The sequence below is a fragment of the Pteropus medius genome, unplaced genomic scaffold, assembly GCF_902729225.1.
Source record: "Pteropus medius unplaced genomic scaffold, Ma_sr-lr_union100, whole genome shotgun sequence".
In the NCBI taxonomy this organism is placed as follows: Eukaryota; Metazoa; Chordata; class Mammalia; order Chiroptera; family Pteropodidae; genus Pteropus; species Pteropus medius.
Genome location: NW_024349799.1, coordinates 1,259,769 through 1,331,857, shown reverse-complemented (window position 1 = coordinate 1,331,857; position 72,089 = coordinate 1,259,769). Strand labels below are relative to the sequence as shown.

General features: G+C 35.3%; 1 protein-coding gene across 2 annotated transcripts; it reads left to right on the top strand.

Annotated features, from left to right (window-relative positions):
* The first annotated feature begins 46,907 nt into the window (after positions 1 to 46,907).
* Positions 46,908 to 67,178, top strand: MBIP (MAP3K12 binding inhibitory protein 1). 2 transcript variants are annotated; one of them, XM_039885679.1, is made up of 9 exons: positions 46,908 to 47,092; positions 50,836 to 50,955; positions 52,699 to 52,923; positions 53,010 to 53,106; positions 55,579 to 55,644; positions 55,896 to 56,048; positions 59,573 to 59,670; positions 65,636 to 65,674; positions 66,624 to 67,178. In XM_039885679.1, the coding sequence occupies exons 1-9, from the start codon at positions 46,964 to 46,966 to the stop codon at positions 66,729 to 66,731; spliced, it is 1,035 nt and encodes a 344-aa protein (XP_039741613.1). In that variant the 5' UTR covers positions 46,908 to 46,963; the 3' UTR covers positions 66,732 to 67,178. The 2 variants fall into 2 exon arrangements, with proteins under 2 accessions (XP_039741613.1, XP_039741614.1); XM_039885680.1 differs by having other exon boundaries at positions 46,911 to 47,092; positions 66,627 to 67,178.
* The last annotated feature ends 4,911 nt before the right edge of the window (positions 67,179 to 72,089 follow it).

Sequence of the window (72,089 nt, the reverse complement as noted above, 5' to 3'; positions counted from 1 at the left end):
TCACCAATATGAAATGACTAGTTCTTTCTTCGACTGCAGAGGTAGAAGATGATTTTTTAAATGATGTGCCTGGCAGAGGCATAATTTTTGCTTATGTTAGATTGTTAAAAGTTGTCTGGAAAATCAGATTTAAGTACTAATAGCTGCAAATGCTGATGTAATGGGAAAAGTTCTTTTTAACATATGCACTCACTACCCATGTTTAAAAGGCATGTGTCTACTGTGGATCTTCAGAGGTATGGTCATGCACGTTTGGAAAAAGAAGCTGAGAAGGGCTGAATTGCTTTGCATAACAGAGAGAGGAAGCTTGTGAGGTTGAAGCACAATGGAAAAGACCTCAGGGAACACATAAGCCTGATCAGGATTGTTAAGTAGTCCACCCTTCCCTAATAGCCCTACAAAATCTTTAGTAAAATCAATATCACTCACCAATGCTTTTGATGTGAACGAATCCTTTCTGGGGGAGTGTAAAGAGGTCCTGAGTTGTGTGTAATGTTGGTGAACATTGAAAACAGAGACTACATCTGGAGAAAGCTGTCATCAAATTTCCTGACATTCTTTATGTCGTGACTGGACAGCCATCCCTCAAATCAGGCCATCTCAGAAATTTGCTTTTTTGACTGAAGGTGCATCAGGCAGAAGGTTTAGGGGAAGGAATGTTCCTGAGGCTATTCATTCAAGCAACAAATATTTATTGAGCACTTATGAGCTGGGTGCTGTGCTATGAACCAAGGGCACCAAGATAACAGAGATATGGTCTTTGTTATTAAGAAACTCTCAGTCCAATGAGGAAGGAGGATGAGAAACAGTGTGACAAGTTATATGATGGGGGTTTGCAGAGGGTATTTTGGGAGCACATAAGAATAGTGCCAGGAAAGACCTTGGAACAAAAGAAAAACACAGTGTTAATGAGCAAATCCTACACAAGCAAAGTATTACATTGGAAAACATTAGTATTTCCTTGTGAATTAATGATCCAAAATGAAGTAATTGAAACATAACATTCAGAGAAGAGGCAGAAGTATCTAAATATTGTTCTTCTGGCCTCCTGGTTTTTCCCATCCAACTCATGTTATGGTTTCTGTATTTTATTTCCAGAGGAGCCTGCCCCAGAAAAAAATTCTGAAAAATACTTTAGAACTGGCAGATTTTCAAAAGCAGGTTGAAAGTAAAGAGGTGGCTAATGAATAAGCAAAGAATAGACTCTTTAGATGACAGGTTAGTTCTACCCAAGTACAGTAAAGCATGTAGTCAAAGTGACTTCATAATGAGCTTGCTTCTTTACTATTATTTTAAATAGTTATAAATCCAGAGTGGAAGGATTTCAGAACAAAGAAATGTATGTATTTCAGATGCATTATTTTTATATGCAGCACTGTTATTAGAGAAAAGGGAGATGAGGTAACTAAATTAAGGAGACATTTGATAGTAAAATTTATATATTTCAAATGACTAGTGTCTTTGATATATACAGGTTCTAGAAGATATATAATTATTTCAGCGTTTCTAAAACTGATTAAAATGTTTTTGAGCATTTCTTTTGAGTTAACAGGTGTTTAAATCAAGAAACCAGCAAAGTGATTTTGCACTACATAGTGGTGGTGGCATAGTAGAAAGAATCAGAAAGACCTAAGGTCCAATCCTGGCTCTGCCATTTGCTAACTGTGTAAACTTGGAAAAGTTTAGCCCCTCTGTGTTGAAATTTCTTCATGACTAAAATGGGAATAATAATGTCAAAATATTCAGAATTTCTAGGAGTAATGAGATAATGCAAGTTTCTAGCACTATGGTTGACACACAGTTAGTAGTGGCTCAATAAATCTTCCCTCTCCTCCCCATGTATTGTCGTTTTATTTCGACCAAAAATTTTTTCAGACAACTTATTTATTACTCTTAAATGTTAAAGCTTTGCCGTCACTGAGGATCTGTAAAGAATATGCTATCAATTCAACCTCTAGGAATTTATTTTCTGAAATACTCAAACCAATATGCAAATATATGTATAAGGATATTAAGTACAGCATTGTTCGTAAGACCAAAAAACTGTAAAAACAGTCCAGTGTTCAGTAAAATATTGCTTAAATAAACTATGGTGCAACTATCTAGTGAATGCTAAGTCAATACCAACACAGGAAGATGTCTAAGAGAATTATTCTTCAAACAAGTTGTTGAATATTATGTATAATATGGTCTCATTCCTATCCAGAAAGTGTGTAAACTCATACATTTAGAAAACCCTGGTAGGATATGCCCCAAACTGTTAACAGTATTTGGGGTGGGGGGGGGAATTGTGGGAGACTTTCATTTTTAAAATTATGTATTTGTGTAATATTGATTTGTTTACCATGAGTATGTACATATATTACTTTAGTAATTAGAAAACAAGAGAAAGAGAGACAGGGAAAATATTATCTCCAGATTCTGAAGAAAATGCCAATGAAAGGGAATTATAAAATGTTTTACACAATAGCTATATTCAGAAGTATTTATTCTGCATTGGACGTCTAATGCTCATTTGAAGAGCATGTGGATCTTGGTATGTGTATCGTGAAAGAATCAAGCCTGTCAGTTTGGAGCCATACCTAATGATATGACTACTACATATACTCTAGTTTCATACTATCGCTATGTATAAAATATATATAAAACATATTATAGTTATGCCTTTCAGGTAAGACATAGCCAGTGCCATGTGATTTCCTTGAGAAGACCTCCCTGCCAATAGCTCTCTCACTAGCTTGTTGGGATACGAGAAACACCATCATTAAGAAGTTTAATTTCTTTGGATTCAGGGTTTATCTGTTATTAAAGTTCTGCATTGAAGGTCCCTCTTCTATGTTGCTAAGGCATGCCGTATACCTCTATCAAAGGGTTTATGTGGAATTTAATTTTCTATTTTCCCCACAAGACTCCGCTCTTCCCAGAAGGAACTATGCCTTGATTCCACAAGGCCAGGCCTTGATTCCACAGTGCATTCCACAAGGCCAGGCACACAGTAGGCTATAGTACATTTGTCAATGAAACAAATGCTGCTATGAAAGGCATCACGTAAAGACTGAACCTGTTGCTTCTACTGCCACTATTGTGAAGTTGAATTGAAGAAATACATGTGAAGGCATTTTATAAATTACGAACCAGTACTTAAATGCATGTTGTTGTTGTTGTTGATGTTGTTGTTGTTATTATTATTATTATTTATTAATGGAATGCAAATTTTTTTCTCAGATAATTTCCAAGGGACAGATTTTGATGGGTGGAGGTATGACATTGAGTCTTCTCTATCTGACGATGGCAAGAATTTCTGACCTGTCCTCTATTTGTTTGCATTCTAAAGAATTCAATTTCTCGCAGGAAGGAGGACTCTGTGAAAAAAATTAACAAGGAAATATTTCACTTCTGTAAAAACAGGCAGTTGTGAATGGCGGGCAAGGTTTATATGGGAGCAAGGTGTAGGAAAATACATAAAGCACGTCCTGAAATCCTCAAATAGCACTTCTCATCTATTTCAGAATCTTTGGTCAATGATGTTTCTTTATAAGACATGGTGTTCTTTGGCTCAGGGCTTTCGTCCCTGAAAGGGATGGCTTTGCTCTCTAGGTTGCAAAGAAAATGTTTTAAAACTAGGATTTTTGTCATTAGTTTCCCAGGAAACCATTTGGGTTCTGATGCTAATTTGTGTACCTGACTGTTTTAATTGAAAATGGGGCCTAGAGGAGGGGAAACAGAGAAAAAGACTGCTTTGGGTTACTGCTCATTAAGAGGGTGCCAGGTTGGGAGTGCCAAGTAGACTCTCAGCTCCACCCTACACTTGGTGCCAATTGGCACCAGGCTTCTCAGTTGAGGTCACCAGAGTATGAGGCTGGGAGTTGAAGACTCATTTTCTTTTCTTAGTTCTGACCCCAAGAGAGCAGAGGTTGGGCCCAGCAAACACTGCAGTCTGAGTTAGAAGGAGCCTGCAGACAGGCCTGAGCAAGACAAACAGCTCGTGTCTTAAAAGTGTTCTAAGTTTCCTGCTTAAGACTTTATTTTTAATCTCCTCCCTCAGATGGAATGATGTCCCTAGAGGGTGTGGATACCTAGAGCTTACCTCTACCAAGGCATCTACGAATGAACTATATTTACATTTCTGTGGCTTTTTCTTTTGGTGACTGGAGCCTCGGTGATGATGGCATTGGAGGGTGTGGCTTTGCATGCCAAAGAATGCAACATTCTCACTTAATGCCTTTAATGTTCTCTAGAGAGGTAGCAGCATATCTGTGCTTTTCAGTTCCAAATGGCTGGTAGAGAAGTTTTATTAGCTGCTGACAGTCCTGAAGCCTCCTTGCTGGCTGTGTGTGGCTCACATGGAGGACCTGCACAGTCAGAGCTGGCCTCACAGCTTTGTGCAGTGTACAAGGAGACCAAGATTAACAAGGTCTTGGTAAAAAAACCATTCCGGTGCCACGTAACCACCAAGGATGAACCCTGAACTTGATTGCAGCTTTCATGTGCAAAGGTTCTCACACAGACCTGGACAGCATCCTCTCCAGTCTAAAATGTGCTGTTCTATAAGGTAACCAGTAGACACGTGTGCCTATTAAGTACTTAAAATGTGGCTAGTCTGGTATGAGATGTGCTGTTAAGTATAAATTACACACTGGGATTTTGAAGACTTAGTATGAAAAAAGAATGTAAAATATCTAAATTTTTTTATATGGATTACATGCTGACATGATACTATTTTGGATGGATCGAGTTAAATAAAAATATATCATTAGAATTAACTTCACTTGTTTCTTTTTACTCCTCTATGTCTACTAGAAAATGAAAGTTATATATATGCTCACATTATATTCATTCATTCCCTCAGTCATTGTTTACTGAGCACCTAATGTGCCGAAATAAACAAGACCCAGACTCTGCTGTCAGACACTCAGTCTAGGGGGAGGCAGGTAATTACAGAGCAATAGCCCGGGGCGAGTGCGGGAACAGAATAATGTGCCTGGTGCTGTGGGAGCCCCAGGGAAAGAAAGACACTCTTGCGAAGAGCATAATCAGGGAAGGCTTCAAGGAGGAAGTGAGTTTTGGTATACTTACATTAGCAATCGGAAGAAAAAAAGGCAATGATGTGTGAAGAGGCACAGATGTGGGACATGGCTGGCATGTTTCAGCAAAACACAGTAGTTCAGCTGGGTCCAGATTTAAGTACAAATAAGGAGTGAGTGGCAGAGACACGGCTGAAAAGACAAGCCAAATTTAAATTAGCAATGAAATGATGGTCTATTAAAAATATTAAACAATTAATTGTAATTTTTGAAAAAATTAGAGCCCTACCACATATCACACTCAAAATAAATTCTAAATGGATTAAAGATTTAAGTATTAAAGTACTGAAATCACACATTATTTGAAATATATATTTTTTCCTCCTACATTTATTTATTAACTGATTTAGCATAGCATACGTAGTGGATGCTATGGTACACTGCCCAGATTCCTCCTTCAGGACTGTTTCCCCAACTTTCAGGGGTGCTGACTCTAATGGCACACAGTAGCATTCCTTGGGTGACATACCCTCAGCTCAGTGGCCCTCAAGGAGATATCTGGCAATATCAGGAGGCATTTAGATTGGGGATGGGATGCGGAGGAGAGTGCTACTGAAATTTAGTAGGTGGAGGCCAGAAATGCTGCTCTATACCCTGTAATATGCAGGAAAGCTCTCTCCCCCAACAAGGAGTTATTCAGTTCAAAATGTCCATAGTGGAGAAATCCTGACTAGGCCAAAGGAAGCTGTCTTGCCCACCGCTACACCTGCTCCCTAGGGCCAGTCCACATCCAGTGAACTAGTACAAAAACCTGGTTTCTTTGCCTAAATCTAGGATAACTCAGAAGGGACAACCCAGCACCAGCACATCTGATGGGACCAGCTAAGGTATCTATTGCAACTACCTTGCAGTTCAATTTCTCCCTCTGCCCAATCGGCTTCCATCACTTTCTTGCAGGTGTTGCTTCAATAAATTCTCCAATAAACATCCTGCAAACAAATGTCTCAGATTTCGCTTCTCAGGAACCTGACCTAAGACAGCTGGCACCGGGAATGTTTGTAGAAAACTGAATATAAGATCGGATTTTGAGGCTGGCTAATGCACTCACTGTTCAACTGATAATCAGGACTCCATAATGGCTGGTAAGTGAAATACTGATAGGCCCTGGCATGTTATGTCAATGCAATTGTTAGAACTTTTACAGGTGGTGAACTGGATAAGATGCCGGTAGAAGGGAATGTACTGACTGGTACAAAAGTACATAGTTTCTCATTTCCTATAGCTAGAGGACAGAAAATGCTGAGTATCAGAACCAGGACTTAATTTTAAGGACAGAAGAAGAAATTGACTTCTTAACCCCAGCAAGCTTCCTATACCAAATTGGGGTACCGATTGAGAGGGAGTGGGATCCTGGGACTTGAGATGGGGATGCCTGAGTCACTGCAGTCAAGAACTTTAAAAACACACATGAGTCTGAACCCTCTAGACCTGCAGAAGTTAACCGCTCCTTCCTGCTAAAGGCTACTGCCCCTTGTGCCTCACTAGAAGATAATGCAGAGAACTCTGCTTGCTAGATCATACAAGTCCTGCTCAAGGTCTACACCCACCTTCCCTCCTGGCCACCAGACCAATAACTAAGATCAAGTCACAACATAGCCCAGCCTCGGAAATGTGGCCTTGTAAGGGAGGGAAGTGGTTATATGCTAAAGGATTTTTGGGACCTAGCCAAAATGTATCAAAGAAGCCAGGAGAGTATTATGGGATTTGATCCTAAAGATTCTGAATAAAAGGGGGTGGAATGTAAAATTGGATAAAGGAGAGTTTATCAGTATAAGAATACTTCCTGGGACACAGGATTTGATTCCTGGCAAGGACTCCAGGAGACAGTACTAAGATGCTATAGGAAGCATGGAAAAAGCAGTTCTTAACAGATGGAATCAAAAGGCACAGAGAAATGGGCATGTCAGGACAAATATACTAAGTAAGACTAGAAATAAGCACAGGTAGAGAAGACCTGAAGTACACTTTGTTTACCAAAGTGATAAGGAATGCACTGGTGAGGTGGCCACCAGCATTGTTAAGAAGTTCAGTAATCTCTGTCCTCTGTATGCTACGACTCATGGTGGAAAATTAAATGCAAAACTCGTAAGAGCAGAATGGGTCTAATAATATCCTGAAAACATAGAGGCTATATGGTAGTACTTAACTGTCAAAGCAAGATGAACACAGTTCTTGTAACAAGCAGTCATGTCGGAGTGGCAGCCAGCATGGTCTATGGAGCTGTGGAGATGGTTACTAGAACGCGGTGTTCCCAGGGGCAGGATAGGTGGTCAACTGACAAGGGTATTGCTTAATTTATATACTTAAAAGAAATCAAGGATAAATGATCAAGAAGCTATGAGCAGCCAACTCCATAAAAAATTAAATTAAAAAAAAAATCCATGATCCTCTGCATAGTGTTTGGACCTGAGCCAGTTCTGAGACCCTGAATCCATTCACTGAATAAGAAGCTATGACCCGGCAGCATCATGGTTGGTATATGTAGTAATGATTCCACTAGTTTTTCCCCAGTGGGACCTATAGCCATTTACTAAGGTTATTGCAGTGGAGAATACCCAGATATTTTGATGACAGTCGAACACAGAATTTGAGGTGACACCTGAAGATCTGAAGTGTTTGAATAACCTCTTATTACTGGGGAATGTGTTAAGACCAGACAAGGAATGGAGTCCTATCCAGCTCATTTTATGACCACTGGAACTGAGATCCAGCCTGTGGTCATTTTGCTGGTCTTTGAATGTTTATTTGTAATGACCATATTAGGGACTGGGAAGAACCTTCTCTTTGGTTAATTCTTCTGTGTAGTAAGATCCTTCATTGTTGGAAAGGCCAAATGGAAGCCTCTGAACCTACTTCCCCACCTGCCAAACTATTAACCAACAGCATTATCACATTCTGGGGAGAATGGCAGAGATTAATGTCACCCTTAAGGATACAAAGGATGCAGGAGGAGTGGTCTCCATCATATCCCCATTTAATTCCCAAGTCTGGCTCAATACAAAAAGTAGGTGACATACTGTAAATATATATATATATATATATATATATATATATATATATATATACTATTAAAATGTATAGCTGAAACTTACCAGATTTCGTTAACCAATGTTAACATAAAAAATTAATTAATTAAAAAAAAAACTAGGTGACAGTGGACTACAGCAAACTCAGACAAATTGGAGCTGCTGTGTCAGATGTAATATCCTCGCTAGGGAGGTGAACACAGACTTGAGTACAAGGTGTGAAGCCAGTGATCTGGGTACTGGGAATCAAAGTGGTATGCATTCATGTGGGACAGATAATGGTGCACATTTACATTCTTGGCCCAGAGCTATGTTAATTCTCTCACCCTCTATCATAATATAATCTGAAAGCACCTAGAAAATAAGGATGTCCCCTAGAACACCATACTGGTTCACTACATTGATAGCATCAAATAAACCAGACCATTTGAGTAAAAGTATCAAATTTTTGGAGGATGAGTCAAGACAAATGCAAATTTGACAGGCATATCCCTCCAAAATTTATTTCAATCCATAATCAAGGTTGATTTCAGTTTCCTCACAGGCATGGTATTGTGCGGAGGGCTATACCAAGCAAGTCAAGGGAGCGTAAGTATAGTTACGATGAAAACCCAAGGGCGAAAACGCGGTTAATAAAAATCACGGGTCTTTCTTATTTGCTCACACCAGACTTGCCTCCTAGGCTAGAATCTAGACTGTCATCTCATCTTAGCCCTGCCACACACCAGTGGCTGGCCCTACTGCCGCCCTCAAATGAGTGACAGGTGCTCTCCACAGGCTTCTAACAGGCTATCAGGTCACACAGTACTTTGCTTGGAAAAACTCACTTATGTATCTCATCACTGATCAAATTCAAGTACTTCATATTTACAGTTTAAAAGCCTAAAATGGGTTAGTTTTTCATAGCCCAGCTTCATGACACTGATGCATGTGCTTGTACCGAGTGGCTATGAGCTCGGTGCTCTTTGATTTAAGTGCAGGAAGCTTTTATTTTTGAATTTCTACCTACTCATGGCAATACATCAAACAATCAGTTTTAATATCTTTAGGGTTAAGTGCACTCGTGTAATTTAGAATTAAATGATTTTTATTAAGCACTTTTACAGACTATCTACATGCTATACAACTCCACTGATTAAGGATCATGGTGACTGGTAAAACAGCAGCCCCCATGAATTAGGGAAGCATTAGTGAAATGCATTTTCTGAATACATCACAGAATGCATTCAGAACTAAGTAACTCAAATGTCACAAGAGAGTCCGAATGAAAATTTCCCTCCATAGAGCAAATACACAGATAACCCTGTGGGCTATACTGGATTCTAATAGTGACATATCTCTCCTTTGTGGTCTTTCTGCTTCTCCTGGACTATATTCTCATCCACTCCGCTCTCATCTCAGCCCCACGCTCTTCGACTTTTAAGTTTAGCCAGTTATTTCTCTTTCAAGCTGCTAGGAAATGGGGCCGGGAGTGGGATAGCAGTCAACCTACCCATGCCCTGTTCCCCTTGTAAAAACTTTGCAGTAGAGCTACTCACCAGTAGAGGGCAGCATAAATCTGTAGCCTTGCACATGCTCAGAGAGAGTTTGGGCTTCACCCTTCTCTAAAGGCAGACTTGGAGCCTAGGGGTGTGTCTGGCAGGTGCCACTGGACACCATGAGAGTCTGTGTGCTGTTGAATTCGATCACATCCCCAGTTCATGGCTACTTGACCAAAATTCACGAAAACCTCTTTAGCCTACTGTTTCAGCGGGGCATGGTTGCAGAGGCCGTGTTAAGACACCAGGGCTTACTCTAAGATTTTTTTGGAGAATTACGGTTTTATTTTTCACTCAGAGGCGGGTATTTTTTTTTTTTGCCTTATTTTATTTTTGTTTTGGCGTGTGTGCATGGGAGAGGGGCTTTCCCCCCAAAAAAGGGCAAACCAAACTTGAGTTATTGAAATAGAAATTATTCAACTCGTGGCCTTGTGCATGGCAAACCTTTCTCTTTACCTCCATCAAGAGGATATATAGAGTCAAAAGGATCTTACTGGAACTAGCATCCATTCTTCCAGCTAGTTCAAGTAGTTGCTTTTGTAAAGCTGTCAAGCCTCAGTTGTAAGAAGAAAATGTTTCTCAACATAATGATAATAGAGGTTGATAGTAGTGGTGGTCCCTGAAGGTAAAAGCCAAAGCCAGGGTAATAGGAGAAATATTCTTTCCTTTATGGAGAATTAGTCGAATAAAGTAAATGATGGTTAGTACAAGTTGCACTTAGTTCACTACTGACACATCTCTCATCAGTGGGAAGACTAAGCTCTCATTACATTTTCTACAGGGATCAAAAATATTTTTCTGGGTACTATGGACTTAATGGAGAACTTCAAGTCACATCTGGGTCACACCTGAGGCCTTGCTTGCATTTCCAAGGGCTACAGGGAGCTAGAGGGAGAAGCTTCCTTTTGAGAGGTAAGGAAAAATTCATCCCAGAAAGAGCTGTGGGGATCCCTTAACCCAGAGACTTGAAGAGAGGTTCAAGATGGGAGCTGGGGTGGGGTGACCAGAGGGAGGAGAGAGAACTCCAGTGGGGAGAGCATCTCTTGCAGAAGTGGGTAGTTGGAGGGTTGCAGAGGCACTATCCTTTGGTATTCCTAATTCTGGAAGGCCCTGTCCCATGGTTGGTACAAGGAACATCCAAATTATTCTTTTATTTCTCTTGCGACACCATTTAGAGAATTGCCTGATTCTTCAGAAGAGAGTTTTGTCTTTCTGTGTTGTTGTCTGGAGGGCTTGGTTTCACGAAGGCTGGAGTCTTGGGGCAGCAGGAGGATTACTTCCTTGAGAGCTTTCAGGGCTAATGGCAGGAGGGACACTGTCTCTTATCTGTGGATTGCCTCAATCAGAAGCACGGAGGCCCATGACCCAAGATGGCAACAAGCACAAGAGGCAACAAAACGAATCTTTCCAAATGCTCTGCTGCTCCCTGCTTATAATTTCTTTGGAGTCATTCAAAGTTAAAGTCCAATTTTGTTTCCAACTTTCCTTCCAACTCAACTGTTTCTCCCCTGAGGGTTTGCCTTTTTTGAGTAGGTTCCCTTCCCCTGTATTTCCACACCCTGTGCTTCCACTTGCCATAGTGTCTATCAATAGTATGGAAATTCCTTTTTGAGACTGTGAGCTTCATGAGGGCAGAGATATTGTCAGTTTTTTTTTTCTTCACAGTTCTAGTCCTAGTTCCTGTATAAAACAGGTGATCAAGAAATATACGCTGGATAAACGCATGAGCAGATTTACTTGCTTTATCACATTTAATCTTTACAATTTTTATTACCTCCCATTTAATAGATGTGAAAACTGAGGCTTAAGCAATTACATAAATTTGTCAAGATTACACAGCTAGTATATAATTCAGGAGGAGGCAGTATTTGAATTGGGCTTTGAAGGATAAGTAGAATTTCAACAGGTAAAGACAGAAAAGGGAACTTCTAAGAAGAAGCAAGCACATGAATATAAGTACCACGTGAATATAGCAAAGCATAGGGCACATTTTGGGACAGGTTATTGTTCACTTTGGTATTTTAAAAAGGTATATTTAGTGGTATATTGAAAGGTAAGGCCTGAAATGGAGGTTACAGTAACAGGAAAGTAAAACAATAAGAGTAGATAACATTTATTGAGAATGTAATACATGCCAACTCAATTCTAAACATTTAAATGTAAAAGAAATGCATTTATAAACAGCTAATACAGGCACATGGCAAAAAGGTTTAAAGAAAAACAGAAGATCATACAGTGAAGAGTAAGACTCCCTCTCATGGCGCTATCTCCCTATACTTCATTTCTGCTCTCCTGAGTGACCACTACCAGTTTTTTTGTATAGCCTTTGAGAGATTCCTATTCTATGTATTTGGAAGCATATATGTACATATTTTTTGATACAAATAGTCATGTACTAATATACTGTTCTATTCCTTGTTTGTTTGTTTTTCCATTTTCAATGTATTTGAGCTCATCTCATATTTTGGAGCTGCCTCATTCTTTTTAATTGCCTCTTACTTGGTATCCCATTATATGGATGTGTTATCTATTTAACCAGTTCCTTCCTAACAGACATTTAGTGTTACAAATCTTTTGCTATTACAATCAACTGTATTGAATATCCTTATATGTTTTGCTTTTGAATCGTGTGAGTATATCTGTAAGCTAATTCCTAGATGTGAATTGATGAGTTAAAAGGTATGTGCATTTTAACTTTTCGCAGATATCGTAAAATTGTTCTCCAAAGAAGTTATAGAGCAATTTTAAGCTATAGAGCAGTATGTTCATACGCTTTCCCACTATGTATTATCAAACTTTCTGACCTTGGCCTGTTCGATAGGTCAAAAAATGAATTTTTACTGTTGTTTCAAATTGTATTTCTCCTATTATGAATAAAAATAAGCAGTACTTGATGTGTTTTAAATATAATAAAACTTATTTCATAAAATTATAAATAAAATTTATAAGAAATATTAATTTAAATTAAAATTTAAAGTTTAAATATAATTTAAAATAAATAATATAGAAAATATTTTATAAAATAAAATAAACATTATTTGATATATTTTTCCTTTTTTCTACAATTGACAATATTCATTTTCTATTTTTAAAATGTTGCTTTTTTATAAAAATAACTGAATAGGACTATAGCAAACTAAAAAGCTTACGCACAGCAAAAGAAACCATCAACCAAACAAAAGACAACCAATTGCATGGGAGAAGATATTAGCAATCAACACCTCCGATAAGGGGCTAATATTCAAAATATATGAAGAACTCATACAACTCAAAAACAAACAAAGAAACGAACGAACAATCCAATTTAAAAAAGGGCAAAGGACCTGAACAGATACTTCTCCCAGGATATACAAACAACCAACAGATATATGAAAAGCTGATCAACTTCCCTCACTATTGGAGAAATGCAAATCAAAACCACAAAGAAATAGCACCTCACACCTGTTACAATGGCTATTATCAACAAGACAAGTAATAACAAATATTGGAGAGTTTGTGGGGGAAAAGGAATCCTCATACACAGCTGGTGGGAATTGGTACAGCCACTATGGAAACTAGTATGGAGGTTCCTCAAAAAAATTAAGAATAGAGTTACCGTATGACCCAGTGATCCTTCTTTTGGGTATCTACCTGAAAAATTTAAAAACATTTATTTGTAAAGATAATGTACCCCTATGTTCATCGCAGCATTATTCATGGTGGCCAAGACATGGAAACAACCAAAGTGTCCTTCGATAGATTATTGGATAAAGAAGCTGTGGTACATATATACAATGAGATATTACTCAGCTATAAGAAAAAACGAAATACTGCCATTTGTGACAACATGGATGGATCATGAGAAAATCATGTTAAGCCAAATAAACCAGACAGAAAACATTGAAAACCATATGATATCACTTATAGGTGGGAATATAACTCTAAAAGCAACAAACAAACATGACTCATGGACATGGACAGTGGACTAATGGTTACCAGAAGGAAGGGTGGAGGTGGGGGTGGGGGAAAGAGAGAGGTATATAGGGTAAAAGGGGTCAAATATGTGGTGACAGAAAGAAATCTAATCATGGGCGGTGAATACACAATGCAATGTATATATGACTTACTGTTAAATTATACACTTGAAACTTATTGGATTTTGTTAATGCCACCATAATAATAATAATTTTAAAAACTGAAACAACAAACAAACAAGACAAACAAAAATTCATAGATACAAACAACAGTTTAGTGGTTACCAGAGGGAAAAGGGGGTGGGATGGAGGTAGAAAAGGGTAAAGGGGGTCAAATATATGGTGACAGAAGGAGATTTGACTTTGGGTGGTGAACACACTATGCAATAGACAGATGATGTATTATAGAATCGTACACTTGAAACCTACATAATTTTATTAACTAATGTCACTCCAATAAATTTAATAAAAAGATGAAATGTTGCTTTTTTGGTCTTTTTATTGATTTGTATGGCCTCCTTATGCATTAAGGGAATTAGCCCCTTAGTATTACATGTCTTACAAATATTTTTTTCCTTAAATTGTCATTATTCTTCTGATACTGTCTATGGTATTTTTATATTTTAATTTTTTAAAAATGTTTTATCTCAGAAATTTTCAAACATATTCAAAGAATAGATTATTAACTTATATGGACTAAATACCCAGCATTATCAATATGTAATTCATTTATTACTTAATTTATTTATTATAGTCCCTCCCTGCATTATTTCTGTCCCTCTGCCCTGCTGCATTGTTTTTAAATAAATATATCATTTTATGTTATTTTTGTCTATGATAATTATAGTCCTGTAGTTATTTTAATTTTTGTGTAGTCAAAAATTAGTCTTTATTAGTCTTTCATTTTATGGTATCTGGTGTTTAGATCACCAGAAATTCCCTGAGAAAATATAAAGTCACAAGAAACTTTCACAGTGAGTAATATTTTAAAGATGAGCAAAATCAAGCCACAGAAAAGTTAGGGTACCTTGCCTTTACACAGCTTGTAAAGGGTAGGAGTTGGGACCAAACCCTGACAACCTGATCCAGGGCTCCCTCTCCTGACCATCACACTGTACCCCTGCCTAGTGAGGCTGTAATGGCCGTGCTGAGCAGTCCTGAGACTTGATGTTGGCATTCATGGCTGCTGAACAGCGCAATCACACATGAGTGGTCTGCTCCACAGTGGCTGCTTGCACATGAGGCTTTCAAGGTGGTGTACTTTGCATGAGAATCTCATGAAAGGTCCTGGACCCTGGTCGTAGGAAGCATGCATATTTACACATATGTGCACACGCATGCACGCGCGCACACACACACACACACACAGACAGACAACCAAACACCAGCTATAAGGACAGCCTCCAAGGATTGCTTATCTTCATTCTGTCATCTCTGTATTAGACAAGGAAACAGGCTTTCAGTTATCATGAATCTGGATTGGATACTTATCAGAGTTTTTTGCCATTCAGTTCCCTAGAGAACAGTGCAGTTTGATTATATTTGTATTTGTAGGCAGGTGATGGTGACCTATTTAATCAATACATTTAAAAGCTAAGAGGTAAGCTATATTATTCAGGCTCAGTAACAAAGCTTATGCTAATTTAACCTGACATGTCACATGTTAGGTTAATATGATTTGGATTACATGTATCATTTTTAGAAATTGATGTTTTTGTTGATGGTTTCTCCTGACATTTTTGAACTATAATATGGAATGCAATACTTCTCCAACAAAGAAGGTAATTCTCACTAGTGAAGGTAATTAATGGTTATTTGATCATATTACAGCATAGAAATGATGTTTTTGCTACACAATAGGTTTCCTAATTGGTGATCCAAAGATGACCACATTCATTTTCTGCCGAAAGAGATTTCCCACTGTGCGTGGCATTCTCTCTTAATACTGTGATAGCAGTAAAGGATGGTCATAGCCAATAAGAAAATTAATTTATAATGCTTCAACAACCATTATAAAAGACCTGATAATGTGAATTTAGGTGTAGGATGAGTCATCTAATAAGTTAATTAAATAAGACCTGCTGCCAGTCTCTGACAAAGGAGCATACTGCGCTGTATGCTTGATTGAGCTGAATAATGCCGAGAAGGTAAATGAAGAAACACTGACCCCCACTAATGCATGTGATGTTTATATTCATAAAAGCACAAGCAAAAGCAACCGCTTTACTCAAAACCAGAACCAAACAACCAAATTTTAAATAGTTACTTCACTCCTATTTTATGAGGAAAATAATTTGTTGTTATTTGCCAGCTTTACACTTACCTCCCCAATATGTCTTTAAATCTGGATTTGTTTTCTCAACTTCAAAATGCTCTCACAAGTTTATTACCCTTTAGTTTTTCTTAAAGAAAACTAAGATGTTGGTAGTTTTCAACCACTGCCATCGGGTTGAAAGCTGCCAACATCTCCATTTACTTAACTACTTTTAGTTGCAGCATTTTGTATCTAATTTATAAAACTTGTGTGCACCATAAACAAAAATGGGGTTGCTAATTTTAATTAGCTTGTCTAGCTGGTGGTCCCATGGAGCTGGGGATTCAGAGGTCCCAGTTACTTCTCCCCTTTCAGCTTTTGTTATTTCACACTAATAGGTATTTGTATTTTCAGTCTGTCTTCATGTGAGAAGTACCCTGTCCCTTCAGTGAGTTTAGTTGCTTTTCCCTAGGCCATGCCAGATGTCCTGATTCTTTTTGTCTTTCTTCCTTCCTTCCTTTCTTCCTTCTTCCTTCCTTCTCTCTTTCTTTCTTGTTCTTTCTTTTCTTTTCTTTCTTTCTTTTCTCTTTCTTTCTTCCTTCCTTCCTTCCTTCCTTTCTTTCTTTTCTTTCAACAACAACAACAACAACTTTCTTTCTTTCTTTCTTTCTTTCTTTCTTTCTTTCTTTCTTTCTTTTTGGATGGGGGAGCAGGCTTTGGGACAAAGAATATCACATATTTCTCATTTGAATGTAACATAATTGTTCAGAAAGAACATCTATCTTTACCAATAAGGTGAAATATTCCTTTTCTAATTGCCAGCCTGGAATAACTAATTTTAAAATGTTTTTGTATTATAAACCAGGAAATAGTTTCTTTTCTATAAAAAAGGTATCGAACGTGATTACAATAAAAGTTATCTAATGATTGAATGGAAGTTCAACATTTTCTTAAAGAGTTCACAAAACCACGATAGGTTTTCTTTCTGTCAATTTAGATATTTATAGGTTATCTAGTCTGGCCTTCTGCCACACTGCACCTGTAACTCCTTATTTTAAAATATTAATTATCTTTTAAACATAAGGCTTTTAGCTCTGGATACAGTACTGCCTATATGAAGGAAATAACATGACTGAGGTGAAGAACGGTGTTTCTTGGAATAGGTATTGTTTGCCAAGCTGTATCCAAGAGCCCTACAGAAAGCAGAAAAAGACATTATAGAAGAGTGAGCAGACATTTTTACAAGGTCACTTCATTCAGACTGGAAAGTGGCCAGCACAATGTCATTATTTACAACAGGATCTGGGAACACTTGAGGAAATTACAGACCATTTAGTTTTGATTCCATTGTGGGGGGCAAAGTCTTAGGAAGTATTTTAAGAGATTAAATGGGGAACACTGAGAAAAGCACAGCTTGATTAAGGATAGCCAATGCAGTCTCTGGAATGAAAAAGTCATGCTTCGATAATTTTTTGACTTCTTTGAGGAAGTAAATGCCAAGAAAAGCAAATGAATGCCTCAAAATTCTGTATTCTAAATTTCCAGAAGATGTTTGTTAAAGTTTTGCTTGACAAATTAGCACACACAAAGAAGTGGTTCTTATAATTGGAGAAATACAGAGACAAAGATTGATTGTGCATTAAACTGTTTTTAAATTGAAAAGGAATCAGGCAAATTTACTGTAGGACCAAAAGAATTTTCCTGAAACAAAGACAATATAATAGTCTAAGTCAATTGATACACTCCATTGTATTTAACACCGTCAGCATCATATTTTCATGCATTTATTATGTAGTCGTGTAGAATTTTTTTTATAAGACAATGGAAAAAAATTAAAATCCCCAACTTTTGGGAATATACAGTCTAATAGAGAAACACTGATTTAGATAAGCAGACAGAAAACTAGACAAACATATAACCAAAATTTAATAAGGTTGACTCTTAAATTGTTAGTAGTGAGGAAAACATGTTGGGTTTTAAAATTTAGGACAAGCATTCATAGAGTTTCTCTTTGGGCAGGGGGAAGCAGAGCTGCCACAAAAAGATGTTTGGTAGAGGGGCAAACTCCATAACTATCGAAAGAACAAGGAGAACAGGGCATTCTCTGGGAGTGAGAGGGGTCCTGGAACCATATGGGAGGTCATCTAGATTGCCCAGTCTAAATGGAAGGTAGGAAAGAGATGGCTCTAGAAGGATAATCTACAACTACACAGGAATAGGGAGTTAACTGAAAAGGAATAATAGATCAAAAATAAGCAAATAACTTTAAGGTATTGCATTATACAACTTTAAGCCCTTTCCAAATTTAAAATACTATGATCTCCTAGGAATGACACTACAAGTTTAATAAGGGTGGGAGCTCAGAGAATCTCTTCTAATTAGACAGGAAAGATTTCCAGGACAAAGTGACCTAGGGAGGTACAACACCCTCTATAAGGCAAGATTGCTGATATAATAAAAGAGGAGAAGAGTTCATTATATTGCTGAGATTTAACATACATTATCTTTTACTTTAATTCTCTCTAAAATCCTAATAATCGGTGGATACTACAATTATCCCTACTTTACAGTAGAAACTAAATTAGAGAGAGAAAGTAACTTGCATAAAATTCACATAGCCAGTAAGTGAAAGCTAATTATTTTAAGCCACTATTTGAAAGTGTCCCAATTCACCCAATAATAAGATTTAATCTGAGGTGCTTGGTTAAAAATACAACAACGACAATGACAACAAAAACAGATATTCCAGGCCTCTTCCCTGATGCTTCTAAGAAGTAGCTTCTAGAATGGGGCATGTGAATAAAATTTTTACAAGCACCCTAAGTCAGAGAAACAGTGCCCTAACACCACAATGCCTCTCAGGAAACCAAACTACTGTATTCCAAAGCCTAGAAAATTCTGGCAGCTGGAAGGCTATGTGCTGGTAGGTATGACCTTAAAGAGGGCCAGAGACTGCGGTCATGAGACTGCAGCCGTGCATTTGTCTGCAAGACGCACTCGCCCTCCTGGCTCCATCTTGTGCAACTTAAAACAATCTCTGTTGACAAACTGCAGTTCAGAGAACCAGGCTCCAGTATCCTTTTTAAAATGCTTACATGAAGTAAAAACAATAAGAAAAATAAAACTATGTGGAATTATCTAGGCAGGGATCCTTTCTGACTAAAATGGCGGGGGGAGGGGATATGAATTAGATATGAATTAGAACAAAGAAGATCTTAAAATATCTGATTTTAGGGAGACTGCAATTAGTTAACACTTTGAACCCCCGTTACTTGTCATCTTTGGTGTGTTTGTTAACTGAATACTTAAATTGATGCTTAGGCCTTTTTTTGGAATGAACAATGACTACATTAAAATATGCAATCTATCTTCTTGCTATAAGAACTCTAAAAAAGATTACACATTTAATTAAATGCACCAGAACTTCAAAGAGCTGCTAAGGTATCAACACACCTCTTCAAGGGATCCATGGGGAAACCACCAATTACACATTCAAATAAACATACCCATAGCAGACTAGGGCTTATTAGTGTTCACACTTCAATCAATTAGACAAACATTTCTTGAGCTCCCTACTATGTGTCACGCTAGTATTAGGACAATGCTGAATACAATACTTTCTACCCTAAAGGAACTTATGATTGAGTAAATGAGATAAAACATGTATATAAATGACTCTAACACAAGCTCTTAGTATCATGAAAAACTATAAGTAAGTGTTCAGGGAGTTCAGATTGCTTCTAGGCTCTGAAAAGTCCTCAGGGAGGAGGTAACATTTGTGCTAAGACTGGAAGGATGGATGGGATCTGTAAAGAGTACTTACGAATTTTCATTTTGTACCTTTATGTTCTCATCTGTAAAATAGGGATAATAATAGTTTTCACAGGCTACTCTGCAATGATGATTACAGGGTCAACCCAAACTCATGGACAGTTCAGAAGTAATAGTTACTTTTCAAAGAATGTATCCACTTGCCACTACCTATTGTTAATTCATTTTTTTTATGTTTCCAGGGTCACCATTCAACACCCTTTAGAGCAATGATAAAGCATAATCCTTATAATAGAAAGGTTACCTTTTGCAAACCCCACAAAAGTGTACCATAAGGATGAATGTGCTGTCTGGCTGTGTACAAATCTGGTTTTTTTTGTATATTGGTTGCTATACATTAAAGTGATCCAGGTAGGTAAGTTCTTTTCTACAAGTGAAAGGTAAAGGACACATCACCCTCTTGACTTGTTCAACAAAATGTGAGAACACATCTGTCCTGACTGTTCTGGTCCCACTGTCCTGCTTTGGTTCAGTCTCTTATCATTTCATCAGCAGAATACTGCACATTTCTTCCAAATGGTATCTCAGGCTTCCATCTGTTGTTCTTCTTTCACATAAACCACCATCAGGTTAATTTTCCTAATGTGGTGCTAGGTTCATATCACTTTGCTCAAAAGTCCTTCAGTGGCTCGCTCCTGCTCTCTAGAGAGAATCCAGACTCCAGGGTCAGCCATTATGGACACTCTACAACCTGGACCCAACATACTTGTCTAACCTTAAATCTCTAGACCCTTCCATGTCTCTGCCTTCACTTAAGCACTCTCACTAAAACACTCAACTTCCACTTTCATATATTAAAACAGTAACCATCCCTCAACACCTGCTCAGCTCAACTCCAACCCTTCACCAACATTCTGTACATACCACTTGATACTATACGTATTTGAGGACATGGCCATATTCATCAGAATTAGTAACATTAGCTTCTTATGGTATAATACAATATTGTTTCTTACTTAGAGCTTGCTTATTTTAGGCACTCAATAACTCATTTCATAATCTTTAGCATTTATATAATTACTATGTTTCAGGTGCTATTTAAATTCTTTGCATACATTACCTTACTTTATCTTCTCATGGACCCTCTAAAGTAGATGTTGTTATTATCCCCATTAATAAGGGATGAGGAAACTGTAAAAAGAAATTGGCCTAAAGTTACACAACTAGTAAATTGGACTCAGGTAGTTTTACTCGTGATGTTCTTAATGAATACACTATGCTAGCTCCAATGTTTTTAAAGTCTTTTACTATCTATAAAGCACTTTTACAAAAGTTTCATTTTTGTCTTCACAACAGATTAATGAAGTTAGAATTATCCTCTCTTTCCAGATTTGGAAACTGAGACTTAGCAGCAGGCCCAGAGTTATCTAGTGAGTCAGAGTGAGGATTTGGGCACTAGAGGTCATTCCTCTTTAGTTCTGTAAGGAGTCACAGCAGTATGTCCCCACAATATAAACAAAGGCAAGCAGGTTCCAACAACAGGATGTGAAGTTGGGAAGCTTTTCTAGATCAGTGTGTGAAACTGGTGCATTCCTGGTGCCAACTGGCCATCTGGCAATGTAACTCAAGTAACTAAACAGGGGAGTTGCACCCATTGAATTTCAATATTGACTTTCTTATCTCCTCTACCATATTCAAACTCATGTGGGTTTGGAGGAGTATGTCCCCACATACTGAGTATTTGCTTCTCAGATTCTCAGAAATGCCTCTTAGTTTGGGTTCCTCCCAAATAAGAAGAATTTGGGTTCGAGTAGTTTCCTTGGGAGATGCTTTTGGAAGCAGAAAAAAAGAAGTGGTTAGAGTGGGACAGAGAAGGAGGAGATAGCAATAAAAGCTTGTGTTATCAAGATGGTTGCTGGGCAAAGGCAGTTCCTTTACACCTGGATCTTTGAGCAGTATCCAGAATTCCTTCCAGAACTGCCCATGCCAAAGGCAGAAAACGAGAGCATTTCTCCATTGCCCTTGCCCGCACTGGTTGAGAGTGCTCTGGTGGCATTAACTCCCTCTCCTTCTGGACTGCCTGTAGTTTTGGAGTAGACACTGGGCAAAAAGATGAAACATACAGAGTGCATGTTTGAAGTGGGACAATATCAGCCTGGGTCTGAACTTACATCTATTATATGTTCACCATAGCTGTGGCTGTAATCAGAAGTAGGCACCAGAGCCTTCTTATACCACCTGAAAAAAATTTTAAATCCCCACAGACCACCCGGGGATTTAATTCTTCAGAGCATAACTCTTTGGCAATATCCTGGAAGATCTTAAATAATCAAAATATATATCCTAGTCATAATAATATAGCTTTGATAATATAAATTCTAATCATTTAAAAACTTTCCATTTAAAAACTGTGACCAAATAGCCTATATCAAGATAACTCAGTCCTAAAGTTACCAGTTTGAATAGACAAAGACGATTAGATTTCATGATAAATGCCTGAGGATGCTATTCAAAGATGACAGTTAAAAATATAAATTTGTAATGTAGGAAGCAAAAATAAGTTTCTCAGGACACTTCAAAAAGATTTCAGTTAACACTAGTAGGATTTTTTTTCTGTGAATATAGTCTTATTTGAGTTGTAGTAGTATGGTACATAATAAAGAGAATAGGTTTCAGAATTAGACAAACTCATTAATGGAGAGTATAAATTTGAGCCAGTGTATCAGTCAGCTATTGCTGCATCAAAGTTATGTAACAAATAACTCCAAAATTTCAATGGCTTACAACAATAAGCATATATTTCTTGTATACCAAGTCTTTGGGCAGATTTGATTCTGATAGGCTCAGCAGGATTGGCTTGGCTTGGCTCCAGGTTTTGAATTAGGCTCAAGTTTACTTTATGTTTCTCCTTATTCTCCTCAAATAGTAACTGTGCAGGCAAGTTCTTTTCACAGTGAACAGCAGAAGCACAAGAAAGAAACCAGCTGACACAAGCACATTTAATCCTTGGTTCACATCACTTCTGTCCACATACCCTTGGTCAAAGTTACATGACTAATCTCAGCATCAATAGGATGAGGAAATATACTTTGCCTACTCTTGTGGAAGGTGTTGAAAAGTCACATGGCAGAAGGAGGCAGTGAAGAATTGGGAATGATAATCCAATCTACCTGATCTATAAAGCAGAGATTTAGTATGTGATGTAAGAATTAAATTTCATAATTCATGTGAAGTGGATATTAGAGTTAAGGCATACAGTAATTGATCACTAAATAGTAAGTCCTCTATTTTGTCCCCTTTCTTAACCATTAGGAGAAAGGTAGATGGACACAATGCTTCCTTCCGTTAAGTAGAAAAATGATCAATCTTGTTAGGCAAAGTAAAGAATGAACACCTTAATTAACTAATTTTTTTTCATCCTTGACTACTTTAATGTTTATTTACTACCACATTTCCTCTGACTTAACTACAAAATAACCATCAAAATCAGGAAAATAACATTGATACACTGTACAATCTAATTCTCAGACTCCATTAAAGTTTTCCCAATTGTCTGAATAATCCAGTTCAGAATTATGCAATGCATGTATTTAGTCACTGTTAATCTAGAATAGTTTCTCAGTTTTTAATTGACTCTCATAACTATATTAGTTTTCTACACTGAATAACAATTGCCACAACTCAGCAATAAAACAATACATATAATTTCAAGTTTCTGTGAGTCTGGAGTCTAAGCCTGGCTTAACTGGGTTCTATGCTTCAGGGTCTCATCAGACTGAATTCTATGTGTCAGCCAGTGCTGTGGTCTCCTCATAGGCTACACTAGGGAAATAGCTGCTTCCAAGCTCCCTCAGGTTGTTAGACTTCATTTCCTTGATGCTTTAGGACTGAGGCTTTCGTTTCTTAGCTCCTGGAGGCTGCCCACAGTTCCTTGCCATGTGAGCCCCTTCGACATGCCACTTACTTCATGGCAGCTTACGTCAGGGACAGTAAAAGGGAGGGTCTCCTACTCTCTCGACATGTAAATTGAGGTAAAGAGAACTCGGATACAATCAAGCCATAGGAGAGGCAGAATTTGAAACAAGCCACTTGACTATTAAACTTCCATTTACTCTCAGTCTCCTCACTCCCAGATACTTGTTTCCTTTCCAGAGCACTAACTCAACTAATTCTAGTTAACATACTAAAAAGACATTGGTTGATACTAGTTCGAATTATTAAGGTTCCATGATATTCACCTTTCAGTAATGAAATCTTAAAAATCAAACACCCTTAATTTTTAAAAAATATTTCTAACAGAAGGTAGGGAAAATCATTTCTTGAAGGAAAGGAGTTTGATTGGTGTTTCTCAAGTAGGGAGTGCTCTACCTGCCTTGCCTATGGGCATCCAACAAGAGGCGCTAATTCAATGAGGTATAATAGCTGTGAAATGTATAATTAGTGCACACTCTTAGATTTTTAGTAATTAATGTTAATTCAGCTAGATATGGTATCAACCAATCTCAGCGTAAACGATCAAAAACCCCAATACTTAAAAGCATACCTTTAAAGCTAAGTTGGAATACAAACTTTGTAAGATGTATTAGAATCAACATTTTCATACATGGCAAAATAGAGAAATAGGATTTACTGGCATTATTGTTCTACCTAACAAAAATTAAAATTACAAGATTATACTATGAACTAAATAATAAATATTATCAATGGGCACATGTCAATGGTAAAATTACGAGTGATTTTTAGATTTTCTGTATATGAAAAATAAATGTATTCCAGTTAGAATCAGAAAAAAAGTGGTTAAATGTTAGAAAACACTAAAGAAGCTTGTGTTCATAAGGTGAAGCTTTAATTGCTAAACATGTAAATAAAGCTGTTTATCTCCATGTTATGTTTCTGCATATATAAATACTTGAACAACTTATAGATTCATTTTATACAGGTACGATTAAGATCTGCTGCTTCTGAAACTTACTGTATAAAGAACATAATTTGAATGGATGACTGCTTTATAATGTGAAGGCTTCTTGTGATAGTTTTAGCCTTTACTACCAGAAGAGGCGGCAGAATAGAGGTTAAGAGTGGGGTTCAGGTTTAAACTCCAGCTCTATCACCTAGCTGTGGGACAGTGGACATGCTACTCATAACCTTTGTGATTCAGTCTCTTCATCCATAAAATGGAGGCAATAATAACTCTTGTTTCACAGGGCTGTGCTGAGCATTAAATGTGTTAAGCACTTAGAACAATGCTCAGGTATGTAAGTATTTGCTATGATGATTATTATCGAGTTGGAAGCCTCTTCAAGGTAGGATAGCTCTTTACTACTCTATAGCAGGGTATGCTAACCCCTGGGTGGAAGTATGGTACTGGTCCATGGCCTGCTAGAAACCTGGCCACACAGCTGGAGGTGAGTGGGGGTCGAGCCAACGAAGCTTCTTTTGTATTTGCAGCTCTCCTCAGCACTAGCATCACCACCTCAGCTCCACCTCAGATCACCAGGCATTAGATTCTCATAGGGGCACTGATCCCTGGTGTCCAAAAGGTTGGGGACCACTGCTCTACAGGACTTAGTACCGTCCCTTGCATATAGGAAAACATCAGTAAATGCTAATAGAATGCATGACAGAATTAATTAACCTGAAAGCTGAAATTAAAATGAGAACTATGTAGTCACTAAAACAAAAACTAGAAGGTTTTATGGACTGTCATGTGTAAACGCTCAAGCGAAGTCTGTCAATATTTTTCTTTGGTTCCCTAGGATCACATCCTCAGATCTCAAACAGATAGGAGAGAAATCTTACCCAATACTACCCAGTAAATCATGCCAGGAGAAGGCTCTCTTGGACCCTGCCCTGGGTATTTTGCTCATCCTTGAATCAATCATCATGTCTAGGGAGGAGGATTATGCAAAACAGGTACTGATACCCCGCTCTGGAGTTTTTATTGCTATTTGCTTGTTTATTTGGACCGGTTGGATTATTTTAGGGTTTTTAAAATTATATTTAGTTATTTTATTATATTTAGTTTATTTATTATATTCCCCCACAGTGTTAAGCCTCTGATGTTGCTCCTCAGGGAGTATATCTCAGGATATATTACTCTTTCCATGATCACACTCAGCTATTAAAATCCACTAATGTCTAGAGGTGGAGAAGTGGTTCTCCCAAAATGAGGTAGAATAGTAGCCCAGACAGACTACTGTAGGAATGCAAATATCAGGTAACAATCTTAATATGTGTCTACTACATGAAATAACTTAAGGAATTTAGGAGACTATATTAAATTGTGGAATGCATTACTTAGGGAGGACATAAGACACTTAACTGAAAGTATTCCAAAGTAGGATTGTCTCAGCTCTCTGTGAGGGTTAGTTGCAGGATTAATACGATCAACTAACCTCTCCCACTTCTTTAAGTTCAATGATTATTGTTACAGTTCTCTAGGGGCACCTGGAAAGAAGTTAAAGCCCAACAATATGTTCAAGATCACTTACTCTCCCTAATTTTCTATTAAGTCAAAATACACATTATTTTGCTATCAATGCAAAACATAGAAATTAGTGGCTTTAATCTTTCTTTGGTTCTATGAGTCTTCTTGAATTAGCCTGGGGAAAAATAAAGTGGCTTGGAATAATTATTACATGAAGCATGATAAAAACTGATGTACCAAAAGATTCTAAACTACAGTGAAGGCCAGTTGGAACTGGATGGATTAAATTGGAGGTAGACCAAGACTAATGGCCTTTTCACTTTATTTAAATTCATGATATTAAAAGCATGGCATTAATTAATGCACGCATACATGTTTCAATATACACCAGAACTCTTTCCATAGAAAGGTCTAAATAATGGTACCAGTACCATGGATATTCACACTATGCTGCTAGCCACTGCATATTTATAGTTCATGAGATCTCATGACTATTATCTGATTCATAAACAGAAACCACCTGTTTATGAATCAGATAATAGCTGTAAATTTCCTAGTTAGAAAGATCTTATTTTATTCGCAATTTCGTATTTTAAACTCTTTAAAGTCTTTCAACAATTGAAATATCAGACCTAGAGGGAAAGCAGTAAAGAATTTCCTAGTAGAGATATTTATCTTCTTTATAAAAAGTGCCTTAAAATCTGAAGATGCTTTTCAATTAATTAAAATCTTTAATTAAAGATTGCACATGTCCTCAGATCCAGCTTTTCCAGTATCAGGAATAAGCAAATTATCATGGACTTAGAAAAAAAATCTAGCTATAATATTGTTCATTATAGCATGGTTTATAGCAGTAAAAAGTTGGAAATAAGCTAAATGTACAATAACGGTAAATTTAAAAATAAAATGTAGCATACCCATGCACTAGACTATTACATAATCAGTAAAAATTATGTTGTGGAAGAACATATAATAACATAAAAAGATAGTCTAAGTTTATTATAAAGTTTGTTTTAAAAATATAGTTACAAAATAGTATAATCTCATTATTTAAAATGTATACGTATATACATATACATTATATATATGAAGAAAGAACAGAGAATAAGCATTATACACACTAAAATATTAATAATGTTGTCTGAGCCTATGTAGTAGAATTATAGATTCATTTTTTGTATATTATATGTTTCTTAAATTTCCTACAATAAAGAAATATTTCATTTCTGTAAGAAAAATAAGAAATAAAAATTATCTACAACTGAGGCTTTAGGTATTAAAAACAATTGGACATTATTGAGTACTCTAAGGAAACAATTGCCATTAGCAGACTACCTGTGCTCCTGAACTTTAGGTCCTGAACTTTATCAAAATCTATAGACATATCGATTTAAATGAAAATTAACAGAAATATTTAAAAGAGCTATGAGGGACATTGCTTTTGTAATTAGATGGTCAGCACACTGGAGACAGACACTGTGTCCTCTTTCTCATCTTAGAGTTCACTGGGCTTAACAGTGCTTTGCTCATACCACTGCTCAATTATTGATTAAATCAATGTTGAATGAATGTTAAACTCCTTGAAGTCCTGCCTAATTGCCGACAGCATCCTACAGGTTTTGCTATGAGATGTACATAAACTGTAACCTGCCAAAATGAGAAAGCAAAGTTGATTTGGGAGATTATAATTAAGGACAACTGCCTTTGCTTTGTTAGCTCTGAATTACATTTAAAATAAAGTGTTGATCCTGGAGTGGAATGTGTGTAAAGAGTTCACATTTGTCATATCTCAGTTGGTATTTTCTAATAAGATTTTAATAGGTACTCTGTTTTGCTATGATCCAATGTGACTACAATAGGCTAAATAAACTGTAAATCTCCTAGAAGAATGGAGCAGTGCAGAACAATTTTAAAGTGACATGACTTTTGCCTAGCCCATTGTCCAAATGTATTTCAGCTGCAGACATATTTGCTAACTTTTTATCTGTTGGAAATGCACAAGAGTCCCTATCTTCAGGCATGCTTTCGCACTATCACTTTAGTCATTTGAATCACCCACACAAGTTCAAGGAAAGTACGGTGAGCATATAGGTCCTTATCCAAGTCCAGTGAATTTTGTTCACCTAGTTTACTGCCTTACCATCTGCCCTTCACTTCTGGAGGATTTGCAATAAAGCAGGAGCCAAAGTAAATGCAGATACCCCACTGCTATCTATTTAACTTCCATTAAGTGAGTTGGTGCAGTGCTCAGGCGCCTTCTCAAAACCAGCCCATCATCTAAGAGTATTTACATAAGACTCTTTGCATTATATTCCGACCTCTGCAACATTAGTATTAACTACTGACATCTGCCAAGTCTGACTGGTAAGTGCTTTACAGTATCAATTCAACCCAAGCAAAAAGCATTTCTGAGTGCCGCAGTGCTCTTGTTAATGCCAATAAGAAGTATCAAGGCTCATATGACACCTAGCAGAAATTAGTACCCACATTCAGAGAAAACTCTTTGTTATTTCCCAGAGTATTATGTGGACTTTATTGAGATGACTGCATCTGACACCTGCTGTAATATAAAATGCAGCTATAATTAGCCAACTGATGCTCACTGCAGTTTAGGTCGAATCCCTTCTGTGGGAATTATGCTTTAAAATATTCAGAACTCCAAGTGGCTCTCATTACATTTAATTTTAACTTAGAATTAGGTGGTCTAGAAAAAAAAATTTAGGATTGTAATAGCCCCCTGCTGAATGCCACACAGCAACGTGAAAACCCATAGGGGTTTTTTTTTCCCTTCTAAATTAAAAAAAAAAAAAAATGAGAACAGCAGACTACACTAGAGCCTTCAATTGAAGTCTGGCTTTGCTTAATTGTACTTTTTGCACTCATCAGTCTCTCCTCTTCAGAGCAAGCTACAAAAATTGCCTGAATAGCCAAAGAAAAGTTTCCCACAGTCACTGGCCACAGAAAAACACTATTGTCCTTCCTCACAGTTTGATGGACAACATTTCTATAAATGGGTAGCCAGGCTGTCAATGGTACCCTTGCTGAAAAGGCAAAAGAAGAGAACAGATTCTGCCAATATCTGACAAAGCATGTTAACACATAATCAGGCATTCACTAGTCAGGCAGCTGCCCCTGGGACCTTCATCACACAGGTGCCTTTAAGCCATTTCCTATTCACAGATAAAGGAAACAAGCAGGAGATACCTGGGAAAGGAGCAGTCTATTATGGCTTGCCAAATGTCTGTCTTCTGGGCTGTGTGTATAAAAGTAGAAAGAAGAAAAAGGAAACTATAGTTGCAACTGAAAAATTATAAAACAGCAGAACATTTACAAAATCTATCATTTAAGCTGTGCTTTTTTTCCTTTCTCTTTCTCTCTCTCTTTTTTTCCTTTCCCGCAGGGGGTGGATTTTTTTGTTTGTTTGTATGACATAGCAGCACTCATGTCTAATAATAAAGGTTGTTTATTCTCAGTGGCTCGTCAAATGCATCTACCCCAAAAGCCCTTCACACAGTAATGCTGAAATACGTACATGGTCCAACTGAGTCACAAAGAATTTACTTTGTCAACTAATGTGATTTTTTTCTACACACACACACACACGCATATTCCATTTCAAGATATGTGATCAATAATACCAAAGTGGTCGTAGGGTGAACAATTTGCCAGTAAAGCAGAAACTCTGAACCGTCTCTTAAGAAACCACCAAAATAGATACTTCAGCATTCATATTTGCTTAGACTAAGAACATTAGTTCCATGCTGTGCTGATGTACCCAGTTGGAGGAAATATCAGGTATTAATACTTAATATTCCATGAAGCCAATGGCCCCATTAGCATATACCTAGGACATTTTTCAAATGAAAAATTAAACTAAAATTTAAAAAGACATTTTCAAACTAAAATTTCATGATTACTGCCTTAAGTTTGTTAAATATGAATTTCTATTTTATCTCTTCATTTTCATTTTATTTACTACAATATTCTCACATCTCCCATACTCAAATATGGAGCAGCTATGAGGAAAAACAAGGAACCCAATTTTGGGATATGATTAAATCTTCAAGGATCTTAGATTGTCTAAATATGGTCCTAGGGATACAATTTAAAGATTGATGCATTCATAAGCATAACTTTTCCTCTATAAGGCAAGGCACTATAAAACTACTGGGGGACAACAAAATCAACACAGTATATAAAACAAATGCCATGAGGTTAAGTACTGCTTTTTCAACTAACTTATTGAGTGCTCCATATTTTGTATAATTTTCTCATCTATAAAACATGACTGCATTGCTCTCCACAGTTTTGAGAAGTGGTCACTGCTGAATGTTTCTGCACTTGGAGTGGGAAGAGAAAACTTCTGCTAAGTGGGACAAAACCAATCAAGGTTCATGAACACTTTAGAAAGATAACTCTGCATACTCTGACTTAAATTTTATTTTCTTTTTTATTACTTCTTTTTATTTCTAGAATAAAAATAAAATTTAGGGTTTACTTGAGTTAATAAATGTTTAGTAAATTAGGATTATTAATTTATAATTCTTACAAATATAAAAAGAGATAACATTCCTTAAATTTGGTTCGATTCAATACTATTTAGTAATTGTTTACATATGCCATTGCCATTATTGCTACCATGCCCCTTATACACTAGGTACTTTATATATGTTTTATCGTTTAATCTTCAGAACAACACTCTGAAGTGTTATTATTATCACCGTTTTACAGGTGAGGAAACTGAGGTGCCAGAAGATGGAGTAGTTTAACCTTCTCTATTCTATTAAGTTGCAGAATTGGATATGAACCTAGATCTCTCTCCTTTTAAAGACCCTGCTTTTCCTACAAAACCATGGTTCATGTTTTAATAGAACAAAATTAATTTTTATTAATTCATATTTGAAAACACAATATGCTCTTTTGTTAGGTAGTATATGTACATATTTATATTTTATAATAGATGTGTGTGTTTTATCATTGTAATGTTAAGTTAAATCAATCTTTTATCTCCAAGTAGAATAACCAAAACTTTTTTGGATAGTTGAATTAGAGTTTTATTTTTCATTACTATTTCTAGCAGTGACCAAATTTATACTTGAAAATTTTAACCAAAGACTATTTTTACCTCGAAGCCATGGTCTATATCTCCAACCAGATTGAAACTCCTTAATGCCTAGGAAGAATCCTGCCTTCAGCTTTCTCAAGATTTTTTTTTTTTTTTTTTGAGAAAACAAAACCTCTTAGGAATTTCTTCTTTAAGTGTATCCTAAAATCTCCTGCAACTTAAAACACTCTTTTATTCTGGCTTTGGTCGAATCCACAGTTTCCCACTGTTGCCTATCAGGTCAAATATAAACGTTTTAGCCCAGTGTTCAAATTTACAGAAAACTGATCCTAATGTGCCACTTCAAACTCGAATTTCACCCTTTACTTCAGCTAAGCAAATCTCATCTCTGCTTCTTTCTTGCTCATTCCCATTTCTGGCCTCTTAGTTTCTGCATTTTTTACTAGAAATACCCACTTTCCTTCTTTCTATTAACCTATACCTAGTATTTTATATTCACCTAATGGTACGCTTTCTTCAAGGAAATTTTCTTAACTCACTCCACTCAACACTGATCCTTCACCTAATTTCATCTGCCCTTGTTACTTTATTATGTAGCCTATCATCATTCATTTGAATGATATGATAGTCTGCCTCATCCTCCAATTGTTTCATGGAGCCCAGACTTAGGTTTGCCTCCATGGGGGCAAAAGAAGACCATGAACCCATAAAGGAATGAGTGAAAAATAAAAGTTTATCCTAATTCTCCGTATAATATTCTGTCACATTTGGTCTTTGAAGAAAGTTATCACCCATTGATATCCTTCTAGGTCTACATTTAGAAGGGAATCCATACTCAAATCTAGCTTGAACATAGAATGAATTGGAAGAGTTGCTATCACTAATCTTTTTCAGGTGGCTGTGGAACTCATTAGTGTGTGAAATATTTCTAGCTTTACTCCTGAGCAAATGAGAGGATTACCGGTAGTTCTTGACTCCATTTGAAGTTGGTATGGCCACATGATTTGCTTTACTCAATTAATGTGATCAGAAGTTGCAAATATCACTTCTAGGAAGAAGCTTTAACAGTGTTGATATTTACCATTTCCTTTCTGCAGTTATTGTGGAAGAATGGAGATGGAGTCCCTTCCTCAGCTAGCATCCCTAAATGGGAGTAATGTTCTGCAGAGTCCCCAGCCAACTCATGATGAACATGTAACAGGAGCAAGAAACAAACTTGTCTTGTTTTAAGCCACTAAGATTTATTGCTGCAGCATAGCTTATCCTATGCTGCCTGATACAATATCTTACTAAGAACAGCATGGGACTCAGAATGTCAAGATATGAGAAGACTGAAAAACAGAATGACTGGCTAAATTAAAGCATCTTTAAATATGATCCAGAAGTGGGTAAGATTAGGCATTTTGTTTCTTAAACTGGTGGTTGAAAAATCAACCTTAATAGATCCTTCAAACATCTTCTTGTTGAGTTGTTTACAATTCCTCTTCTTTCTCCTCTTTGGTATGCATTGTACCTTCAAACTCTGCATATAATTTTGGAATTTTGAAATTTTATACTGATCACAAACTCCACTAATATCTTAATCACCACAGAGTTTAGTGGTAGATTTTCATAACTTTTATACATGTAATATTTCTAATTAAATACTAAAATATAATTTGTATCCTTGCAAATGCAGCTGCAGAATGATATGCATATTTCTGGCATCGTTTTGCTGTTGGTATTGTCCAGGGAGTCAAAATAAGAAATCACAAGTCTCACTTTACTAATCTTCTAAAGAATTGTCTTTACCTATTCATGGCATCGATACACATTATTTTACATTTTATTTATAGCTTTATCTAATTATGGCATAAATATGCATTTTTAAAATTTGTCTTATATTTGTTCAAAAAAGCAATATATATCCAAGGTTTTGAATATGAAACATGAGAACCTACTGAGTATGCTTACTTTGTTTTTACTTTTATTCTTTTTTATATACCACTATGCTGACAGATACATTCCCCTATGACTACATTCTTCACCACACATAAGTACTATATAGTTATGAATAATGAAATGATTTAAAAGCATAATGAAAGAGAGGCACAACTGTTTTTTATTTCTCACTCTTGAGGACTCATTGCAATATTTCCTGCTCCATATTAAGTTTGAGAGCTTCTGAGGAGTATTCTTAGAATTCCAATCTTTTGGAAAGAATGATTCAATTAGAGTTTTTTTAATCACGATGATTACTTTATGATAATGATCTTATATGACTAAGATTTGCACTTATATTGCACTTAGATGCAGCATTTCATTTTAGTAAATTCCAAGAACCATTCATGACTTTATTATTGTACCTGATTTTTACAAGTTCTTTATCCAAGAAGCTCTTCATTCTCAGTTGAAAGGGAATGCTATTTGATAAAGTACAGCGATAACCAATACCACCAGAAAGAAAATAGCAAAATTAAGAATATCCGAACCTTTAGGAAGCAAACCAGAAATTCCCATTAGTAGTCTTTGGAACTGGTTCAGAAACCAATCTTTAAGAAGTGACCTGCAATTCCTTTGAAGTTTCCTTGGAGAAATCGAAACTTTAATAACACGTATGATATTAAGGCATTAGTATCCTCCCACAATAGAGGGACAGAACTAAGGTTATATCACTACCACCATTTCTAATACTATCATCCTAGCTAAAACAAAAACTAGACAAATTGCTGATAACTTCATTCACACTAATGGCAAGACATGAATAGGAACAGCATTTAAAATGAATTTATTAGAGTGATTATAGAAAAAAAGTTTATTTTGTAAAAAAATAACTTTGACTTTTTTTGCCATCTCCATCTAAGGCATTCAACTTATCAATGCTCATTCAATGAATATTTATTTATTGAACCCTGATCCTGTTATGAAAATGAAACCCATGGTATTGCATAGAAGTAGAGGGCAGGTTAGGCTATATGTTATAGGAGCAGCACAGACTATGCTGGCGCTCTCAAGGAACTTTTCAGTTACAGAGGCCAGAGAAGGCTTGGTGGGAGAGGTGAGTATTAAAAATAGGGGAGATTTCAACTGGTATAGTTGAGAGTAATAAAACAGACAAAATGAATGTAAGGGGGCAATATGGGTGGCAAGGAAATGAGTATACTATAGCAATTTGCAGACCACTTATCCAAAAGGGAGATATGAAATAAAATGTTTATAGTCAGCAGAGTCTGAATTTGAGTTGTTGATGATGGTGATGGGTTTTTTGGGGGTGGGGTGGGGTGGGGTGTAGTTAGAGTGAAGTTGTCCTTTGAATCAAATAAAGTTCACAGAGGAAGTAGAAAGGAATGTTATGAGGAGTTTAGCCTTGGAAATAAAAATACAACTCTTCCTTGGTGATAGGAACCATCCTTCTTTACTAGGAAAGAACATCTAAGGTAACAATAACTATTGTATGCTTCTTTACTTTCTTCCTCCTCTACCTAAAATATCTCAGCCGTTAGACCTATATTTTCATGAATACGTACATTCATTTCAACATTTATTGAGCACTTCCTGTGTACCAGGAACTGTGCTAGGTATGGTGTATACAAAGATCAATCCGCTAAATAACTTTTGATATACCACTGCCCAAGCATGGTGCCTGGTACATGGTAGATAATAAAGTTTGCTGCTTTAAGGTAGAAATAAGGAAAAATGAGAATGCACAACTAGCTAGCTGTGAATTTCTCAGTGAAATAGGATAGTTATTATTTGGTGAGAATGGAAAGGGTAAGTAATGAATTAGATGTGTGAGCAGAGAGACCTGAAGTAACCACTAAGGGAAGTGCGCTAGGTAATAAATGGGAGCTCAATATCGAGATTGTCAAGCAGCAATGAGAACCCACATGGAGTAGAATAGACTGCTTTTGCAGTAGGCCTCGGTACACATAGTGGTATGACTTTCTCTAGGAATACTACTTTAACAAAATTCTCCATAGTATAGGAAATGGATGAGGGAAACACATAGGGGCAGGATGGGGATTGAAGGTGAGAATTGGTATGGCAGAAACAGGGGTTTAATAAATGAAAAGTGGAGTTTCTCATTTTGCCAAAGGCAAGCCATTTCTTCCCCAGATAACTTAGTGTTACATATTTCCCCCATATTCTTAACCCATAAAAAAGTGAATTACTAAATACAAGTCCTATTCTAAAATTCCATTCTAACATGACTTCTGAAATAGTCATATCATTAGTAAACCTGTTTTAGAATTGTTTTATTCATATTAGAATGTCCACAGAAGAGTCCTTCTGTGAAAAACTCCTATCCACAAACTTTTCATAAACCTTTATAAAGGTTAAGTGCAATGTTATAAAGTTACTATTAAATAAATAATACTTAACAATAAATGAATAATAGCTATTGTGAGATTTGAAAATTCTATACTATAAAACTCTATTAGTTATTTTTTGAATAAATGAGAGACTCTTTCAGAGGACATTAAATCTACACAAATTAAAAAATAGCCTCTACTGATTTAGCTACTATCATGTTTATTTATGCTGTGTATCTAGTGAGAATTTACATAACCCATGTGTCTGCATTTTTGAAATGACCGTTAAAGAATATGGCAAAACAGCATTAGTTTATTCAAAAATATGATTGAATACATCACAATTCTAAAACTTTATGGCAAAAATTAGTATCTTTTCTTTTAAATCAATTTTCTGACACCTGGATTTTCCTCTATTTAAGATGGGCTCCTAGACTTAAATGGAAAGGAGCTGACTGACTCTGGTTGTTCTCAATTCCTTTCAGGAAAATACCATTCAAGAGGATAAGAACTGAAAAGCTCTTCAAGCATATGGAGTATCTTTTCCTTTGGGAACCCTAAATTTCTCAGGATAGGGCTGGCTTCACACTAGACGCTCAAATACTTGTGTGACTAGACTCCACACAACCCAAGGATGGATCTGTATCTGCCTTGTTCACTACTGGATCTCTATTGCCTACTAAAGTGTCAGACACATATTGGTGTAGAGGAGGAAGCCAGGAGTTCCAGAAATAGTTATCTTCAATTGTAAGTAATAGCATTCTCTTAGGCAGTATCTTGAAAGGGTCAGGCACTGAACAAAACATCTGCACTTTAACAACTGTCTTAATAATAGCACATGTTATTAAACACCAAAGAACTTTTGGAACGACTCACATTAAAAAAATTTAGAAAATTGCATTCAAATTATGGGTAATTTACATATGAAATCACTTGCAGTTAATGTGTTGCTTAATAGGCATACATTTGTTCATGTGAATTTTGGTATTTTCTTTGCCCATGAAAATACCAAACTAACTCACCTTTTATAAAAGTTGTTGCAAAACTATATTTTAAATCTCAATAATTTTCTCTCTCTCTCTTGCTCTCTCTCTCTTTTTTTTTTTTTTTTTTTTTTTGAGGTAGTTACTGCTACTGCCTGGGTGTAGGGACAGGAGGTAAATCTAGCTTAAAGGGTTGTGTTTATTATCATCACTGTAATAGTTCAAAGCAATAACAAAACAGATAATACAGTTTATTTTCTTCAGGGAGATTTTCCAAGTGTTTTGGAACCCTCTTTGTATTGACAAAAATAAATTAGGTAAAACTAGCCAAAAAGAGAGCTCTCCTGAGAATTCAAAAGAAGAAAATTCTATTACCCATCAGTTATTGATAATAATAATTTATCTTACTTCAGTTTATAGTTTACATGTTTTCACATATTCTATCTCAAGTGATTTGAATAACTTGTAAGTCAAGTTGTGCAGCTAATACTAACCCATAATTTTTTTCTATTTCTTTGATTATTTAAGCATAGTCATTGAAGAAAATTAAAATATGAGAAAATATACAGAAAAATATCACTCTAAACCAATCACAGTTAATATTTTGTTGAATTTCCTCTGTCTTTTTTCTATGAAACTATTCTAGTATCTGAAATGACACTCTATACAGTTTATCCCACCTTTTTCTTCTGACATCAGAATAAGCATTTTCCCACTTTGAGTCTTCAAATATTATTTGAATAACTGCATAAAATACTCATGGTTTTTAAACAAATATAAATAGAAAGACATTTTAGATATCTTTATGCTCAAAAATTTTTTCTGTGTATTTCAGAATACTTCCTTAGGATAGATTGTAAGAGTATATTTACCAAATACTAGAAGAAGGCACAGGATCAGAAGAGATTTGATTTTATGTAGTCATTCTTATTGCCTTTGAGGACAATCTTATTTTTACAGTCCTTAAAAATCTATAGAAAGTCTTCCTTGCATCACTCTTAAATGTTAAAGATAGAAGCCCTCAAGTCACAGTTAGCATTCTCTCTTCTCATTATGTTCTCTGGTGAAAAAAGAAAACATATAGTTGCTATCTTAGCATAATAAGATATTTAAAGAATGTCATTGACTTTAATTACTCTTCTCTTTTCAAAAAGGTGAAGATGTTAACAACAGTAGTAGCAGCCAACTTTACTGAGAACTCACTATATACATGGCACACTGTGCTAGCATTTTACCTGTGTTAACTCAATACAAATAATTATATAATTGAGAAAAGTAATCACCTCAACAACTAGGTTTAGTGAGGCAATTTATCAACACAGGAGGTAAGTTTAGGCTTTCCTTAAATAAATATAGACTATAAGAGAAACTTCTTCTGGTCAACCAGAAGATATACCAAGAGACCCTTTCTTATCTTGAGTGATGTTATAGAATCTCTAGTTAGAAACCATTAAAAATAGGAGAGGAAAACAATTGGGAGAAGGAATGAATGATAAGTACAGTTTTCATTTCTTTCTTTTTAAAATAAAAGATGGCTCAAAGTAGAAGGGGCAAGGATAAGAATATGAATGATAATCAAAAAAGGAATATAGTCACATGACTTGAAAAAAGTGGTAAAAAATAGACTTATTGTATGGCTAGCTACTCTTCTGAGTAAAAAAAAAATTATGTAAACTCATATTCACAACTCTATGAAGTAGGTTGAATTATCCTCACACAATCTAAGGGAGAAACTGATCATCAAATGCTTGACAGAATATAGAAATCTAGTTTAGAAATAGTAAGTGAAAAAATTTAATATTTTCAAAGAGATAAGGGAGGAAATCAACAAGCAAACAAAAATAGGTAATGAAACATAAACATTAACCTAGTAGTTAAGAAAAATAATCAATTAAACATCTTAGAAATAAAAACTAAATTTAAAATTAAACAGAAGATGGGCAAAATAGCAGAAGACAAAATACAGATTATAAAGCAAATTCATGAGCAGGAAGATGGAACTGAAGAAAGCTCCCAGTACCAAGATATAAAAAAGACATGTTAAGAGACACTTGGGACATACATTTTCAGGAGGAAAGAGTAAAGAGAATGGTAGGTGGGCAATATCTTAAGAGAAAATAACTAACGATTTGGCAGAAAAATTTTTAAAAGACCCGTGTCATCAGTTTTTAAACGATCAAATGCTGATCAAAATTAATTTTTTAAAATTCATATCCAAAAAAATTCATATCCTGGTTCATGATTAAACTTGTGTAAAGCAAAGTAAATCATCAAGCTTCTATAGAGAAAACACAGAATACTATAAGGAGTGAGAAAATGTTATCATTAGATTTCTCATCACTAACATTAGGGAAAAAAAATTTCAATTTACTGAGGTAAAATAATAACGACAAAACTTTGAACCTAGAAATCTTTGACAGTCAAACTATCACTTAAGAGTGATGATAAAATAAAGATATTTTCAGATATATAAGAATACAGAAAGTTTAACAACCACAGATCTTTGCTTTAAGATGTTTGGAGAAGTGGACTTCTAATTGTAGTTCTTAAAGCAAAGGTGGTATCAGAACCACTCTTTTAAATGATATTAAATCAAAATCAGGGAGTGAACTTTCAGAAAAGTAGAAAATTAGAGGTAGAGCGATTGTCAGTCACACCTGGGAACTGTTTGTGCTTTGCCAACACCCTCTCCCTATCCTTATGAAAATGGAGCCCAGCTGGTATGAAAATGGAGCCTGATTGGTATGAAAATGTAGCTCTGCTGGCTTAGCATGAATTTGGCTTTCTCAATTCTGGAGGATGTTACCTGTGGAGGGTGTCACGACCACTGCATAAGGCATCAAAAGGCCTAATAAAAGCTGTGATAGACCTTTACCTCTGACCAAGATGAAGTAACAGGGTCCAGATTTATCCTCCCACTTAAATTACTAGAAAGAAAAAGCAAAAACAGAAAAATAAGGCAACCATTTTTAGACATTGTACAATAGGAAGCATAGGACTGTGATCCCTAAGAGAAAAGAAACAAGTCGAGTCCTATAATTACATGAGTTTACTGTCTGTAGACATCTTCCAATCTGAAACTCAATAGAATGCAAATAAAGCCTGGCTATCTCACTGGGTTGAGGAGACAATGATCAGAGTTTGGGGAGGCAAAGCAGCTAGAGTTTGTGGGACAGAGTACTAGAGAAAAGGGAGCTCTACAGAGAAAGAAAGTTCTGGAGATCTGCAGAGAGGTCCTCTCAAGTCTAGCTGAGGATCGATCTAGGTACATGTGAGAGGAAACTACCGAAGGCTGGAAAGTAATTAGGGGAACAATTCCAATGCTCACATAGGGATGAAAATAATTTGTGTTCTCACCAACAAGAGTGGAAAGCTCTTGCGATGCAAGGGGCATTGATTATAATACTCAGAATGGGTATCACCTTAGTTGTAAGGCTAAATTAGCCTTGGCATAAGGCTGCTCTGGACATGCTAAGACAAAGCTTAAAATCAAGCCTCAAAAGCATCCAACCAATTATACGTAACTTAATTGCATACCAAAGTAAAACCCTATTTAAATTAATGCTACAAAATCCGGAAACTAATAGTGTAAAATATATAATTCTTGCAATCCAAAAAATTGAGGAAATATGACTCGTAAAAAACTACAATGATAAAAAAAAAATCATTCAGTAGAAACAGACCCAGAAATAAAAGATAATGTAATTACCAAAGGTATTAAAATAGTTAATATAAATATGCTCTGTATGTTCAAGAAAATATGAGGAATCATGACCATGATAAGGAGAGATATGAAAGATATAATGAAGATTTAAATGGAACTTCTACTGAAGTACAATGATGTAAGAAATGAAAAGTGAACTATATGAGATTTAGAACAAATTAAAAACTTCAGAAGATAATGTTAGTGAACTTTAAGATATAAGAATTGAAACTGCAAAATGAAGCACCAAGAGAAAAAGAATGAAAAAAAAAAAAAATGACTAGACATCTGAGAAAATATCAAGTGGCCTAACACATACGTGATTGGAGTTCCAAAAAGAAAAGAGAGAGGAGGTGATAGAAAAAAATATTTGAATAAACATTAAAAATTTCCAAAATTGATGAAAATTATGAACCCACAGATCCAGGAAGCTCAATGTGCCCTAAGTAGAAAAAAATTAAGAGAATTATGCCAAGACACAGCAAATCAAAACTGCTGAAAAACAATAATAATAATAATAATTAAAAAACGTTAAAAGCAGACAGAGGAAAAAAGACACATAAAGGACTAAGGATAGAAATCACAGCAGACTTCTCAAGAAACAATGCAAGCCAAAAGAAAAATGGAGATACATCTTTAAAGCACTGAAAGAAAAAGACTCAGCAGAATTCTTTTCCCAGCAAATATATTAAAAATTGAAAGCAAAATAATTTTTCAGAGAAACAAAAACTAAGGAACATCATTGCCAACAGATCTTTACTACAAGAGAAGTTTAAAAAGCTCTTCAAGCAAAGGTGAAATGATACCAAATGGAAATTGGGATCTACACAAAGGAGTGAAAAGCACCAGTAATGTTGAATGTATGAGTCAATATAAAATACTTCTTATTTTCATTTTTTGGTTTCTATAACAGATAATTATTCAAGGCTAGATAACAATTTTTGTCAGAAAATATAACATGTAGATTTTCCTAACCTTGTTTTTCCCCATATTTCCATATTAACTTTAAGATGAACTTTCCAGCTCTGGAACAAATATTTGTTGACATTTTTATTAAAATTGCATGAATATGGAGAGAACTGTCAACCTCATGAGAGTTAATTCTTAGCCAAGAATATGGAAGTTCTTTCAATTTGTTCAAGTCTGCTTTGTGTTTCTTAGAAGTGTTTTACAGTTTTCTTCATACAGATTTTGTACATTTATTGGGAAACTTAAATCTTAATATAAATATTAGGAACTACTGACTTTTGAAAATGAATTAGAAATGAAGACAAAACTACCTCTAAAATTAAAATAGAAGTCCGAAAACATGGATTGAATTTGTAAAGACTGAGTTACATGATTTTCAAAAGACAACATATTTTTAATATAAGGTAAGCATTTAAAAAATAAATGTGATTAATAACTATTAAAAAATGAAAGATGAAAAACGGTGTCTATTCCCTTGAATGAGCCATTTTCTTTTAGTCTATCTTCTCTAAAATTAGCAATTCATATACTGTTTTTCTACTTCTAACAGTTACTGAGAGAAGGGTGTTGAAGCCTCCAATTGTAATTGTAGATTTGTGTCTTTCTTTTAGTTCTATTAGTTTTGCTTCAAGTGTTTTGTGTTGGCATACAAACAGCATTGTTAAGTCTCCTTGGTGAACTGACCTTTTTAACATTACAACTGCTCTTAAGATATCTACATTGATATTAAAAGTCATTTTGGCTTTATTTTTATTGTTGTTAGTACAGTATGTTTTTCCTATCTTTTATATTTTAACTTATCTCTGTCTTTATATTTAAAGTGGGTTTCCTTTAGTCAGCATATAGTTAGAGCTTAATTTTTATTAAATCTGTCAATCTGTTTAGATAATTCGCATTTAATGTAATTATTGACATGGTCGGATTAAAATCTATTACCTTGTTATTTTCTATTGGCCCCATCTCTTTTTTTTCCTTCTTTTTATGACTTTTTGAATTATATTTGTGGTTCTTTCATATCTCCATTGTTAGCTTATTGTTTATATTTTTAAAAATAATTTAGTAGTTGCCCTAGGGCTTATAATTTACATCTTTAATTTATCACAGTGTAGCTTCAAATAATATATTGCTTCATGTGCAGGGTAGAAACCTTACAACTGTATACTTATAATTCCTCCCTCCTAATTTTTGTGTCATTGTTGTCACACATTCCTTTGTATATACTATAAACCCACACTAATTTGCATTAATTTTGCTTTAGACAGGTAATATTGTTAGAACAAATAAAGATAAGAAAAACGTCTTTTACATATCACTTTCTTTTAACCATTTCTTAAGATTTTCATTTTCTTGTGTTGATACAAATTTCTTTCTGGTATCATAGTCCTTTTATCTGAAAAACTTGCTTTAATATTTCTCATAGTGTAGGTCTGCTGCTAATGCGTTTTCTTCATTTCATTTACTTAAAAAAAGAAAACTTTATTTCTTCTTCATATTTGAAAGGGAGATGTGTAACCAAATTTTGCTGTTCTTGAGTGTAGGCCAGACATAGTAACTTGCTACTGATAGAATCAGATGGAAGTGACAATATGTGACTTCAAAGACTAGGTCCTGAAAGGCACTGTGTCTTCTGTCTGGCTGGACTTCTCCATAGTCCACAGACAGAAGCACAAAGCAAAGCCGCTCCAGAATTTCTGACTCACAGAACCTGGGAAATAAGGAATGTTTATTGTTTCAGGCTACTAAATTTGGGAGTAATTTGTTACATAGTATATATAACTAATATTGGAGTTCTCTGGGTTTCTTAGATCTGTGGTTTGATGCTTTCATTATTTTTGGAAATTTCTTTGTCATTTCTCGTATTGTTTCTTCTGCCCTGATCCCTCTATATTCTTTTTTAAGGATTCCAATTACATGTATGTTAGACTGCCTGGTGTTCTCCTGTAGTGTTCATACATTCTACCTGTAGTTTTAAACGTGTGCCAAATCAGCCTCGTCATTCACCAATCCCAGCTGAACAGCACCCCCTTCTCTGAGGAACCCCATAGGGATGTTCCTCTAAGCTCATAAATTTTAATAATTCCAAACTCTTTCCTTTGTTCCCCCAACCCTAGAGAGATCGGCTGCTTCTTGAATTTGCTAACTCTGTGATATATTATTGCTCTCTGTTATCTTTCCAGTTAATTAACAACTTATCCTAATTAACAGTTTTTATTAAATTTTCTGTTAAAGTAACGGGTATAGTTTCTGTCTCCTGACTAAACTTTGACTGATTCAGAAATTGGTACAGAGTCCCAGCAAACAAATCCTCAAATATGGAATTTTGAGATTAGTTTAGTCGTATCCTTTGGACTTGATTGTAGTGCTGAGATCTTTGCTAATATAAAGTGGAATGTTGTGCATGACATGGCAACACAATCAGTCAATATTACTCCAATTTAATTGATCATAGAAACTTTTGTTGCAAGAAGCATCTTATAGGACTAATATTCAGCAGAACAAACTGGAAAATGCTGGCTTAGCCGTACTTCTCTATTCAATGTATCCTCTCTAAATACAACCATCATGTTCAAGTTGCCGCTCACGTTTCATCTAACTTGAGAATCTGTTCTCAATCCATGCTTTACATCAAGTTTTTAGAGCTTTCCCTGACACTAGATTCAAACACTTTCCTGAAGGAACTAATTGGTTGTATTGCTTTATACACACTTCTAATATGATCATTGTTATATTATATTGTAGTTGTTTGTTTACAGATATACGTGTAGCCAACTAGAATTGGAGCTCTTTGAGAGAGTCCTTGTCCGATTCATCCTTGTACTTCCAGTGCTGATCAAAGTGTCTGGCATATAGTAAGTATAATTAATTTTGTATGCATATCATTCATGAGAATGGTTATGCAGGCTAGTAATATTTATTCATTAAAAAAAATTTGAGCACTTTGAATTTGCTATTCCACAAGAAGATAAACAGACATGCTTCATTATTTGAAATACATTGTTTATAGCTTTCTTACTACGTGTTACAATTTCTCCTCAAGAGTAACTTGTTTATTTCCATTTTACAAATCTGTTCGCCTTAGACAGGCAAATAAATTCAGCTCAACAAGCATAGACTGAGCAATCACTCTGCCAAGACCCGTGCTAAGCCTTAAGTATACAAATATGATATATATAAATGCTCATAGTTCAATGGGGAAACAGTTGCAGTCAAATAAATTTCAGTATTAATGTGATAAGTACAAAAATGGAAATATACATGAGTTGTACGAGTAGTTTAGCAGAGAAGGTAAGATCTTTATGAGAAGGAATATGAGGAAAGACTTCCCAGAGATTTCTGAGCTGGACTTTGAAGGATGAATAGGAGTTTTCCAAGCCAACAAGAGGCAGGGGCATAAATACAAACATAGAGGCAAAAAAATAGTAAAGCTTTGAAGAAATAAAAACAACTTCAGGAGCATTATGCACCAGATGGTTTGTGGCAGAAAATAAGGCTGAAAATTTAGGCAAAGACCAGATCATGAAAAGAGCCTTAGTTGCCTTACTAAGGAACTTGGACTTATCCAACAGGCCTGATAGGGAGATAGAGAAGACAAATTACATTTATTTTTTGTTTTCTGCATTAGGAAAAATTTGAATTACCATACACTAAGCAAACATCTTTTGAGCACATATACTATCTCAGGCATTTTGCTGGGCACTGGATTATTTAATAGTTGTACCTTTAAAGCTCCTTATAAAGGACATTTTTGTTGATTAGGGACATAGCCTAGATTTCAATTATTGTTTCTATCCTCTCAATTGATTCTCAGCATAAACTCGCAGGACAGTAATTCTAACTCTGTTGCTAATGCCAAGACCAACACTTTGAATCATTTCTGCCAAGCAGCAGATTTTTCAGCAACCCACTTTATAAACTGTAATTAGTCTTCTATAGAGGGCAAATTATTTCCTTTATTCCTTTTCTAAATTTCATAGCTTTCATCAAATTTGTTATACATTATTATCTACATATTTCTATTTAAAGTTAGCCCAAGGAAATCCACATCTTTTCAGCCTACAAACTCTTCTGTTTAAAATAAAGAGAAGAAAATTTAAAAATTTTTTTCAAAACTAAGATAACTCCCACAAAGGAGTTAAATTCTAAATATTATCTATGCTAAGCATTATTAATCCTAAAATATGTGGATGTGGATATCAAAACAGAATTATTTTGTCCATCTGTTAGCAGGACATGACAGAAAGCGTAAGAGAGCTAGTAAGGGTGTTATGTTTAGAATAAAACTGGACATAATTAAGCATGCGCGGTATGATTTGGTAGGTTATTTTTTGGGTCTGAGAATGCTCAAAATTTTTTTCCAAATAACTTAATGGTAATTGAATCTTTATACCATTTCAACTTTTGAAAGGTTTCATAGGAATGCTCTACTTTTGTATATTGGGGTAAACCTGTATAGAAATAAAACGGCCATCAATTAATTTGGAGTTCAAGGAGGCACGTAAAACTTGAAATTTCAAAATTGGTGATGGCAAAGAAAGGAATGAGCAGTACCTTATTTATTAAAGATGGTATTCTTATAAAATACAAAACACGTGCCCAAATGTGTTCATACGCGTGTCCTAAATATCTGAAAAAAAATAAACTTTACACCTACGTGAAAACTAATGATCTGAAAATGGTTGCTAGTTTATTATAAAACAAAAACTTCTAGTCACTCCACTCCTCTAACAAGAGAACCAGGGGCAAAGAAAATACGCTAACATTCCAAAGAATCATGACTTTAGGTTAGATATGGGGATGAGTGGCTTGAATGAGATGGTTGCTCAGTTTGGGATTAGGCATTGTGAAATCTTTTTCTGGATGTCTCTAGACATAGATTGGGTTATAAACTGTATATCTTGCTGAGAACAAAGGAACAGACATTTCTCAAAATTCTGTCAAGCCCGGAGATCTTTAGAAATGAAAGCCTAATTAAGAGGCTCCCCAGGGACAGGTCAAGGGAGTTCTTTTATTCCTACTGCCCTCATCCCAGTTCCTTGATTCCTCCCTTCATTCAGCCTACTCTGAAACTGAAGAATACACATTGTGCAAGTTTCCAACTTTGCTTCCTCCACTGTAAATTCATTAAACTTGTTAGAATTAAGAATTTTAAATCCCTCGCTCCCTTATTTCAAAGCTGTTTTTTAAGCGTTTTTGAATAGAGCTTAACACTAAAAATTCTTCTAAAACTTGTGTTTTTTTAAATTGGACAAATTTAAATTTTTTGTTAAACTCTGCCTATGGGATTGCAAAGTCCTTCAAATATCTTTTAATAAACCTATCTAATAAATAATACTTCGTCAAATTTCAATTCAGATTTATATCTTCTAATTTCAAAAATTGTTTTGCATGCAGTTACTTGGGTTAAATTCTTGTTGGGCTCTTAATCAGTGTTTCACTTCTTTGAAAGTTTTAGGTTGAACGTCTGTACTGTACCCAGAGGATAGCAAGTTATGCATGTTTTAAAACTTGACATAATTATTTCTCAAATTTAAATTGTCATTCCCATGACAGTGAGGCATGATGAAGCATTTTAGTGTTCTTTTATAGCCTCCTCTTCCTCGCATGAAAAAGTAGTGACAGACTAAGTAGTCGGCGGACTACGACTCCAATCGCCATTCTAAATACTGTATCCAGCTTCCCCCAGGCAGGTGGACAATTACCTGCTCCCAGTCCGCGGCGTAAAGCTATAGCTGCACCTGACTGGTACACGTGCTTGTCAATCACGTAAAAGGGTGGGACTTCAAGACCGCTCTAAGTGAGACTGTTTTTACGTCATTGCGGAGCGACGGTAACAGAAGAGGGAGGGGGTGGGGTCGTGAGAGTACCTCTGTGGTGGTGGGGGCGGCCTGTGAAGGTGTCATGGCTGCTGCAGCTGAGCTTAGTCGCCCGACGATCGGTGACAGGAGCCTGGAGCAGAGCTGCAGCCCCAACCTCTCCCAAGAGGTACTCTGCGAAATCTTTCGCTCCCTGCATACCCTGGCTGGACAAGTGAGTGATGGCCTGTGGGAAGAAGGGTATGAGAACCGTCCGGCCCCTCTCCCTTTTTTTTCTCTTTAGCGGAGGCGGAGGCAGCGGAGGGCTGCCTGGGACTCGTCCTGAGTAGCTGAGGCCGGGGAAGGAGCCCGCGCCCAGCCGCCTGCTGTCGGAGTGGGGATGGCCTCACGGACTTAGTTCAAGACTGGTTGCAGACTAGATTTCCTTGCAACTCTCTCCCCAGGAGTGAGTGAGGATAGTGTAAGTGAAAACCTGGCTCCCAGAGAAACAGGCTTGGAGAGAATGAATGCGGAAAAGCTGAGGGGCTTGGGAGGCACCTGGCCCCTAGGATCCTTTATCCTCCAGTTCATTCATTATAGTAATTGATAGGTTAGTACGGCCTGAGATTTCTGGAAAAGCTCGCTCTCCTCTTCTTTTAGGTAATTTGCTCTTATGAGTCACTTGATTTTATTTCTAGTTTTCTTTTTGGTTGTGTGCATCTCTTGCCCTTTCAAACGGGGAGGAAAATAAAAAGAATTAACCTAAAATTAGTTAACTTATAGCAGAAAGTTGGATGAGTTTACTTTTTATTCATGGAAGATACTGTTTACATCAGAACCTTCGTTTAACTAACTAGTTTAACTGGCTGATAAATAGCTTTTGCAGAAATGTCATAATAAAATTGGGTTTAAATAAAAATGCTGTTTACACTCTATTCCAGTCAAGTCACTATTTCGTTTCATGTAAAAATGCAAAGCAAATTTTAAATGAGAAACAATTTGAAGATAAATTCTCCTGCTTTTAAAAAGGAAATTTTTCTCATATCTTAGATGGAATATTTTCTAGCTATAAAAGTTCGTTGTGGGGCTGGTACTAGTGCATGTAGTAGGCACAGCAGGCATTTGTGTCTAAGATAATGTTAACTTCCTTTATGAAAGTAGAGGGTTTGATTTGTGAAATTTATTTTTTAAAGCCTTTGGTGATGGAGAATCAAATTTTTAAAACGTTATTTCAATATTTTAAAAAATCCTAATATGTTTATCGTGACTTACAAGAGAATTACTCAGACATTCAGTTTGGTGTAATGGAACGATTATTAGTAGAATCTGCTAAAAGTTGTAACTTCTAAACTCAATTGTTTGCCATGGACTTATAAAACAAATTTTGTTAAAATTTGGGGACGTTAATAATTCAGCCTTAAAGCCCAAGACCTGTAAATGGTTTAAAAGTTTGAAAACTTTTTGTAGTGTGGACATTGGAACTTCAAGGTTTATTTATAGTCTCATGTCAGGATGAGGAAATTTATACTCACCCATAATTTACAGAAGTTTTTTCTAGTGGCGAGATTTTTTTTAATTAATGTTAATAATTTAAACGTTCCTTTTGAAATATTTTGCATATTTAATTTTTAAAACATTGAAAAAATTTTAAACATTCAGATGTTCTGTAGCTGTAAGTAGAGATATAATTATGTCACTTGTCAAAAATGTTTAAAGTAAATATTTGGTGAATTTACTTGGTATAGTGAAAGGACTATCTATACAAGTGTTAGAAAATAAGATTGTCTTATTAATTAAATGCTAACCGTCTTGATACATTCTTTGTATTTTGAGATGTATTATTTAAAGATAAAAATGAAAGCCACAGTACTATATTTATAAAATTGCCCCTGGAGGAAATCACTATTACCTTTTGCAACAAGTTTAAAGGATTTTTTTTAAATGAATTTTGTAATATGACTAAGTTCATTCTGTATAGTATTATATTATGAGCTCTCCTTAACAGGAAACATAAAATTTAATGTTAAAAAGTATTTTCTACCCGATTTCAAATTTTCTGATTCTAACTTTATTGCTTGCCTCTGGATAGCCCATTTCACCAAGCTGAAGAATTATATTTTTTTAGCTTGGATTCTCATATTAATTTAATAAAGGTTTTACTGAAAATGCGTATTTAAATAGTCCATATTACTGGCAGACTAATACATTTTTGAGTGAGTGGTTTACAATTACAAGTTCTATAGGATAAAAATGCATAGAATTCATATTACTAATAAGGAATTTGTTGAATAAATAGATGGATGTATTAGGATCGTTTTAAAGTTAATTTGTTACATTATTATGTGAGTTTCTTAAAAGATCTAGTATCTTGCACTTGAATCCTTACATAATTCTGCTGAATTGAAATGAGAATATGATCCAAACATTGAGATTTATCTTCTGTAAGTTAATACTTTCTCTAGAAAATTTGATGTTTTGCTTTCATTAAGGATTTGCCTGCTTTATCCCAAAACTGTATTCATGGATTTATATAAATGACTGTAGATCTCTTTGGGGACTGTAAAAGTATAGTAATAGTTTACTTCCATACATAAAAAATTGTTGTCTAACAAAGGCTTTATAGGCATTAAATAACAAATTAAGATTAATGTGGTAATCTTAAATGTAAAATTAGTTAAATTAATATAACTAATCTTTGCCAGTGCAGCCTACACAAAACTTCCTTTTTCTTTACACTTGTCTAATATGGACTCAGTGTTTCTTCTCTCATGCTCAAAGAGTGATAAATTTTTGTCATACAGTATTCATTCACTATGGTGCCTTTTTTGGATAACTTTGGCTCTCTTTGGTTCTTTGTACAAATACTCATCTTTTTGTTTTATTATAATCACAATTCAAAAATCTGTATTTGAACTAATGTAACAGTTGTCTTTAGTTTGTAGAAAACATGACTAATATTTAATAAATGATTTCTGAAAAAATAATATAGTCGTTAACATGAGCCTACTATGTAGTCTATCTCCTTATAGTATGCCATAAACATATCTGTAGAAAAGTTTATGGTGGTTCACTTCTTTTCACTTGAAAGGCTAGAGATGAATGCTTTCCCTATAAAATTTTCATTGATTTTGATGTAAATTTTATATTCGGGTTCTTGGTAGTTTTCTATGTATAGTTTTATTAAAATAGGTCACACAAAGCTAACTTATAAGACATTTTCATATAACGAGCTGTCACACTTTACTAGAAAATGCTATTTTAGCAAAAGATCTCACCATTCCATCCAGTCTCTGGTCATTTATATCACTATTTTGGAAAAGTATTTGTTTTTCAGTTTCAGAGTTCCACAGCTAATTAATAGTTTAATTTTTGTTTGAAGTAGATAGGCATGTTGTCACTTATCCGTAGACATTATTTAAGTGTGAATAATACTGATTTTTAAATTATTTTTAATTGATTATAGTTGAAAACAATAAAAATGATTCAGAAAGCATCAGAGTAATGATCTATTTCAATTATGTATTTATGTACATGCTTAACAAAACGAAGTGTGTATATCACAACTTTTCATAAATGTGCCCGTCCCCCCTGTTTAATGCTCTGAGCTAGAAGGAGTAGGATTCTGAATAGGGCAAGCCTCTCTTGGCCTCCACAAAAGGTTTTTAGATATTGAAATATCAGAAAAGCCTCATCTTTTCATCTTTTGTGGATAGTTTCACCTCTGAGGTGGTCCCACTACACAGACCCAAGAATAGAATTAGAATGTGATGTCATTCTATTTTTTTTAAATGAAAATTGCAGCTTGGCCTCTTAAAATGGTAACTAAGTAGTAAATGGTAACTATATATCATTAAAAACTTGATCAGTTTGAGCTAAATAGGCATGTTACTCTGTAGAAATCTTTTTTGCATGTGACGGTCCTATATGTACAGCTTAATTGTGTAATTTTTATGATGTTGCTGGTTTGCCCCTTTGAAGCTTAACCTCAGAGATGATGTGGTGAAAATTACAATCGATTGGAACAAACTCCAGAGCCTCTCGGCATTCCAGCCTGCTTTGCTCTTTAGTGCACTTGAGCAACACATTTTGTATTTACAGGTAAATTCTTGTTAAAAATGTTAACTTGATATTGAGAATAGATATTAATTGTAGTTAAATTATTAGCTGGAATATTTGGTAGTTCTATCTTAACACTGCATTAACAGTATTAATAATAAAAGATTACTTCTTCCTCATTGGATCCAAATCTGTCAATTTGCATAGTGATCAGGACAGTTAAGGGAATATAGCCCAACAGGCCGATGTGGTTATGAAGATTGAATGAATGCAGTTCTAGACTTGCACTGAAAATTCAATACAGTTGCATCTATGGTGGGTTATAATTAAGCAATAAGACACGGCAGGTGTGTGTCATGCTATGATAATGATTCCATGCCTTGGGTGAGTTTGGAGGCTCATGGAGTGCTTTCAGTGGTTCAAGAAGTGGCATTATCCCAGCATGACACATCCTGGAGTGTCTATTGCAATTAAACAGTTTCAGCATAGTTTTTAAAAAGAAAGTAATTTCTGTGACATTAATGTCTTGTCTTAGTGAGTAGCCAGTCGCTATTTTATCCTTTCTTTTTCTTAACAGTTTGAAATAATTCATATTTAATATTAGATGTCAACATTAAATTGTTATTTATAATAGTATTGCCATGTTTTTTTAGTCTATCAGTTCAATAACAATAGTAATATGACCTTGCTAGTTTCCAGTTGAACATGTCTGCAATTATAATTGAGATAAGTTTGCAGTTTATCTCTAATCAAAGTATAAAATATAAAGTGTCAAAAAGTAAATGGAAAGGCTATTTGCATTGGTTACTTTACTGCTATTAAGATATTTTCAGAAGAGTATTTGGCATAGCAAAAAATGGAAGCAAAATTGTTGGTATGAAAAAAATAATTGAAATATTGACAAGTATTGGTATGTTTTGAATAATGGAATAGACATTAATTTTCAGCCCTCTGTTCAATGACTTTATGGGAAATTTTAACTCTCTGTTTCATGTTAAAAGTAATAGTTAACCCTAGTTTTAAAGGGCAGAAGCAATGAGCTATAGAACTCAATGGAGGCCTAATTGTGGTGGGGAAATGGGTAGTATAATTTACATTATACAACAGAGTTTTTTCTCCTCTAGTGTAGTGAAAAGCATCTATCTCTTTTCAGCTCTAGATAGGGTTTTTTTTTTTTCCTTGTTCATTTTCTTTTTAAAAATTTGATTTCATGACCTAAGAAGATACCCTGCCATGTCAGGAAAAGCCTGAGTGTTCACTCAGCATAACACCTATGTATTTCATGTCTATGCTCTCTCATTCACTTTGGCCAACTGCAGTTTCAAGTGGAGAATCTCCAGTGATATAGTGATAATGCAGGGCTTTGCTGAGTGAGAGCACTGGCTCTCATGTTAAGGAAGAAAAATACTAAGCCTCAGTGTTCTGAGGAGGCATTTGAATGACATGTTAATTAAGTGGCATTGGTGCCAGAGGCTAAGACTTTGATTTGGCACAAAATAAAAGATGAGTGACAATGATTCCCTCAAGGAAAATTTTAAATTTCCTCAGGTTTTCTTTTTCTCTTTTTTTAGAAACACATTTTAACAAATGATAATGGTCACAGTAGCAAAGAAGAGCAAACACATGTGGTCAGATCTGTGTATCCTGATATGCCAACTTTTTATATTTAGCTAATTGATGTTAAATATTGCATTTACTTAGCAGAAATTTATATAAATATGTTAAATGTAGAATCAATTTTGAGCAGTTTGAGCCCCAGCAGATTTGGAATTGTGTTCTTCTCAGCCTTTTTTAGCAAAACTTCAGCCTCTGATTAAAGAGGAGAATACAACTATTGTCGAAGAGATAGGAAAAACAGAAACAGGGAACAAGAATGAAGTAAATGCCAAATTTTCCATTGGCGACCTACAAGAGGAAGAAAAGCATGAAGATTGTGATTTAGGAGACGTGAAAAAGACACAGATCCATTTTGATCCAGAAGTAGTTCAAATAAAGGCTGGAAAAGCAGAAGTAAGAAGTTTTTTTAGAGGGTGGGGAATATTATTTTAAAAATAATATGTTTAAATTGTTTAAACATGCATACTTATTGTTTATAGATTGACAGACGAATATCTGCATTTATTGAAAGAAAGCAAGCCGAAATCAATGAAAACAACGTCAGAGAATTTTGCAATGTTATTGATTGTAATCAAGGTAACTACCTAGAAGTTAATTTTTATAGGATTTTAAGAACAGTTTTTACAGTTGCTCAGGTCTTTCATTTGTTTTTAAAAATTAATAACATTAAGAACACAGTTTATTTAGAAACTAAGGTAGCAGAATGTCCCCCTGTTTAATATAGACTATATTGCAAAAATGATTTTCATTTTGATTACACAAAAATCAGATAAATGCTAACAAAAAAGGCTAATGTTTACCACAAGTGAAAAGATTGTTTTAAAGTTCCTTTAGGAAATGAAGTATGGGTGGCAGGGTTGCTCAGTCTCACTAGTGAGAAAGAACTAAGCTATATAAATTTCATGCCTGTAAATATGCTTATGAAATTATGGTGTTAATACATAAAGCAAACTTAGTAAAGTTAACACTCCTCAAGAGGGAGCAGTTTTCTCACTACTCGTGAGTTGTTTGAAATATTTTGTCAGGATAAAACCAATTTGTAATGAAGACTGTGGTCATTATGCTTTTTTATCTTTCATAGTGCATACATTTGCTGTTTTCCCTCAGATTCTTCTTTTCCTCCTCATATGATGCTATAGTATATTTACAGATCTGCAGGTATGCTGCGGAATACAAAATATTGCAAAGCACTGGCATAGCTCACTCAGGCATCATAGTAATAATCAGAACAAGTAGTCTTATAAAAATTATGGAGAAGAGTTCCTAATTAGAATGAACATTTTTCTTGTTTCCTCCAATATCATGGCTAATTATTATGAATATAGAATTGTCAGATGAACCTATAATTGACTCTAATCTCACTGGTACACTGAAATAATACAGGCTCAAGTTGGGTCCTAAATTCATCCTTTTTTACTAGTAACTTTACATATGCATATCTCTAGATTTGGTATATTTTCCTTTTAGCTCCTCAAAACAGGTGCAAAAGTGGCAAAATCTCAGGTACTACAATCCAACTGCAAGCAACCCATGAGAAAGGGTTTGTTGAGGGAGCAAGCACATGTGTCACTAATGTTATTCCTCTGTTCTCCCTGCTAACTCTATTATTATAAACCAACAGGGGATAGAAATTGACAAGAATTGAAATGCTCAGCAGGATTCCTTGGCCCATTCAATTCCTTGGCGACACAAAACAGTGCTAGCAAGAATTGCTATGGAGAGTGACTAGCACTCATACATTCACTATCTCCACACCATACTGAATTTCTCACTGATGGGTCAGTTAATCTATGTATTTGAAATATAGCTCCAATATGGATGATAGCTTCCTTTTTCTAACCCTTAACCCCATGAAATGATAGAAGGAGAATGGAGAGTGATGGCCCTTTAAACATATTTTGAGGTGTCTCAAAACAAGAAATAAAAATGACTGTTTAATGTCTATATGTAAAAGATAGGTGAATTTGGAATTTTATTCACACAGTTTGATTTATCAGCAGAACTATTAAGAAAACAGACTGAAAAAAATATAAATATATTATTGTAATGTGTTAGTGTTTCTTTTAATATTTCTCAATTTGATTTAAACATAGTTAAAATCAAATTGAGAAATATTAAAAAATCAAATTCCATAGAGAAAAAGAGAATTTCCTTTCAGTATCTCTTTACCATCCATTTTTTATTATAAAATAAGAGAAATTTTTCAGCAAATTTACTGCAATGCATGGTTATACTTAATGTCATTTAAAATATTAATTTATAATATTCAAAATGTTTATTATGTTAACATCTTTCCAATATTTCCCCTTGGTTTTTAATTTGTTGGTATCTAATTTAAAAGAAACTATACTTTTTAGCTTAGAAAAAAGTGAGAACAAATTTTCACAAGGGTATCTTTTCTAAAACTGCATTTTTTGAAAGGGGCAGCCTGGAAAGGTATAGATGGCTTTCGTGATTAGGGATATTTTTAAATGAGCGTTGAAAATCTAGGTAAAGTGGAAAAGTATGTGTTATACCTGAGGTTTCAAGGTCTTTTTTATGTAGACTTCTGAAATAAAATATGTTAAATGTGTAATTAATCCTTTTATTAGATGTTCACTAATTTGGTCAGTAAGTAAATGCTGTATTTTTAAAAAAGGTATGTCAGTAAAAATAAAGAGTTCTATTTATTTCTATGATGAAATAAAGTGAATATGTCTCTTTGGCTTAGAATTAAAATATTCTCTATACTGTATAAGTTTTTTTCTCCAAAGGCTCAGGTTTTTAGGGATATTGGTATTTATTAAAAATTATATTAAATTATGCCACTGAATGTAAAGGACTTTTCTACATATAAACCTGAAAATCAGTTAAGATTAGTTAGATATTATACATGTTAGTGGGTAAAGGTCACTAAATTTTATCCTGTAAGTGATGGTAATTTACTGTTACTTAAAATTATATTCTCTTATGAGTAATATGTTAATGAATATGAATTATTGGAAGTTTATCAAAATCTCATACATTTGAAGTTAAGAATATACTTAAACTCATCTAAATTCTCCTTAGAAAATAGTTGTGCAAGAACTGATGCCGTTTTCACCCCTTACCCCGGATTTAAAAGTCATGTAAAAGGTAAGTATCCACTGCATAATATCTTTATTAGGGACAAAAGTTTATTCTAGATTATAAGCAGAATGGAATAGAAACCACTTTTCTATCTAAATTTTGTTTATTTTAAAACAAAACAAAATATCTTGCCTTTCTTTATACTTGGGTTTGTGGCTAGATGGTCTTTATAAAAACTACATAAGGTACTGTTAGGAAGAAAGAATTTCTGGTTTTTGAAGTGTAAGTTTAATAGTCTCAAAAGTTTCTTAACTTAGTTTCTAGAGTTGTGAATACATATGGACCACAGACTAGAGCTGAAGGAATTCAAGGATCAGGTCACAAACCTAATAGCATGCTCCGAGATTGTGGTAATCAGGCTGTAGAAGAACGACTACAAAATATTGAAGCTCACTTGCGATTGCAGACAGGTAAGGAAAGTACTGGGCAGTGCCCCATAATGTACCTTTGCAAGTGGTTAAAGAAATTCCAATTCATTCAGTCACCAGCCTTTCATTGAGCACCTGTCCTCAATGAAAGGACAAAACATTGTTCTGGTTGGTACAAAAATGAAAAAACATAGCCTCTGCTCTCAAGTAATTTACAATCATATGTTTATGCTCTTCTTCCTCTTACACTTCTCACCAATTTGATGAGAGTTAGGAGACTAGGAGCAGGTTCCAAATAGATCATGACACTCAGTTTATTAGTCATTGCTGAAAACGAATGTAGTCTTTTTCCTGCCATCAGTTTCATAACTTAACTATGACCATCTCTCATTCTTACCACCCACTGTGCTAGGTACAAAGTATTGATAATTGTGATCCTAGTTCTCAGAGTAAGCATATATATAAATAAATGCTATAGGGGAACATTTATTAAATAATACTAAGTGTCAGTCACTGAGAGTATTAGGCATATGTCAACTCAGTATTTAACAGTGCCCTTATGAGGTATTGGTACTATTATCATTGTCAGATAAAGAAACAAGTTCAGAGAGCTCTAGCAACATGCCCTAGTAGTAAGCAACAACCAGAAATCAAACCTAGATCTTAACTGGCTGCAAAGCCTGAGTCACCCTCCCTGTTTAGTCACCAGATCCTATTGATTCTGTCTTCAAAATATATCTCAAATCTACCCACTTCTGTTTACCTCCACAGCTTTACTCCTGTTGAAGTCACTATGTTCTCTGCCTTAGACGGCTGGAAGGATGTTAACTGGTTGCTTTGCCATTAGACTTCCTCCTTGAGAACAGTTCTCTACCCTGCGGCCAAATTGCTTTTTCTAAAGCTCAGATCTGATCTTGCTACTCTCCAGCTAAATTTTCTTTAATGATTTTCTGTTGCCCTTATATGCATATGAAATTTAGTACTTATTCATTCCGCAAATAGGTATTAAGTTTCCGTTATAAGCCAGGTACTGTTCTAGACATTGAGAATACGTGTGAACAAAAATTCTACTACATAAATCGTGCGACACTAGGAGACAAGGGCTATGGATAAAAGCAGCTTGACCAAGAGAAAGGAAAGGAGGTTGGAATGGGAGGGGATTGTAATTTTAAATAGTATGATCTACAGCTATAGTTTCAGCCACATCTCAAGTTTCCCCCTGATTTTACTGTCTTAGGGCCTTTACCCAGGCTTTTTCTTCTGCCCATGCATTTCCCTCCTGATCTCACACTGGTGTGGGTTCCCTTTTATTATGTACTCATACACTCGGTACTCCCTGCCCTCCTTTATATTTGTTTAATATTTGTCTCCCCTGCTAGATAGTAAGGTCTATGAAAGCAAACTCATGTTCATTACTATGTACCTCGTGTAGTACCTGGCACAACATAGGCATTTAAGTGTTTATTGAAGGAATGATTGCTCATTTTACCTTTTCAGATATGTGCAAAGTACAATGGGGACACAGACTTCGTGTTCAGCTCTCCCAGGAGAGGTCGAGAGATGGTATCCCTAGTAAAGGTCCATTTGAGCCTTCAAAGGGTTACTAATTATTAAGCAAGTAGGAGCAAAGCATTCCAAAAAGGAAGAGCATCTGCAAAAAGCGTAAATATGGTTCAGAGAATTTCTGAGTCCAGTCTGGCTGGAGTATTTGCTAGATGGAGATGGAAGATAAGAGAATGAGTAAATCTTCCAGGGTAATGAGAGATTAGCATTTAAAATTAATACCCTCCCCCCAAATTAGGTGAATTTAAAATACAACTGTATAGAAGGATTGACTAGTTTATTAAGTCTGATAGTATCAAGTAGTTAATTTTGAAAAATATCTGTTGAATGCCTACAGTATGCCAACATTATTTTAGACATGAGGGATACTAAGATGTAGCCATAGTCCCTGGCTTCAAGTACTTTATAATCTGTTTGGGAGAAAGACAGATTAATAGTCAAGTGGAATGTTAAAGGGATTGTAAAGGAAGGGTATGGTGGGGGCACAAGGAGCCTCCACATTTAGATATTCAGGCACTGCTTTGTTGACCCAGTGAAATTTGAAATGCTCTTGAAAGATACATGGATAAAGCAGAGGACATTCTAAGTAAAGGGAGCAGCAAGAGCACAGTCAGATGAATAAGTTATTCATTTTACCTTATTCAAGAGCAAGAACAACCAAGATCCTAAGATAAAAAACATTCTTAAATATTTCTAGAATTTTTATATTTAAAAAGTTAATATTTTTGATATGAAAATTTGCCTATATTCTTTAACTGTATAAATGATTGTCTAATCCTGTATTCATTAAAACAGTAAATATAGAGTATGTGTAGTATCTGAATTGATGCTTCCTAGGTTTGTGCAGTACACAAGCCACACAGCCATATCCTATGAACAAAACATAAAGTTATGCCCTCTTTGGAGCTTACAGTAGAGAAACGGGCAATAAATATACAGACTGTTGGGTGGTAGTAATGGTTTGGAGAAAAATAAGGGAAAGGATAGGGAGTACTAGGGAGGAGGAGGGGGTGGCTCTGGTATTTTTTAAAGGGTGGTCAGAGAATGTCTTACAGGTAAGGTAACTTGAGCCAAGACCTGAAGTTGGTGAGAGCAAGCCTTGTGAATAAGGAGGTAAAGGGAATCGCAAGTGCTAAAATTGTGAGAGTACTTGGCCTAGTTGAGTAACAGAAAAAAGGAATTAAGTGGCTGGAATGATACGAGTATGGGAAGAATGTGCAAATTAAGTACGACCTCGTAGTCTATGGTAAAGGCTTTGGTTTTGAATCTGAGTGAGATGCGAAGGTATTGGAAAGTTTTGAGCAGAGAAGTGATGCTATATGATGTACATTTTTAAAGGATCACTGGCTGCTCTGTTGAGAAATAGACTCCATGGGAGCGAGGCAGAAACAAGGTTTGGTAGTTGTGATAATCCAGGGAGAGATGGTGGTGGTCTGGACCAGAATGAGTCGCACTGGAAATGCTGAGAAATGAAAGGATTTGGAATATAATCATAACCTTGAAATTTGAGTAACCTTAATTTACCATCCCCTAACCCTAGAAAGTTGAGTTAAGAAATATGGTAAAGCTCCTCTTTAATATTCTTCTAGGTTAAAGGAGAAAATATAGCATGTAGGGAGAAATATAAATTGAAGAAAATGATATGACATATTGTGACCACTGAATCGAATTGTCAGTTGTAACTGCATTTTTCTCTTCCCAAGTAACTATCAAAGTCTATCAGAAATACAAATTGTTCTATACAGGAGCTATTCAGTATCTTATAAAATGAATTTAACTTAAAACTCCTATAAGAAGCATAAATGGGTCTTGGAGAGAGATGTAGAATAAAGATCCCACAGCGTACAATATGAAAATATGAGCTAAGGATTATCATTCTAATGTACTCATGTTCATTTATTTTCTTAAGTTTAAATATCTCCCATTCCTTTGCATTGTATTTTAAGAATAAGAATTATAAGAATTATTCAATAGTAGCTCAGAATATTTTTTAATGTATTTAGGTGGTCCAGTGCCAAGAGACATTTATCAGAGAATTAAAAAACTTGAGGATAAAATCCTTGAATTGGAAGGCATCTCTCCTGAGTATTTTCAATCTATAGTAAGTATAAATATCTTTTAAAAATAAATAAATGTTATTTTATTTTAGGATTCTTCGTATAACAGTTTACTCATCAATCTGCTATATGTGAAACACTTATTTCAAAGATAAATGAACATATGTAGGGAGTTACTTCTTTAAAATTGTGATTCTGAATATTGTATTATAGACTCATAACTTTTTTGAAGGAGATACCTTGTATATTTCCCAGATACTGAATCTTAAGCCATGGCTTAGTAAATCAGCCTGGATACTCTGAACTTGCTGTCTTATAAAATAAAGGCTTCTTTTGGGACCTTGCTCTGTCAGTTATCCCTCTGTCTCTTTAATCCCTCCCTCCTCACAGACTCCTTCCCTCGGCTTGTGCACATTTACATTTCTCCCCTACACTAAACAAACAGACACCTCATTCAGCTTTCCTGCCTTTTTCTTTACCTTACCCACCAGACTTTTTGAAAGACTAGTTATGTATTTGTCTGATTCCTCAACTCTAGCATTTATTTATTCACTCATTCATTCATTCTTTTTTCCCAAGATCAGTAAGAAACAAGTGTTGTGCTGATGATAAGTACCTTCTTTGTCACATCAGCATGTTTCAGACAAGTGATCCTGAGCTGACTGTTATTTTCCCTTGGTATTCTGGGGTGATTATTCATAACACCTGCCTTTTCTGTGTTCTGGTTTTTTGTTTTGTTTTGCTTTAAAGCAGTGCCATATTAGAAAAAACTATAATTTTAATTTTTAATTTTTAAAACTACTAATTTTTAATTTTACTAAATTTTTAGTGAAATTTTTTTTATAAAACTCCTGTTTCAGAAAAAATATATAAAGTAGCTCATATTAGCATGGATCATTATAAGTCAGTGGTGAAAATATATTTAAAATTATATTTAGATGTAGCAGCAGTCTTTCTAGTCTTAAATTGGGTATCAGAGTGAGGCACAGAAAAGTTATTTCCAGATGAAGAAGCAGGTCACATAACAGAAGTAAGCACTAAATCCTAACGATCAAAAATTTAGAGAAAGAGTTTTAGAAATTTACTTCCCTCAAATGTAAAATGGAGTTTATTAAAGTACTAAAGGCTAAAGCAGTACCAATCAAGCACTTAGCACCCTACATGGCACATCATAAAAATCTCAGTAAATATTAGTAGTGATTTTGTTTCAGAAACCATCTACGAAGTAGCTGTATAAATTTAGATAAGTCACACAATTTTTCTAGCTTTCACTTATCTAACTTGAGAAGATTTGTTGTTTGTACTATATAATTACAAAGGTCTTTCTAATTTTAGGGTTATTCTTTGAGTATATAGTCCTAGAAAATTTCATAAAGATTTATGAAATTTTTCCTACAACAATCTACCATAAGTTTTTCTCATTCAAGCTGCCTTCGTTAAGTAATCACTAGGCAGGTTATTTTTCTAGTTTAGTTTCATATCTCGTTAATATAATTCTTGTTAACAATAGAACTGATCTTACAAGAAACTATCATAGTATTAGATGCCTCCAGTGAGACCTTGACCCATCATTTATCTCTTCTATCTGATTCTGATTTATAAACCTTAACATATACCTGTTACTAAAGTTGGTTAACAAAAGAACAAGTCCTTCAAGTCATAATCTTGTTTTGGGGGATCTTTTGTACTCAGGATAGAAAATATTTTTAGGGTATTTAGTTAGAGAGGTAGATATTTAAAAGTAGTCAGATTATAGAGGACTTGAAATGTTATACCCAGAAGTTTAATGTGTCTAAAGTTTAAATACTATTCAAAACATTTGAGCATGGAAGTGACTTGTGCAAGTGACATTTAGAAGATTTATCTAAAACTGTCCTGGGAGATGATTTAAAAGGGGGAGACCAAAAATGAAACAGTATTATACTAGCTTAGATGTGAAGTGAGATCCTGAGCTAAGGACATTAGAGTAAGAATAGAAAAGATAAAGGCAAGAAACAGTCGGAAAAAATGTTGACAAATACTCATAATTGATTGTATGCGGAGAGATATAGAGCAAGAGTCATTGATAAAAATGTCATTGATAAAAATAAGAAAATCTGGAGGGGAAATATTTTGGGGGGAAATGTGAACTTGAAGTCATAGTATGTTATAGAGATAGAAATATCATGTAAGCCTCTCAAAATGTAGCACTTACACTTGAGACAATTGGGAGAATATACAGGTGATAGCTAAAACATAGAATGGGTAAGAACACTGACACTGTCAGAGGCCTGAGACCTGAAACTCCATGACTACCTAACTTCAGGGGCAGAAGCATTATAAATGTAAACAGAAGATTAGACTGGATGTGTTAGGTTGCCATACCTGTGATAAAACTAGTGCTTTTAAAAAATATTCCCAAATCTATTAAACAATGTATATTTGATTAGAAGGATCACTTCTGCATTAGTAATGGAAATGACATATCCAAATTAATAGTGAGCTGCAAGGAAGCACAAAACATTGAAAAGGTTTAAACATTCAGATTGACTCTGTCCTCAAGACCTATGAATATATATGGCACAGGCCCAAAGGGAGAGATTTCACACTCACCCTCTGTAATAGAGTGAACGTGCCATCCTTAAGAGCACTACTTCTCGCTTGGAATAGAACCGGCTTTAGGATTGGCTTTGCACATGAGAGGAGGTGAACGCACCCCTGCAAAGGACATAACACATTATTCATCACTCTCACCATCCTCACGATGGGAATATACACATGGCAATTGCATAATTTTACATATCTCTCAAAAGTGTACAGAAAAGATGACATATGTAGCACAGTCTTCTAGCTTCTAAAGTTAGAGAGTAAGGGAAAGTTGAACTCATTACATTTCTTAAGGATTGAATTTTTGTTAGAAATTGAAGTTATAAACTCTGAAAAGATTTTTATTGAAATGTGTTTAATCCAGATTCACATGTGGATGAATTCTAAACGCGAGAAGTCTCTTACAGTTGATAGAAATTGATTGTCATGGGTTACATTGAAGCACAGCACTTGAAAAGGCAAACATTAACAGAAGAAAAGATATGAGTTATATTTTGTTTATAGAACAAAACTAGATTATGTAAAGTTCCTTTCATTTATGAAACACATAAAACCAAAAGAAATTACGTATATAAAGCAGAAATTATGACAAAGATTAGTATTTGTTGCAACTTCTAATGTAATTCTAAAGATCTTTACCTTTCATTTTCAACATGGAAAGATTTGAATGTGGTAATGTTTTTAAAATTTTAAGGGCAATGCTTAACAGACAATTTAAAAGATACAATCCTTATGACTATTTCCAAAGACTGACTTACTGATTTTAAATTATGACCCTTAAAAACAGTAAGTATAACATGCTTTACAAGTATATTTCCAGGGCACTTTGTTCATTTTCTAGCACTTATCACTTATAATGACATGTTTACACATCTATTTTTCACACTATATTTTGAAACTCAAGACAGGAACTGTCTTGTTCATCTTCGAACACACAGAATGTATTAGGCATTGAATAATGTGCGAATGAATGGATAGGACTTGGCTGGAGGTTAATTATTGGACTTTTAAAGGTTTGTTAACTTTGTTTCAAAGCACTGACTACACAGAATATTAATTCTGATCTGTAATAGTAAATCCTGGCTCTAAAGGGAAATATCAGGAGAGGGGAGTGCTGAAAGTTAAATCAACTTCATGTGCATAGGCCATGCAGGGAGGGCCTACAGCATGGGGTGAACAGTTGGATCCAGTTGGAAAATTAAATTGCAAACACATTGTGGAGGGCCCTGAAGGTCACAGTAACCAGTTTGTCATTGGAGCATGATTAAAGATTCTTTGGGAAAGAAACCTGTAATATAGGTTCCTTTCTGGTGGCATTATGAAGTGTGAGTTGGAAAGAGGTTGAAGTTAAGGAAAATAGTATAGGAAACATATAGCATTGTCTGAATGAAGATCTGAATCGGGGCAGTGGGACTAGGAATAAACATTTGAGATACTGTACCTGTAAAATCAGTAGCCTTTTACAACTGATTAGAAGTAAAAAAGGAGTTGGTCATGGAAGAGGCCTCCTTACCACTGAGTTTCTTTAGAGTACAGGTTCTCTGGAAGCATGCACGTGTGTGTGTGTGTGTGTGTGTGTCTGTGTGTCTGTGTTTAATCACCTTTTCATCAGGATGGGCATTATAAATGTAGCTATCAATTACCCGCTGAAGTAAAATAATAGAGAAGAGACCATTTTTAAATTATCTCTGTTTAGCTGTTTATTCAATGTGCTGCTCCCTCAAATATTTTCTGTTAGGTAACAAAACTTGTTAAAAATTTCCACCTTTTTATACTGAGATTTTTTTACAGCTAAAAGAAAAATAAATTTTAAATAAATTTTATTTAAAAATTTATTATTTTTTATTAAAAAATTTTATAATTTAACTATAATTAAAATACATTTTAATTATAACCACAATATCTGTGTTTCTAATGGTTCTACTTGTCAAAATATTCTACGCAGATCTAAAATAAGTCCCCCAAAACCACATTTTACTGTTTTTAAGTCATCGAACCACTGATGTTTCTCCTCATTCTGATATTTCTCCTCATTCTGATATTTCTCACTTTAGTTTCATGATACAATAATAATCTGATTGTTCAGTGATATGGAAACTATCAATATTTTATAGATTAAACTGTTAGGAAATCAGAGGGGAGTATATTTTCATCGGGTGCATAAAAAAGCCATCTCTTGGGAAGGTAAGAGACTGAGCAGTGACCAGATTAAACATTAAGTCTTTTCCTGCTTCTAGGCCCCACCACAGGTATCCAGCTCAGTTTGGTAAAGGAAGGAACAGGTTTATATAAGCAATTTTCCCCCCATATTTAATAATTCCAACACTTAAATGATTTCCCACTTATAACTACTGATAAAGAGGCATACCTTAATATTCTTTGAAACAGCTTTTGACACAAAGGAAAATGAATTTTCACCTCTTCTAAATTTCATTGGTCAGAAGCGTTCATGAGAACATTTCGCTTCCTATGTTGACAGTTTCTTTTTGAAAGCTTGTGGTTCTGTCAAACCAAGACCAAACTCTAGAAAGAATTCTTTAGGTCAAGGATTAAAAGGTTCAACATAGTGTCAGTGAGAATGTTGTCAGCTTCACATAACAGAAATTTAAACTCAAACTGGATTAAACAATCTGGAAATTATCTCATAAAAACAGGAAGTTCAATTGTAGTGCAGTTATCAAAGAATTGGGCTCTTTTTTCTCTCAGCTCTACTTGGTAGTGGCTTTTTCCTCAGGCAGATGGCAAGATGACATATAGCACTTTCAGGTGTTCTGTCCAGATAGAGCAGTGACCAGAGGAACTACCTCCTTTGAGGGTTTTCCTTTTGAAGTGACGAAGTTTTTTCAGAAGCTCTCCCCCTAATTCTTAGTACACATCTCCTTACTTATTGGCCAGAATTAGGTCCCTGCCCATTTCACTGACAAGACCATGGGCTGGGATCTGCATTCCCCTGAGCCACATAGAGGAGCAGTGGATAGGTGCTTGCACAACCACAGTGTCCATTACAGTCAGTCAAATATGTGTAGTTGTGTGTTTTCACTCCCTGGCCTGGTAGTCCAAATTCTGTTTTTCTGTCTATTGCTGCCTCATTTGTTCAATATCTTGGGATGGAAAAATATTCAAAAAGAAACTAAGAAAAGCCCCAGAGCACCTCTTTCCACAAACACTCAGCCTCATTAGAAGCTGAGAATTAATGGGTACGTGTGTATAGCAAAGGACAAACATCGCTGTGATGTTACTGCTATACACTTTTAATATCATCTTTGGAGGGTAACTTCCAAAATATAAGAGGGCAGATAGTGCTTGGTAAGTTTGTGGGCTTTGTTTCTGCCAGAGTTGTTTATATTTTGTTCAGTATCAAGGAAAATTGTTTAGATTTTTCTAAGCATTTGATTACTTAATACTTTTTTACTTTTAATGTAGAACTTTTCTGGAAAAAGAAGAAAAATTCAACCACCTCAAGTAAGTTGCTACATTTTCATTTTAGCTTCTGAAGTAGTTTGATTAGTTTTATACCTTTCTTAATAAAAGTTTCTACTGTGGTTTTAGTTCATACTGTAATTTAAGACTAAAAAAAAAGTAGCATAAATTAATGTACTCGATTTAGAGAAATAATTTTATATTAAGGGCATGGAAAGACTCAGATGGGCCTGAAAAATATAAAAGTCTGTATTCAGCTGTTAATAGTGGAAGGCTGTATCAGTTAGAAAATGCTGAAAAATAATAAATGCTTAAGTAGTTTAAATCTTACCCTCCCCCCACCCCCTTTTTTGCAGACACCGCTAACTAGCAGCATCTAAATCGAAAAAGAATGTTTGGCAGAGGCTGACTTCAGCCCACTCCTGTCCACAGTCCTACTACAGTAATTAGTTTAATCATAATTAGTAAGGTTTGCTAGCCTTCAATAGTGGCAATATAAACTTAAAGTTGGAGAAAACTATTTAAAAAGTTTTTTGGTTTATTTTTTAAGAGTAGCATGTTACTTATTTTTTTATTGTAAATTTCTAAGAGCATCCACTTTTTCCAGGAAGGGTAGTTGATTGCAGTCGATACATCAAAAGAGAATTTCCAAGTATTTCAAGCACTTAAGCCATTCTTAAAGTTTAATTTTTTTACTATTGATTATGAAAATAGTTAGTTTTTGAAAATTTTTTACAATCCTTTCAAAGTATAAAAGGTCCAGGAGAGCTTAGTCATAAGGAAAGAAAAATAAATATTTAAGCTTGGTTATTTTATACCTTTAAATTTATGATGTGGTCAACATATATAGTTCAATTTTAAAATTTCATGAGATTAAAAGACATTGACCATGCTTTTGGATATTTTAAATATTTATAGTTCATTTAGCACTTTATCTGCATTAAGATACTTCTGAGTCTTATTCAGCAATTTGTGTTCTCATTGTTTACAGCAGAACTATTCACTGGCTGAACTTGATGAGAAAATTAGTGCTCTCAAACAAGCCCTGCTCCGAAAATCAAAAGAAGCAGAATCCATGGCAACTCACCACCTCCCATGAAAAATTCCTCTCATCCTTGTCATTTTACTTTTTTATGTACATGTGTGTAGGTTACACTGAAATTAATTAAATGGATACATATTTATCAATGTAGCCTTCCCTCTGAAGTTATATATTCCAGTGAATTTTCAAATAGTGAATGCATCGAAAATAGCATTGTCAGAATTTATTTCCTTCTGTTTTAAAGGAGGTCTTTTAGAAAGTAAAAATCTTAATTTGAAAGTACATCTTTGTGTATACCACAGAAAGATTGTTTTAAATGGTGATATTTTAAATGATTTTGTATTTGTAACTGATGTTAACCAGTTTATTAGTTTAAATCTGTACTCTAAATAATAGGCATTCAACAAAAATTTATTGGCATAAATGAATTTTAAGAGAATGCATACTTTTTTCAAATGTCAGTTTCAATGTAAATAAACAATAGATCCCACCTTTATTCCCTTATCGATTGTGTGACTGTAAGCAAGTTATTTATTAATCTTTGCGCCTTTTTTATTTGTGAAATGGGAATGATAATAATAGAACCAACAATCGTCATGAAGAATAGGTAAAATCTTGCATGTACAACTTTTGAAACTGGCCCAAGGGAAGTTCTCAGTAAGTGTTAGCTATTACTGTAGAAAACCAAGTCTGTCATTGGAAATAAAAGATGTTGCAAATAAATTATAGTCCCTCCCCCTTGAGAGCCTCACCTTTTTATAGAGCCCAGTTCTGTTAGGCAGTACATATATTTCCATAGCTGCAAATCAACATTTAAGGCATTAAGCCATCAAGGAACAGATGTTTAGGTCAAGAATTTTGTTTGGTTGCAAGAATCAGAAGTTACCTACAGTAGTTTGTGAAAGAGGAGTTGTTAAAAAGAATCAGAAATCTGAATTTAATTGCAGGAAGTACAACTAGACATTGTGATATCAGAAAATCATTAGCAGTTCATCTCTGTCTCTAGCTGCCTCTGGCTTTGTTTCTCTCTATGTCTAGTTCTATCTCTCTTTTCTACTCCCTGTTTTCTACTCTCCCTCTGGTTTCCTCTTCCACATTCTTTTACACATAATCACCTATGCATCGGCTTTATTCTCTCTCTGAACTGGTTTCTCTGAAGGCCTCTTCATTTCTTCTTCCCCGCATGGGGTGACATGGTAGCCCTGTCTCCATAGCCCTGGTTTGTTCATGCCTTGGAGCTGCGATGGTGCAAATTCTGAACCCAGCTCTATAGAACCTCACAACTCCATTGACCGCTGCTGCTTATCTGTCTTTGTATCTTAGTTCAAGTCCTCCAGAGACAGTCTCATTCAATGTGATCAGGGGTCTCAATCAGTTGTGGCCAGGATAAAACAAGGCAGGAACCTCTTCATAGGACTATGCAGTGTATGTACAGCCTTGCACAACCATTTACAGAAGCTTCGAAAATGGAGTCACCTGCTAAATAAGGGCTTCGGAGCCATTAACAAGCCGTGGATGTGGATGAGGTCGATTGCACTAACATCACTATTTCTTCTTTATAGAGAAAAACTCGTCTTTGAAGATAGTCTTGCCTAACGTGCTCCAGTATTATAGGTACAGCTACAAATGCCTGCCACTCAGTCTCCATCTGGTCCTTGTATCACCTTCCTACCAGAATGACCCATTCTGGGTTTATTGGCACATTATACTACCATCACACTAGCAATGCAATAAAAAAAACTCTCAGCACAGATGATCACTTAGATAAAGAAGTTCACTCAAAAGTGGGCAAGAAACCTAGAAAACAGGATTATATACAGGTCACAAGTCTGCCCCTTAATGAATGCTGTAAGTCTGTTTCTTAACTCCCTTGGCAGTAGACATGTCTTAAGTCATGTGTGACAGTCCTCGGATCTGGCCATGAGAAGGATTTCCTTTCTCCATTGTGTTTCAGGCCTGCTCTTCTAAGGGACATTAGAGAGTCCTCTCTCCAGTGACTATTGTCTGCTGCCAGCATCCTTTTCTACTTGAGTCAGAGCATCCAGAAGAGGCCAGGTCTCAATACCATGTTGGATGAATTGGTACAAGGTACTTGTTCAAGAATGAGGTTCTTCTGGTGATAACTACCCCAGAATTTCATGGGCTTTCAATCATTGTTTTTTAGTACACCATTGACTAAAAGGTGTGCCGGGAATTTTTGTGGAGGTAAGCTTGCTCCCTTAATCACCAGGCTATCTAATGACCATTCCTTTAGGATTTTTGTTTTTCATCTCTTAGACCCATTGTTCTTAATGGCCCTGTCCTCAAGGGAATAAAGAAGGAAAAGTGACTGGAAAGAGGTTTGCAGAACCGGAAGCACTTCCCTGGTCTGCCTCTAAAAATTCCTCCCTCTGCAGGTTACATTCCAGTCTAGGCAAATGTGTTACTAGGGGTTGGGAGTTAGGGAAGGGGATGGGGGAAGTGATAGGCATCAACTTATTTCTCCTGTGGAAAAACGCTGGGCTTACCACACTATTCTAGCTACTGCTACTAGATACCCTCCTTTCAATTGCTAAGCTCATGAGCCCTGAGCTTTTCCAAATTCATGAACAATATCTGAACGTAATCTTCAACAATCTCAGCAGAAAAGATTTCCCTTTATGAAACATAAATACATAATTTCTTGCTTTTCTCTCTCTGCTTTTTGCCATACAACCTGATTTAGAAAACTTCACTGAATTTTAATTACATCCAACATATTCTTACATTTCAACATCTGACAATTTTTAAATCTGAAATGCTGCTTTTAGGAACATGTGGTTTGGGTCCCAAGAGATTTTAGACAATTATTTAGCTATTTTGCCATCTCTTACCTCCATAGTACCAGTTTTCCATAGAATAGGGAATCCTCTCTATCACCCCTGCCTTTACCCACCCCTTAGCCTTGATTCTACAGCTACTTTTACCTTCTCACTCAGAGCCTGTTACAGTCTTATTCCTGGCACTTATTTCTGTTTTAGGGATTTGTTTTTAAGAAACAAACCCAATTCCAACTTTAAAGGTGTGGTGTTATAAAGAATGAATAATTCAAATTACAGTAAGTTCAGTTAGATTTTGTCACCCTCTCCTCATCACTGGGCTATGTTGATTCTGCACGTTTGCTTCACTCTGTAGCTTGGCTTCTCTGACGATAACGATGTCTTCTTTTCTTGCTTCTTTGCAATTTAATCTTGCTCTAGACTTTGGACTCTGGGGTGCTGCTAGTTCTTACCTAGCTTTGGCTCCAGTGTCCCCTGTTTGTTTGTTATGATTCAAAATCTGGAAAAAGGAATTTGTATTCTCAGTTTGGGTCAACTGTCCACCCCTGGAGTAGTTATCTGTGGCTCGAGTATTAAGATCTCCAAGAACACTCACTCAGCCCTTTATGGAATGAGGGGAACTTTCAACAAAGCATGGACTGGGAACTCTGCCCCTGTGATCTAGACTGGTGAACAGCTGGTCTTTATAAAGATTTTAGTTCTCTGAGGAATACTTTTATTTTTTTTTTTTTTTTGTGACTTTAACTGAAAATATATGATGATCCTTTAACCCTAGAGAATGTGGGTCCATTGAACAAAATTTTAGTTTGGGGCTTCTTTTTTGAGCAGTTCTAACTATAAGAATTAATATTTCATGACTTTTAGTCTTTCCTAATATTCTCCAAGGGATAAAGAGAAAATTTACTTTTAAAAATAGAATAATACTCATATCTTTCAATTCCTATATAGGTCTATTGGAACCTTTTGTAACTCTAAATACATTATGGGATCTCAGTGATTTAATTTTTCCTACATCTTTTGAAATATTTTGCTATTTCATCATCCCAGGAATTATTTAATCACTAGTCAGTTATTCCCAACTATGCTTAAAAAGACTAAAATAATAAGAAAATGAAATGATATAATAACCTAGAAGAAGAAAATAATAGGAAAATAAATGATCACAACTACATAATCCTTTAGTTTTCATATAGCATTGCCCAAGGTATTGCATTAGCTTTCAAGAAGGCATAAAAGTCTGGAGAGAGACCACTTTTAGAGTCTTTCGTTTTAAGTTTTCAGTGAATACAGTTGAGAATTTAGAATTTTTCATTTTAACCATAATGTCAAGTAGAAGAAAATTAACAGAAGGATTTTTACAATTATTAAAGGAATTAAAGGAATCACACGGTGAATGCAGAGAGACAGATGACAGTGCTCTAGATCTTAATGATGTTGATAAAATTGATCATGTAAGCAGAATCTCAGACCATCAGTCTTCACATGCATATTGTAAATGAGTTTTCTCAGACTCAAGAATGTATGAATGTAACAATAAATTGCATAGAAAACATAGGTACTAAACTCATAGACCTTGGATTTAGAAAGGATTTTATGAATAGACCTCAAAGGCAAGGGAAATAAAAGCAAAAATAAATGAACTGAACTATATCAAACTAAAAAGCTTCTGCACAGCAAAATAAACCATCAACCAGACAAAGAGGCAACCATCTGAATGGGAAAAGATATTTGCATACAACACCTCTGATAAGGGCCTAAAAACCACAATATATAAAGAACTCATACAATTCAACAATAAAAAAAAATCCAATCAAAAAATGGGCAGAGGACCTGAACAGACACTTCTCCCAAGAAGATATATAAAAGGCCAACAAACATGAAAAGGTGCTCAACTTCAATAGCTATTGGGGAAATACAAATCAAAACCCCAATAAAATACCATCTCACACCTGTTAGAATGGCTATCATCAACAGGACAAGTAATAACAAGTGTTGGAGAGGTTGTGGGGAAAAAGGAATCCTCATACACTGCTTGTGGGATTGTAAATTGGTACAGCCGCTATGGAAAACGGTTTCTCAAAATTGTTTTGGAGGTTCCGAAAAAAATTAAGAATAGAATTACCATATGACTCAGCAATCCCTCTTCTGTGTACTTACCCCAAAATTTAGAAACAATTATCAGCAAAGATATATGCACCCTGATGTTCATAGCAGCATTATTCACCATGACCAAGACATGGAAACAATCGAAGTGTCCTTTGATAGGTGATTAGATAAAGATGTGGTACATATAGACAATGGAATATTACTCAGCCATAAGAAAAGGTAAAATACTGCCATTTACAACAACATGGATAGATCTTGAAATGATCATACTAAGAGAAATATGTCAAACAAAAAAAAGTTGAGAACTCTATGGGGTCACTCATGTGGGATATAAAACTGAAAGCAACAGATGAACAAGACAGAGACTCATGGACATGGACAGTGGACTAGTGTTTACCAGAGGGAAGGGTGGAGAGGGGAGGTAGATAAGGGTAAAGGGGGCCAAATATACGGTGACATAAGGAAATTTAACTTTGGGTGGTGAACACACAATGCTATACACATATGATGC

Bases quoted from the DNA above. Each gene is read 5' to 3' on its own strand.
- MBIP (XM_039885679.1), top strand. From the start codon at position 46,964: ATGGCTGCTGCAGCTGAGCTTAGTCGCCCGACGATCGGTGACAGGAGC. The intron at 50,956-52,698 runs GTAAATTCTTGT...TGTTCTTCTCAG, and splicing joins AACACATTTTGTATTTACAG to CCTTTTTTAGCAAAACTTCA. The intron at 52,924-53,009 runs GTAAGAAGTTTT...TATTGTTTATAG, and splicing joins TAAAGGCTGGAAAAGCAGAA to ATTGACAGACGAATATCTGC.